This window comes from Falco cherrug, chromosome 6 (assembly GCF_023634085.1).
Source record: "Falco cherrug isolate bFalChe1 chromosome 6, bFalChe1.pri, whole genome shotgun sequence".
NCBI lineage: Eukaryota > Metazoa > Chordata > Aves > Falconiformes > Falconidae > Falco > Falco cherrug.
In genome coordinates, this window is record NC_073702.1 from 6,798,832 (window position 1) to 6,860,738 (window position 61,907).

Genomic DNA, 61,907 nt, shown 5'->3' on the forward strand with positions numbered 1-61,907 from the left:
TCCAGAGATTAACCCAAAGCTGACATGATAGATGTCTAATTTAAAAAATAGTCTGTTTCCTGGCAGTTGATTTTATTGTCAGTTTTGTTTTAAACTTCAACTTTGGGTGTGACATTGCTACCAGAATTTCATATTTTTAAATACCATTTCACTTTCAAAGGCTGAAGCCAAGGATGATGTCATGTGCGCTAGTAGCTTAGCACATACCTGCAATGGGAGCTTGGAGATTAAAAAGAAAGTTTTCCTTGCAAAAACAAGAGCGGGACACATTGGAAAAAGATTTTTGTAGGAAAGCAATGTGACACTATTTAACCTTCTGATTAGGTAAAGCATTACATGAGCCTTTTTAATTGGGGGAATGTCACTGCAGCAGTTCCCCGGGCAGGAAGTGGCGGCTGATGCCTGTGGAAAGCAGGCTGCATGAGGTTTGAAGCAGCACCCTTTGAAGTGAATGGAAAGAGTTTTACTGAGCTCAGCGGAGGTACTCTGCATTTGTACTAATGCAATTCTGAGTACAATTTGACCCATGGGGATGAAGGGCACTGGCTAAATGAAAAAATAGCATGAATCCTTTGTTTATGTTACAGAAAAGCCCATATTGTATGCAATATTACTAAGAAATAAAATATCCTTTGCAGTGAAACAGTTTGTTCTTCCTAATCCAGTATTATTGTTACGCATGTGTTAAATCATAGGATACACATGGTTGTAAAAGCTGATTTATTAACTAACTAAAAATCAGAGGCATCCACCCAAGCGCCACCCAGCATCTGCTGGGACTAATGTCCCTCAAAAACGTCCCATATGTCAAAGGAGGGTATAGGCTCAGAAAAAACACTAATCCCAGCTGGTCAAAAGGAGCAAAAGAAAAACAGGTTTTGCTTTATAGACTACAGTATTTTGTTTGTTTTCATTAAACACTCTTACTGATTTTAAACATCTGTATTTGTTAACTTGTTTAGCTCTTTCAAACTTAAGAGTACAAACAGGGCCATATGTGCTTACTGCTGGCATTTCTGTTCCCCACGCTAACATTGGCCTCCAGAGCCAGGCTTATCTCTGACAACTCGGTAAACATGGCTCACGATGAAATCTGAACTATGCGAGGTAGTTTCTGCCTGCAGAAGGCAGAAGGGACACGTGGAAACCTCCCTCTTAAAACCGGCAGCACCCGCTGCGGCAATGCCGGCTGGGCTGAAGCAAGGCTGACATATGGGGGGCTGCATGGGGCCGGCTCCACTGTCTCTGGTCGTTAGGTTTCTCATCGTTTGCATTTGCTGGTTGGAGTCCGCGCAAGCAGGTGGAAGGGTAAACTCCAGTGACTTGCACATCCCGCTGTTACATTGTCGTAGAGGCTGGTCTGGAATAAAACGAGTAGCTTCCCGCGGCTGCATGAAGCAAGTCTGCTTGCCTCCAGTCACAGCTGGTCAAGAAGAAGATTAAGAAGTGGTTTGGCTTCAATGTATTAGTACTTTCACAGAGATGAAATAGAGTGCACTCCAGGGCTCTTTAATCTAGCAGAGGATGGTCTCACAAGTGGAAGGTTCAAGCCAAACACATTTAAGTGATGAATTAGATAGGTTTTTAACAAAAGGAGGAATCACCATTACAGACCGGAACCAGTTACTCAGGAAAGCGATGTCTTTATGGCTGCTTTCCTAGAGGGCAGGTCACAGTCGGATGAGTTACCAGCCCCAGTCCCACAATACCTCCGATGGACGGGAGATCGGACTACACAGCCTGTAGTCATCTTCACCCTGTATACTTTGGGAACCCATGGAGCTGTGGATGTGTCACTTGCACTCCCCAGAAGTGCAGGGAAATTACAGTCATGCTTCATCTTCCACTATGGGAGAAAAAAATTAATCCCTTATATTCTTCTAATTTTTGGCAATTGACAGCTATGCTTAGGAAAAAAAAAAAAAAAAAGACTCATTTAAGGCATATCCCAGAGAGTGCTCTCACTTTGAATATTCAGGTCACTTTTTGCAACTACTCATCTAATTTCAGGCCAATCCAGAATAACTTTCCCAGAATATTTTGACTTCGGCTTTTTCCTCCTATGATTGACCTGTCAAGTATAATTCCAGTTTCTAATATATGCCTTTGCAGTAGGTGTATAATCTTGGAACCTGGTCTGGAATTATCCAACCTAATTTTTGACACCCAAGTTGCCTGCTGAATTCTTAATACAAATGGGCCTCTCTTTAGCAACGATTCTTAGTTTCTTTTCCTCAGGTAGTTTGCCCCTTCACACAGACACCATAGATACTGTCATTAAACATTCATCTATATTTAGAATTACAGAAACATGTATCTCTTTTGTCCTCAAACCCTGTCCCCTTTGCCTTCAAGACCTATATTTCATGCTCGGTCCTTCTCTAAGGCTTTGCACCCAGCCCGTGCTCCATGCTATAGAGGTATGAGTCCATGCTCACTTCTCCTGGCTTATTCTCCATAAGCCAGGCATCCATTCAGTCCTTGAGACAGGGGCGCACCCACACACAAGAGCATGTGCACGCACATACGTGTGTTCACACACATACACTCATTTTTTAAATACATGCAGCAACTCTGCCTGCCCCTTTGCAGCAGATAACATGGGAAATACTGATACTATATGAAAGCTAGGGGAGCAGAAGCAGGGAGAGAAGGTGGTAGGTACATGTATGCATACATTTCTTCAAAGGAGAAGAGGAACGGTTAGTGGAATACATACATGTGTGTGTTTAAATGGGAAATGAGGGGGGAGAAGCAAAGGAATGGCAAAGCTTATTTGTCAAAGGCTACAGAAGGCAGAAGACAGACAAATTTGGTTTGTGGATACAGGAGAACTGAGGACAGTCTCTGCTGTTCATGTGCAAGTGTGTACACATGTTGGGGTGAGGGAGAATCATGCTGTGAACTGAGGAAAAGTTCTCCTGATCCTCTCTGGACACAGCCCATGTGAGCCTGACTGCAGCTGTATGAGACTACTAACAGAAGATAAGGGCAGGCAAGAGCTACGGTGGTCTTGGTTCATTGAACACTTCCAAAGGCAGGAATCCAGCATTAGGAGAGGTGCATTACAGTCCTGCAGAAGTCTCGTAAACAATCTGAGCCACTGAATGCCACCACTAGTCCTAGAGACTTTCGGAAGCCTCTCTCAACGTTTCACTAACAAAAGTGTGTAAAATTGTCTGTTCAGCCCTTGTATGCTTCCCTACAGGAGGCACCAGCAATATGAGCTGCTCAGAGAACACACAGGTTTCTGGACATGAAACTGATGATACCTTTTTACTTGTTCCTCTTTTCCCTGCAACATCCCTTTCACTCCATTCTTTAATATGTATCTTTTTTGATTATTAACATTGGCCCCCAGGACAGCTGACTCTTGTCACACCTGTAAGAATACACATGTTAATCTGACTAGACTCAAAGTCCCCTAAGAAGGCAAAAAAGCATCCGAGAGGGTTATCAAAAGCTTCTAGACAATGGAATATCTCAAGAAAACTGGCTTTACTCTCCTGGGTGTGGACTGTGGCTTGTACACATTTTTGAAATCAAGGGCAGGTGTCTGGGAATGCTACCGCAAAGAAAATACACAGGGGGGTCTAATTCATATGGCTTCACATCCCCTTCTAAATTTGCACATCTTTCCGTGTCCAACTATTGGGTGATTTTTATCTCTTACTACGTTTTGACCTCGACAACGTGAAGATCAAATAAGCAGCCCATCATCAATTAACTTTCCAAAGCAAATACTTCAATATTCACAACACATATGCATCACAGGCATAGATGCCGGGCTGTGTGCGCCTTGGTGGGTGTGTGTGCACACGCAGAAGGAGCCAGGGGAATGGGCTGCTCAGTTAACACACAAGTTTCGGAACATGTGGATTATACGCTCTCCTTGTACCTCTTCTCCCCACAACATCTCTTTCACTCCGAATGCAGGCAGATACACATACACACACATGCTCACCTTTGATATAAAATTGGGCCTGGCTCTTGCTGTGAATGTAATTTTCATCTGCTTAATGTCTCTCTTAACGCTCTTCTGTAAGTGGTCTGAGGGGGCCACCATGTCAGGAGAATTTTGGCCCACAATGTTTTAAACCTCATCACACATTAGGGCCAGAAACAGCAATAGCTTCTCATTGTAAATTGTGCCTGTTATTGTAATTTATCAGGATCAAACAGTTGCTGGCAGCCCTTTCCATAAGATCCGGTTGCAGTGTCTATATCAGCATCAAGCAAAATCAAACATGGCTTGCGAACAGAGGTTTAGCGATAAATAAATCACTCAGGGAGCTTTAGAGAAACAAGTCTTCACACACACCAATGTTATGGTACTTGTCTTTATTTCTCTTCCAGCTTTCCTTTCTTTTCTTTTCTTTTTTTTTTTTTTTTTTTTTAATTTGATTCACAGTGTTCGGATGACATGTGTTTTGCCTTATTCAGCCATTTGGAGTACAGGTGCATGACTGTGTTTTTGATGGAGTGTTGCTATTCTGGAGTGCTCCATCCAAAACACAATCCCACACATGTAATCCAAACTGCCGAAGATGAGTCAACCATCTTCCCTTTGCCATGATAATTAGACACTTCTTTTCATTCAAAGTCTCATAGCCTTTATTATTAGTTGCAGATGCCATGCTTGAACAATATTGTTGAATCTTAAAAGGCTTTCACACCGGGCTATTTTATCCCTCAGAGTGGAGGAAATTAACAAAAAGCCCAGGCTTATCCAAACTTAAATTAAATCAAATCAAATATTATGACACTGCAAGAAAACAGTGACACCTAAATACCTTTAGCACACATGTAAAAATCATAGCTTAATATTCTAGTAAGTAAATATAGCAGCTTGCTGGCTTTGTCATAATTAGGGGATTCACGGAACAGCAGCTTCCAGCCTTACTAATCCAGGCAGGCCACACATTCAAGTGTCTTTTCCTTGAAAACGTTTCAGTTTCTTATCACATTAAGAAAATGACCACTTCCCAGAAGCCTGAAACAACAAAGAACCTCAGTAGGTTTAAAATCCTTAAGCTAGGTATTATTTTCCAGACAAATGCTTGCAAAAGGCAGTTTTCACAAGTCTTAATATATGCTGTCTGAACCTTGGGACTGCTGGTGTTTATTTCTGGTACCTTAGGAGCTAAGAGGCGATTAGTGGGGTAGATATGGAGAGAAAGAAGACATGGGAAAGCAGGTGACATAGTCCTTCAAGACTAAGCTTTAAGGACTATTTTAGTCCTCTGACAAGCCGATCTCTTGGTGGCATTTTTGGTACTAGGTGGGTGGCAGACAGACACCAAATGTTCAGCTGCTGGAAAACTAAGTAATGACAGGTTGTATCCCTACCTAAAGAACTGTTTATGGGGGGGGAAAAATATCTTCTGCCTGTCCACATTTGTGAGATTCAGAGAGGTGAGGTTTCCCTTTCCATAGTACCTGTCCAGCTGGCTTTTGTTTTCTGTACTTAAAACATCAGATTAGATTATCTTTATTTGCAGGTGTGAAAAAATAAACCAAAAAAGGAGGACACGTGCTGACACCAGAAAGCTTGCTTTACCTGATGGAGGATGAGACCTCCTTGTCAAGTGCTGCCAGCACAGGGCAACAAAGGCAGCGTGCTACAAATGTGCTGTAGGTGAGGGATCTGCACCGAGCTGAAATGGCCCAAGCAATGCTGGAGATGTGGCAGTAGAGGAGACCTCAGATTTCTCTGACTTCCCCACCCCCCGGCTCTGTACTAACAGCATCTGTACAAACAGCATGGGACCGGGCCCTGCATCTCCACGAGCAAGGATGACGAGTGAGACAGCTAAATTAAATCGACAAACACATGAACTTGCTTCACACAGAGAACAGACTTGTAGTAGTCACCCTGTTCCCCCATCGATACCAGTTAACACATCCCAGGGTTTTTGTTACTACATGTGAACCTGAATTCTGGGGGGTTTATTCCTTAACTGGCCAAAGACAAAAAAGGGTATCCATGTGCACTCATCTACTTTTTTTTTCACTTATTGGAGGAAAAGGGCTTCCTACACATTCACCTTGGCAGTCCGTGAATCAGCTGGCAGAGCAGAACTTGCACAGGCAACAATTCCTGGCAAGGATCTGATTTTGTCCCCCCAGCTTTTAAGACCTGATGCTCAGTTCCCTGTGCAGGAATGTAAGACTAAACCTCACAGCACGATTTCAAAGAAAATAAAATATGTGGAGCAGATTATCTTAGGATAAAATTATAATGAGAAAAAAAGCTTGAGGAAAAAGGTAACTGGAGTAAATTTTACACTCCAGCTCTCCTGTCCAAAGGTACACTGTCACTACCTTTAGCCTACTGAAAATGCCATAGGAATACCACTAACAAGCCGCTTGGTTCACAGCAATACTGTTTACAGCAGACATGAAGTCAGGAAAACTGTGCAATACATTATTGGTTGAAAAGTTAAATCAAACTCCTGGCAAATAAATGAATGCTCATTCCAAATTTTCTTTCTAAAAATGTAGGCTAGTAGACGGCAAAGTGAGTGATCCATTAACAAAGTAATGACCTTTCAAGCCAGAAGACGATCTTGCCCAGTAACTAACTGCTTAATGAAATTACTACCTCAGCAGCATAATTACACGTCCTTTGACAGAAGCCGCAGAAAGTCGAGTAGACCGTGCCCATCGAGCTTGAACTCCGGTGCTTACAGCTGCGCTGCTCCATTTCAGTGCAAGGAGCCACGCAAGCATGCTGAATGCCCTCAGCCCGGCACGGGGAGCTGAACCACCTGAGCAATCCAAACTGGAGTCGGAATACCATTAGTTATCACGTGTATGCACCTGCCACTACGCCCCACCTGTGTCCCAGGGCAGACAGACCTAGAGTTAGCAGAGGAATGCCAGCAGTTACACACAGGTGAAGAACAGGTTGGAGGGGCTGTTCTCATACACCTCCAGATGAAGAACAAGCACCACGCTGCCCGCCTGTAGCCATCACCGGTGGTGTGGGGCATACCTAGCGGGGGGCTTCAAACAGAGAAGGGTGCTGGCCTCTGACAGAGGCAAATCTCAGCAACATTTTGACTGATTTCCCTGAGAAGATGCACAAATCTTTCTACCTTTTCACTTCAGCAGAGACTCCAACCCAGAATAAGCATCCTGTGCTGAAAGCAGGGAAGCACGATCCTTGGCCAAGTGGGTGTTCCAGGTTCCCCCCACTCCAGTAACAGGTCATTTTTAAATCAATCCCCCCCAAAACCTGAAGACCTCCCAGTTGCACTAAGCACAACAGTTTGATAATTTTTCAGACAGTAGGATAAATGTGATATAATGACTAGCTGTATTTTAGGGAGAAATCTCCTCTGGCAATCCTAAAACTACCTTACTTTCAGAGGAAAATGCTGAAAATTGCAAATCTATCACTTAAGAGTTTACGCTGTTTCTGTACCAACAAATGTAATCGCACTTGCCATATGGTGCTTTCTCAGATACTTATCTGCAGAGAAATGATGTTCCCCTAAAGTAGCTTTTTAAGATAAACACACATCCATGTGCTGTTTATTGTACTTTAAAAATACACACACACAAAAAAAAAAAAAAAAAAAAAAGGTTGAGCACAGAGAAATTTCTTCAAACTGCATTTGGAGAGTGACCCAAGATGTGGGAAAGTTGTCTATTGCTTATGTTATTTTTTCACCCACTTTTGAGTGCTTTGAGGCTACATTTCCCCTGAGTTATGACAGATATTGCCACCCACCTTAGTTCTTCCTGCCTCTGCCCTAACAGAACCTCTTTGTTGTTTTATCTAATCAGATTCAGAGGCCCTGCTAGAGTTGGCTCTTTCAGACTGTTCAAAGCGGTTATATTTCTTATTTCCCAGGCTTCAGAAGAACTAAAAATAACCAAGTGAAAATCTGAAATGCAAAGCTAATATTCTTGCCAGTGTTAGGCAGATATGTCGTCAGGACTAACGAGAGATTTTACAGATCTGAAAAATTTTAATAAATCAGGACACTTAGTTTTTGGAGTTTTCTGAGTTTAACCTTTCCAAAGCCACTAAGAATTTTTTGTAAAAATATTTACCTTTTTTTCTGAACAGAAGATATGCAGTGTGTCTTCATGCAAAGAGATAAACTTATAAAACTTCCTACATACAAAGAAGAATATTCATGGCAGATGACAGTTTCAAATGACTTCGGGGTGAATGTAACCCAAGTTGTTTCTCAGTCCCTGTGTAGAGTAGGAGTCGTAGGTGTGTCGCCTGATGCCAAGTACTGAGAATTTTCACTGGCAAAGGAGCTGCAGCAGGCATAGGGCAGGGCAGTTAGGCTAGTTCAAAAGTGCTACAGTTGTTAAACCAGCCCTATCTTTGCCCAGTAATTTTTCCAGGATTTGTCAAAAGCGAAAGCTCCTAACAGGAGGGATCTTACTCCGCTGGCTGGATTATGTAGTAGAGGAATGCTTCCCAACAAGTTTATAGAGAATCAGCAAATGGAAGAAAAAGCAGCATTAATTGCTGGCAAATGCACTTCTTTTGAGAGAGTGAGAAGCAGCTATAATTATTGACTGCAAACATTCACCCTCTTAAAGGAACTTCTAACTGCTTACATTTCCTGGTGATAGTTTTCTCTATGATGGGGAAGGGTTTACTCCTGCAGCAGTAACTACAGCAACGTTGCGCTCCCCGTCTTCCAGAGGAACTGGAAAGTTGGCAGCACAGGGCACAACATCAAGGCAACTAAGCACTTACACAAATGAGCCAAAGGGAGGATCTGTTTTCCAAAGGTCTGAGAGCTGGTGCATGTTTGCTAACTTCCAGAAACTGGGAAATAGACAGCAATGTGACAGCCCAGCTTCCAAACCCCCAGCTCCGTCCAAGGGATGCAAGCTTCAAGCAGAAATAAAATCAGTGACTGGCCTAAGCCTCTGGAATAATTTGAAACACAACACAGAATTTTGTTCTCAGCCCATGCAGAAACTGCAAGAGGGAAAAGGTGGGTGAGATGCTAAGCTGAGCTCAGGCTAGCTACCGTAACACAGTCAACCATAAATCTGGCCCTTGAGATCTGAGGACTATGGTTAATCAGTGGCGAAACAAAATAAGACCTGCAGTGAAACAAAAGTGAAAGCATATAAAAAAAGTTTTTTTAAACTGAAATTATAGTTGAGTGAACTATTTTATAACTAATCCTAATTTAACAATGCCAGACTACTGTTTTCTCTTGCATAAAATACAGTTCCACCTCATTTTTCCATTTTCTATGCAACTTGTACTTTTATGGAAGGCTCTTCCTTTTTCTGATGCATATACTGGAAAGGGATTTTATTGCATAGTCATGTAAGGAAGCATTATCACAGTGGGCATGCCCAGAGAATGCAGTTTTAACTTCTTAATTCACCACTGTTTGTTTGCTTTTCATTCAGTATGAAACTGTTAACCTTTAAAAAAACAAAACCAAGAATATGGCTAAATATTTATTATCATAATCTCGTATTTCACATATTTGCAAGTTCAGTACTGAAATACTATCTAATGCAATGCCTCAGCCAAAGTGGATGTGGCAGACGTTTTGTTTCTTTTTTATTTGATGTCTTTCTCCCCATTGACATTTATGGATGATACGAATCTGAAATCAGATGTGCAAAAACAAAAGTATGGATATTTTATCCCTTTTAATATTACCATTAATTGTTTGAAATTATTATACTAATACGTGAAGCCTTATATTTTAGCAATTTTATCACGAAAAAAATATGTGTTAAGTGTACACGACACACATTTAAATGAGACGCCAATGACTACAGCGGCAAAATCTGGTTTCATAGAAGTCAGCAAAGGATTCCCACCCATGTCAGCAGAGACAGAATTTTACTTTATAATTTGGGGCTCTGTCCAGCAGGACCTATTTCAGAACTTGTGACCGCTCTTTTGCTTTATCAGTGCCGACACCCAAATTGCCATGTTTCTGGCTGAAATTCATGGCTAGCCCTGCTCTCCGTTTTTGAAGCTCCACTGTTAAGAGCTCTTGAGAAAACTGCTCCAACTGGTTGGCATTAAAAGGAAATGAAAATCTTTTAAGTGGCTATTGTGCATGTTATTTGAATGCACTGGATGACATTTCAACACCAGGCAATGCCTCCACCACCACAGTCATCAAGAGTGGTTTGGGTTTTTTTTCCTTCCCATATGGGCACTGAGGTTTCCAACAGCATTGATCCCTCTGCACATTTTTCTATACTTTGTACAAGCCTCTTTGAACATATTTCTGCAAACAGAAATGGGCAACAGTCTTTTAGCAGCTTGCAGGACTCAGCCCTTGATGTGATTATTTGATTATATATAAAGTAACTCTCGTGATCAATGAATGATGTCACAGCTATCACTTTGAAGTTAGCAGCAAAACTTGCATTGGCTTAAATCTGAGCGGGATCAAGGCACGCAGCATCAGACTGACACCCCTTAATTAATTTCCATATTTCTCTCTAAATGCTCATGCCTCACTCGACGCTTTTTCATGAGATGAGAGAAAAGAGCAAACGCTGGAAACTGATGTTTTCACCAGCAGCAAGCTGTCACGCTTAACAAATCGTTCTAGTGTATTAGTTTATGTGGGCATCCTGTCCTTGATCAGCTCCCACATTTCCCATAGGCAGCAGCAGAAGTTGTGCACAAGGACAAAAGAAATGACCCATGCTTTGCAAATGGAAAAATAATACTCCATCTGCAGACAAAAGGCCTGATTGAAAGAATTGCTGCAGCACCTTTAGCAAAGTAATTCCTATTGAATTGGGTGGAAAATAGAGAGCCCGTATTTCTTTGCTTCTTTGAATTTAACTGTAATTTATACTCGCATAAAAAAATCTGGGATACATAAAGGCCATATTGGAAGCATGGTCTTTATCTCTCAAGCTAACAGGAAATGAGAGCCCATAATAGGGTTTTAACTAGTTTCTCACTTGTGATGAGCATCCAACACTCGCCGAAGAAAACTTCCTTTCAAAATCTTTTCATTCCAAGTCAGCTCAACAGAGAATCAAAATGTGTGTGCGCATGTGTGTGTGTGAACAATGTTCATTTGTATTCTTAAGTGAGCTTGTTTTATTTTGCCATTTACTAAATGCTGGTGTAAAAATTCCTAAAGCAACGTGACTCTCACAACAAACACAACTGACAGACCCTAGCTGGAGAGCACATGCAAGCACAGACTGCAATTGTTCTGTGGTTATTTGAGAGACAGTGGTCAGGGAAACAGGGGTCATTAATTTCTCTGTGTATTTTAAACATTTCCAGAGATGTGCTAAAATGTATTAAAAGCACAGCAGCAGACATCTAAGGCTGAAACATTAGAAAAGCTTTAGAAGGGGATTTCTGCGCGAGAGCAGAAGGGATGGTTTGGGTTTGACCTTTGCATCAGGGAAGGCAACACGCTTTAACCCTTCCCATCTTGCTTTTCCAGAGGATCAGCTGGGCGACTTCTGGAGGAGCGCATCCCTCAGGAACCTGAGGAAGAGCTCTTGGCTGCAGGTGGCAACAGCGCTGGCCCCACGGGCTGCGTGAACAGGGCCACAGGTGGTCCCCTGCACGGGCCCGGCGCCACCGAACGGGGACACGAGCTGCACTCGGCCAGCGCGCCCGCGCCTCGCCCGGGGCTCCCGCGCGGCGCAACAAGGCGGGCACGGGAGACCAGGGAGCCGCAAGCTCGGCACCGACGGCGGGGAGGATGCCACGGCCGCGGCCCTATCTCTGCCCCGCCGCCGCCAGCCCGGGGGCAGGCGGCCAGGGGGCCCCAAGCCCGTCCCCGTCCCTGCGGGGCCGGCACCCGCCTCCCCCCGCTCACAGCCCCCGCTCGCCGCAGGCAGGTGCGCCGGCAGGCCTCGGCCAGGGGCTGCCGCGTTATCCTGGCGTGACCCCTCACGGTGCGAGCGCCGAGCGGCGCGGCCCGGCCTGGCCGCGCTCACCCGCGCCCGTCTCCGCCGCTGCCGCCGCCCAGCAGGCGGCGCCGTTCCGCACGCCCGGCAAGCGACGCCGGGGTACGTCACCGCGCGGCGACTTCCGCCTCCAGCCGCGCGGGCCGCGCCGGGCCCAGGCGACTTCAGCCGCCGTAGCCATGGCGGCGGGCGCGCTGCTCGCCCGTCACGTGGCCTCCACGCGCGGCGGCGCGGGGCGGGGGCGGCGCCCAGCCGGCGGATGTGGCGGCTCCACGTGACGCGGCGCCCCGCGGGCAGTTTTGGCGGGCGCGGCGGCGGCTGCGGGGGTTGCCTGGGCAAGCGCGCCGCCTGCGGGGAGGGCCGCGGCCGGGGGGCGGCCCGGGTGCGCTCCCGGCGCCCCGAGGCAGGGCAGCGGGCGGGCCGCCCGCCCTCAGCGCAGCGCTCGGCTCTCAGCCGCTTTCCGGAGCGCGCCCCCGGCCCGCGGAGCCCAGCCCTGCCCGCCGGCCCGGCCTGGCTGTGCCTCGTCGGGGGCGGCTCTCCTCCCGTCCGGCCGCTTGCCTCCGACCCCCGAGCTGCCGGGGGCCGTCGCGGCCTGTCGCCAGCGGTCGCTGGGCCCGGGGCGGGAGAGGAGGGGCTGGCGGTGGGGAGCACGGCCCCCCGGCCCGGGCCCTGCCTCTGCTTCAGGGGAAGCCGGAGGAGGAGGCGGCACAGGTCACGGCTGGGCCTAACGCCGGGATGATTAAAAGATTACGTGAAAGGTGTTAGGCTCTGTAAGCTTTCCTTCATCCCTGCAGTCTAGCCATACCTTCCCAAAACCTGCTTTCTGCGCTGTGTTGCAGCATCTATCCCAGCAAGTGACTGCTTTGGTTTATGTGCAGCCATTTGTGAGCCTCCAGTGCTAAAGGTATGGCTGTAAAGTATATTTGCTAAGGGTGATGTTTGTAATCTTCTGGTATGGAAATTGTCTGGCATATTTGTTGCCCTTTGGAAAAATAAAGTTTTATATTGTTTTATGAAAGCTGTAACTGGAAGCTGGAAGTACAGATAATGTCAGAAGAATAAGTTTGTTTTTTCTGGTAGAGGCTGGAATTATGTATTCTCCACTTGCTGAAGTGGTTGGCACAGCTCGTAAACCGTTAGAGCATCTAATGTTTAACATCTAGTGTTCTTTGATGTAAAAGTATAAAAGGATACTGGATTATGTGTGTCATGAGAGGTAACATTCTTAATCTTCTTACCATGTTTTTGGAGTTATTGTCCAAGAGCTTACATAAGGATATCTTACTCAACTCAGTCTGGGCAGTCTGCTATAATTTCTTTTTTTTTTTTTAACTTCCAAAGCCAAAGAGTCGGGTGGTCTATGGATGAATAAGGAGTGAAAGCAGGAAGCAGTTGTCACAACTTGCCTGTCAAAATCAATTTACTAGGTAGGTAACAGTCCTGTGTACTGAGAGGGCTTCATATTGGGAGAAGTTTTATTTAATGGTAAAAGCATTTCTGCAAATGTTTAGCCCTTTTATACATTACATACCAGTTCTCAGCCTGGAAGATGCTAGGGTAGTTTAATGCTGCTCTACATATGCAGTTTTGGAAGTAGCATATGTGTTGAGCAGTGTGATATACAAAGGCTTTGTTGCATTTTGAGTGTGGGGTATATTTTATACCTGAGAAGTTCACACACGCGTTAGGGAATGGGAGAGGGCAAGTGCCATTGGCTTTCTGTCTCAGGGCAGACCAAACCTAATGTCATCCTGTAATCTTAAAGACTTTCATGTATTTATTGTTTACTGAGTCCTAAGCACAGCAGAGGTGATGAAACAACTTATAATGCCAGATGTCTCCCGTTTTGGGGAAGAAACACAGAAAGGAATAAAAGCTCTTAAAATGGCTGAGAAGTATTACTGCAGTGGATTCTTGTTTGATCATTGACAAAATGCTTAAGTATGGGTAACTGAGAGCTGTCTTTTGGAAAAAAAAATGAAGAGAATAATATTTTATTTATCCCTGAAAGTTTTTAAATGCTGAAACTGTTATTTTGGCAATGAGTATTTTGATGATAAGAAATCTGGGTAATCCAGGTATGTTTGCATGGATTGTCTTCATTCTGTAAGTAATTTAGATTAAAGGTGGGAGGAATGAAATCTGGCATCTCTCAAAGTTTGGATTATTTTTGCTTATAGCTCTCTATGAAAGCAGCAAATCGCTAGGTTACCTCTACTTTCAGAATGCCTTTAATTAACTTTATTTTTATTTTAAATCTTAGTCTTTAAACTCAGTTGTTTGGAAGGTAACACCCAGCTGCAGATTATGGCTCATCGATTTTCAAAAGAAGAGTTAGATGAGCAGTTTGAAGAGTTTCTGAAAGAGGTATGTTTCAGACCAAGGTCACATCCCTTTATTAAAATACAGGGGGGGAATTAAGCATGGAGGAACATGAAATGGAAGATGCAGCTGTGCTTTTATCACATTCACATAGCTGTCTTATGTGTGGGTCTTTGCAAGGTTTTAACTTCTTCGCTATACTTAATTCCTACTAATCTGCTCTATTGAAGTCAAGAGAACAATTTTGTGATCAAATATTTTGTCACTGCTAGCTTATATCTTCAGAAAGAGCACTTGCTTCTTGACTGTGTTTCAGTTTGTGTTATTTAGTAGCAAAAGCTTCAAATTGATATATAATTGAAAATGAGATTAAAATTTTTTCCTGTATGTAGACACAAGTTACATTATAAGAATTCCCTTATTTTTCTGTGTAATATCTAATTTGACTGAATTCTATTTAAAAATTCTTGTATTAATCCTAACAAAATGATGTATGTTGTAGTGATTACAAAATTTTTATTTGATTCCTTTTTATTCCTCGGGGTGCTTGATGATTTTGAGTACTGGCAAAATCATGCAAGTCTGTGGGTAACGACTTAAGCTAACAATTATTGGATGTGGTCAAAATGCCCTAACTTGGTATGTTTTTGTCACTGCATGTAGACCTGTAATTTCAAAATTTACCCTCTGGTCTGTCAGACACACAGTGTAGTAACCCTAAGATATAAATACTGCATACATAAGACCTTTAATAGGTTATATGACTGTATATAAGTGTAGCTAATGATGGCCGAGGATATTCTTGGGATCTGTTATATGTAATATATGCTTAAAGTTTTTTTTAATGTAGAGATTGTGCTACAGTTTACTTACAAAAAATGTAGGTGCTCAATTCTATAAAAATTGCCACTTGTACTATGTGGTAAAGATCTGTAGTAACCAGAGGCTTCTTTGTAAAGAAGATTTAGCTTCCCCAGGTGAGTCTGTTACACTGCCTCGACTGTGCAGCTTGTGTGTTATTTTTACAGATGGAGAATAAATGTAACTTCACAGAGCAATACTAAATTGAGAGTACAGAAAACTGAAATGCCATCTGAAAGTTAAGATTCACAGATAACTTAAAGGTAGATTTTGGCCTTTAATTTGGTGATGTACTTGAGTTAGCATTCTTGAATTACAGAAATTGTTCATGTTAGTAAAAATAGAAAATTGGGCTCTGCATGTCTGTCAAATTCTTTACTTTCTATTATGAAGGGAGTTGCTCTGGGGAAGAAGAGGAAGAGGTTTATTATTTTATTTATTTTGTGAATCTTGTCAAAATTCCGCATATGGTTGCTTCTAGTATTTTGTTCCTCATTGGACATGCTGTTCTTACTCCTCAGCTATTGCCCATGTTGAGAATGTTTGAGTTAGGAGGAAAAAAAATAAGAAAATAGCTGTATTGAATTATTATAAGTGGTATTTGGCACGTTCCAGATAATGTAACTTCTAACAACTCATGTCTTTCATGTTTTTTATAATTTCAAACTGAAACTTTTGGAAAGTTTTAAGCTTTCTTAGACGCATATACTGCCAATCTAGTCATTAAAAATATGCGTTCTTTTATGTTTTGCTAGCTAGATACAGACCCAAGTAACAATGACGTTATATACTTTCTATTACTTTATATGTGTGCATCTTCTGTTATGTCCCTCCCTTTATTTTTGTTGTTCATTAAAGGTGTGTACCCTTATAATGTTTGAAAAATGAGAAACTGTTGTGCTCTGTTCTTTGAAATAACTGTGTAGGTGATGTTTGTGTTGAGAGTGTAACAGTGGGGGTGGGTGGGGGAATAGCAAAAAATTCATTAGTTTGAGAAGACAATATTGCTTAAGAAAATCTTTCAAAGAAGAAATGGAACAGGATGGTTAAATAACTCAGTGAAACTGCCTTTGGGGCAGCGTATCTATGTTTGCAATTAAAATATACAAAGTTGAAAGATTGTATATACAGTTGGATGATGCAGGTCTAATATGAGGATTAAACCAAAGTATTTTGGCATATGTGCTAAACTTTAAAAGCTATCGGCAGAGGATTTTCTAGGCTTTTATCATACAGAAGGAAACACAAATGTGTAATAACAATTACTCCATGTAGGATAGGTCTTTTAATGATTCCCTCTGCCTGGTCAGGCTTATTCCCAATGCCTTGCCAGAACTGCCTGTTGTCATCCATGATTATTCTCTTCCTCCTCCATTGTCTTTGTGTCTGTGATCTTTCTGCTCCCCACCACCCGTATCTTGCTTTAGCATGCTTCCCTTATTGTCACTTTAATTTCCCTTAAGCATCATCTGTTATATTGGTATAGCTCCTAGGTTTTCAGAGTAGTGGCTGTAAAACTCCACTGCAGTGTGAGGAGCTCTTTCTAATACACAGTGCTTCAATTAGTTGTTTTTTTAAATGACACTTCAAGCAAAGCAAAGTTATGAAAAAGCCATTGTCTGCTTCTAGTCTTCTAGGTTGACTTTTATTCTACTTGTTCATGGACAGCTGAGAGGGAAGGCTTTCAAAAGGAAAGGCTATACCATATTTATTAGAAAATCTGTATAATGGTACCTGGAAGAATAACACTACACCTTAAACCACATTTGAAAAACTTTGTAAATTTTTATTAAAAGATAAAATGTATTAAAATACTATTTCGTACTGAAAATGTAATCTGGATTAGGCTTTACTTACTGAAAAATACTTGTTTCATGAAACAATTACAATGACCAGTCATGAAAGTCCTGAGTGTTTTAGATCCAATCCTCTATTACTTACCTACTTTAAGTTCTTTCATGTGTATAGGAGGTGGTAAGCTGATTATATGCCATGCAGTTGTCTCAGTTCTTAAAACTGACTTTTTTGACTTTTATTTAAGTTGAGATTAAATAACTGACGCTTTTTTTTTAATTATTATTTTGGTTTGGGGTTTTTTTGTGTCTTTTCCTGAGAGGCTGACAGGCTGTTTTGTAAAAGGAAGAAATCAGTGCTACTTCCTGGTACTAAAAAGCCATTGCAGGTCCAAAAAGTTGATAGATGTCTATTTACTTTTTTTCCAAAGGAATTAAAAACCTGTAAGTTTCACTTTTGAGACAACTGACATGTTGGGAAAAATGCACTAATATTTTTATGTCAGCATTTCTTTCCCAGCTGCTGCAACTTCACTGTCTGCAGTTGACAAGATGGCTGAACGTAGAAGGTTTCCAGAACTCAAGAACAACCTGTGGGAGTTGCAGTTTCTTTAGTTACAATACTCTAAGGAGTATGAGCATCACTGAAGTTCTGCTTGCAGAGTAGAGGATACTGTTAGTCATAAAAGAAACAGCAAGCGATAACAGAGCTTGCATCAAGCCTGTCAGTACTTCTAGCTAGCAGGAGGCAGCCCACCCTTCAGGGACAATGGCACTAGTACTTGTGTTGTAAGGAAGTTGTTATTTATAGGAAATTTATTATGAATGTGAAACAGTTTTGTTCTGTGTCACTGAGCCAACTTAAAGAAATTGCGATACATCCTGTTGCCTAGCAGCTTCATAATTCATTAAAATTGTGTCTTATTGAAGTGCAAGGCACAGAGCACTTAAACATTCTTTTTGAGACTGCATGACAGGCATTTAGTTTTCTCAAGTGAAACTGTAAGCTCTAAAGTTGTTGGTCAGAGATACTTGTAAGAATATTTTTTTTTTTTTTAAATGGTCGTTTTGGATAATTGGCATTTGATTTATGGATGTTCTTGTTAGGCCTGTGTAAATTAAAGTGTTAGATATATAGTAAAGGTAAGCTTTTATGGTAGTGCTTTTTAAGCAATAGGAATCAGGTAGTAGACTGCAAAGGCTTGTTTTAATATAACATCCTCTTGTGTTTTACATATTAAATACCCACAGTCCTGTTGTCTCTAGTATTTTAATACTATCACATTTTCTTATTTGTGTCTATTATAAAAGTGAAGCTTTTGAAATTGTCCCATATGATGTGTTTTGTATGTGAATTCTTTGTTTCTTACGCTTTATGGTTTTTGCTAACTGTTCACTGTGTTCTTTGGGACACTTTGGGACAATTGGTTTCAACAGTTATGGCTAAAAGATAAAAATAAAAGTATGCCACTACCCTTAACCCAATGTTTACTGAGTTCAAGCACAAAGAATACGTAGTACATGAGGTTGCAGTGCACTAGCTTAATGAATATATTTCCTTGTTCAGTGTCTGGACAGCTAATTGTGGCTTTGAGCCTGCTGTAAGCCAGAAAGAGCTTTATTAAAGGAAAACAGCAGAGATTTGTTTGTTTTTTAAAAAAGCTGCATCACTTAAAAAAAAAGTTGTTGTCTTATGAAGTATCTTTAGGTCTTTTCCTTCCTGTTACTCTTCAGTAACTTCAATTCATAGAATGTTCATATTCGTAGACTTTTTTTCCTCCATTGATTTAAGCCATCAGTCAAAATTGGCATGGATGACTAACACACACAGAAGCTTAATGCACAGAGTTGGGTAGGAATGGCTCTGACATTTCTACTAATTTCCATAAATGCAAAGTATAAAATTAATTTCTAAAGTCTGATTTCCTGGGAGCTAGAATGTTGCTTGTGAAGGTTTATTTTTAGAATTTTAATAATGTTGTTCATGTACAAAGCAAGGCCAAGGCTAAACTTTCTGCTGTACTTCATTATCTTCAGGGATGTAGTTGGGATTTTGGTTCTTATATTTTGTAGCTAATTGAAAAAGGATTGATTATGCTGTTCCTTTGTACATATACTCTAACAAGTAGTTAACTTTTAACATACCCAAATTCTGGCAGTGGGGTTATTATATTATGCCACATTAATATAGTTATTGTTTCTTAGTCAACTTTGACATGCATGTACAAAAAAGGCAGGCAGTGGGGAGTGAAGAGAGGCATCTGAACTCAGAAGTCTAGAACTCAGTGGCTGAAAGACAGTTGAACAATGCGAATATGTAAAAGCTGTCTTTAATGTTGTATGCAATTGACTCAGTCTCTTTCAGATGATTCACTTGGAAATTCGAAGAAAAAATCCAGCGTTCTTGAGACATTGGGACAGCCCAGGAAAAAAGAAACGAAGAAAAAGAATTCAGTGCCATGGTGGATATCTGAGGAAGATTCAGACGATGGTGGTAAAATAATGCAGTTTTGCAATTTTTTGGCCACAGGGGGTCAGGCTAGTACTTTCTTAGACTTCATACAGGCCTGGTTTCAGGTTAAGTTGGTGCCACTCAAGTCTAGAAGATTACAGTGCGAGTTTGTAAAGCATTAAAACCCAAATGTAATTGTTGGGGTTGTTTTTTTAAAGGATCATACTCAAGCTGTAAGCAAGCTTTCTGCTGCTTTTTCTGTAGCTTTCGAGTTATTAAAACTTGTGAAGAGTAAACACGTCATTAATAGGAAGATAATTAGAAAATCAAAACCATGAATTCTGCTGAAATATTTGTGGGTGTGTTTTGTTACCAGCATGTTCCTTACACTGACCTTTTATAGATTTCTTTTGTCAAAACTGGAGAGGAAAAAGACCCATTTGTGTAATCTTATGCAAATTAAGTATTTGTAATAGGTTAGGGAAACGCATAAAAAGTTTTCAACAGCAGCTGATTCAAAGATGTGTGTCTGTCAATATTCTCAACATTTCCCTTGGCAAGAACTCAAGGGGAAAAGGACTGTGATTACATGATTGCTAGGCCAGTATTGACTTAGTCACATAGTTCTGAAAGAAAATACATTATTGTTTGTAAGGTTTCCACCCCTAGTTTTCCGTGTCTTCGTTGCTTTCTTATTGGGTAGTAAAGCCTATGAGTAGTTTCCACAGAGTGATTGCCTCTTGTGCTTATAGTAATTGGTGAAGTCTTATTTTCATGATTTGTATAATTTATAACTGAAGCTTAACAGAAGGTTCCAGAATCAGTTTTTCACTTGTCAGAGTTAAGATACTGCTGGTAATCTCCAGTTTTAAGCGTAGCTCTGTCCTGTCAATGTTGTCATAGTTAGGAGTCGAATCTTAGTCAGCATTTGTGCCATTTAGGCATAACCCTAACAGGTGTTGTCTGGACGGCTTATCTGTCTCTAACCTTTTAAGATGTTGTTGGAAAACTCAAATGGATATGAGAGAGTTCCTATCATGTAGTTATGAGATACTACGATTTCCTTACAGCTTTTCAAAAACTGGAAGGACAGAGTGTTCTTGCTGGGCAAAGTGCGCGAATTAAGCTGTTAGCATGACCTCATTTTTCTACATAATATCAAAGTTTTCAGGTGTCTTCAGAAGTCAAGCATTCTTCCATGGTTTTTCTGAGATGCTTGAGGCAACCCATAAAGCACTTTAATGCTTCTCATGCTGCTTAAACCAGAACACACTGGAATAGGTACTTAGAAGACAGGGTGATTACAAATTTTAGAGGACAATGCTTGTGTGGGTTAAGTACAATGCAGAGCAGAATTAGAAGAAATAATGGGATTATATCAAGTTGTTCCAATTCTATCACTTTTATTTTTTCAATTAAAAATATCTTATCAGCTGTGTAATTTAACTAGAAGTAAAGCTATTAGGACTGAAACATACTTGATCTGCAGTTTATTGACGTATAAAATAAAAAGAGTTCTGGTAAACTTCTTAAGGTCTCAAAAAATGCTTCTCCTTTTAATAGGAAAACATTCCGAAGATGAGCCTACCCAGTTTTGCTGGTATGGAATACATTTACTTGGAAAAGAAGCTAACCTGTTCATATTCATATTCTAGATGAAGGGGCTGGATTTTTTGGAGGAAGTTGAAAGTAATCTGTGTGTAATGCTTTTTGAATCAAAGCAAAGGTCCAATGTGTCTTGGCAGTTGGACATAATAAAACTCAGAATACGAACGTGGGGCAGATATGCTAGATCTGTGTGCTGAATTCTTCCCCATGCACCATTTTTGCCAGTCAGATTGTTAGGATCTGTACCTCTGTTACCAGTTTCTGCATAGAATTCTGTGCTTGTGTGACATACACAGTAAGCCATATCCCACCACCCATATGCCACCTAGGAACAAGTATTGCCAAGCAGAGGGGCCTTAAAATTTTGCCAGAGGGCTTTCCAGGCTCTGTCTTGGCAAGAAGAGGACAGCTGGGTGGTGTGAAGCAGAGCTCCTGGTTGTATCATCCCATCAGGAAAGGGCTGTATTTGTCACACCGGACACTTGGAAACGGTAGCAGCTGTATTAACGTATACTGTGATAGATGAGGAGCTGCCTAGCACAGAAGCAATCTGTGTTATGATGAATGCCATTCTGCTAACTAGTTGTAGGGCAATTAACTTCCTGTCAGAAAACAGTCATTGGCAGAGGCCAGCTTGGCCACCTTCAGTATAAACTTGAGTTTTCCTCTGCGGTTGTGAAAGTACATAACTTTTATGTGGCTATAACTGAGAATGATGAATCCCACGCATAAAGGGTACACCCTACAAACTATGCTATGATTTTGATTCATGTAGATACACTTGCAATATTTTAAAATGACAGGTCAGGTGACCTTAAGGAGCTTGGTATGGATAGGCTTCTAGAACTGCTCGTTTTTTCCTCTCTGTGTGTCTGTTTGTATTTGACATAGTACTTGGAAGCATGCAAGACAATCTAATGTTTTCCAAGAGATGTATGTTGTGTAGTACGTTGTTCAGATGTATTAATAGTGGATAAAGGCACAGAAGCATTGCAATATTAGTTACTGCACAGGGTGACTAAGAAGATTATTTAGATTTGTAGCTTTGTAATGTTATTAAGTGTGCCCTAAATAGTAAAATAATTGTCCTGCAGGAAAAAAATAATATTGCTGTGATGATAATAAAGAAATCAGCTGAATTTAATTTCTGAGAAGTGTAATGCTGACATGCTTTGTAATTTTATGGAGATCCTTGTATATTCTTCTAGGCTTGAACCTTCATGTTGGTTGGAGTTAGGACTTCATTAACAGGCTGTCAGCTAATAAAATTATTATTTTTGAAGTGTTTTGTCATCATGGACCAAATTTATGTAAATGTGTAAGTCTTACCTCCACCCACAGTGAAGCACTGCGTTACAAATTTGTGTTCCGTATATATGAATTGATGTGTTTGGCACTGTATAGAGATATTGTTATATTAACAAAGTATGAAGTCTGGGTAATCAGCTTGAGTAATGCACCAAGCTGATAAATTGTTTCTGATTTGAGGTTTTCATTTTTAGTTACTTCATTATCTATCTATACCATGCTTTCTCGGAAAGGCACAAAGAGAGATGACTGGAAGACTAAATACACGCTATGCATTTTTTTGTTGTTGTTGTCTGATTGTTTTTTCCAAGGCATCTTGTTACAGAAGTGCCAGGAGAGATTTAAACCAATATCCGATTTTCACTTGGTTTTGTAGATTAATGGTAAGCAGCATAGACTATTTCTGTTTGTTGGGCTGAGAAGTATAAAGTATATTTTAAAATATCTCAGCTTGTTATTCTAGGCACGTTGGAACTCCTTGTGCTTCAGCTTTAAACTGAAATGTGCAAATATGATTCAAGATACTGTCTTCCATATTTGACAGGTTAAAGACCTACCTCTAACGTCCTTTCTATTTGCTTTTGTCATTTAAATGCTGAAAAGAAATTGGATAATAAGAATTCTTGTCTTGTCTTTCTTGCCTGTCTGTTTTTGCTGTTTGTCTTACTCTTCAAGATTTTCAAACAAGATTTGTTAAACTGGGAAAAGAGAAGACACTGATGGAAAGCCATGCTGAAATAGTGGAAAATAGTGAACAAAAGAGTCCCTATTCAGATTCACAGTCTGGTATTTGATTAAATATGTCTTGTTATATTTATTCAATATCAGCTTTGTATCACTAGTGCGTTTTCTATAGAAAATCCTTTGCAAATTGTCCATTTGACCATAGCGCTGTCACTGAAAGCAAGCTGCCACTTACTTCATTTGTCATTTCCAGAAGAAAATAACAACTGTGTGAGCTTCTGCTCAGTTGTCATTAATGTCATTAATCACTACATATCTGATGTGGGACAGACAGTATTGAATGTAAGCCGTGGGGGAGAATAACTCTGAAGATCTGAACAAGTCAGAATGTTTAGTAAACAGAAAATCTCTTACACTTTTCTATTTCATACTCAAGAAATATTAATATTCACTGTCCTACTTTTTTTTATTGATGTGATTCTTTTCCCTCTGCTGACCAGTAGGCTGTCTGGTACAGGCTGCTCCTGGAACAGAAAAAATACAGTTGGTGTAATAATGACAAACAAAGTTTAATCTACAAGATTATTTTAGTCAGTGTAACTTCAGATTCAACCTTTTATGTGAAGTCACTTTTTATGCTATCTGAAGAGATACTCTGGAGCTTAATTAAGAATTATAAACATAGATCATGAAATACTTTTGTGTACAGAACAATAGCAGTTACCTTGTATCTACTAGTTGAAATGCGGCTTTGGTGTTAAATTCAAGCAGATCAATAATATTTTGGAGAGCAATGACAAAGAAATATTTGGCACCTGGTCTTTAGGTCACGTTGGTTTCTGCTATGTAGCCTGTAGAGCATTTCTCTGTGTTAGCTTTCTAGAGCATATATGCTGCCCTGTTTTCATAAGCCTCCTTTGCATAGAAATAGCTATAAAGCATCTTGGTCTGGGAAATAAACACTAATACTGAATCTGTTTCTCGAATTAGGCTTAATATTTGAAATAGGAGCAATAGGAGGACTTCGGTAGTTATTTCAAATTACTGTTTTAAAAGGCATAACATTAGTTAGTTATTACTAGGCATTAGTTATAACAGAAGGCATGCTGTCAACAGTTTTAGTTTCCCAGTAAATGTGGAAGAATATAAATCCAGAGAAGTGATGTCTCACTAGTGGACTTGGATGTCAGTTGAGGGAATAAAGGACCCAGGTGTTGTATTGGAACGGATATCTCATCACATATCCTCATAGTCCTGTTTCTGGATAGCAGAAGTATTTGGCCCAATCCCCTAGATTACTCTTGCTCTCTCTTGTGTCAAGGTAAATTCAGAAGACCTGTAACTAAGAGTTTTCTCTGAATTAGCCAGTTTAGAAGCACCTTCCACCCTGGACAATTTGAACAAGGAAAAGTCTTAACAAGTGCATCTGGGTAGCTTAAGGGGTGTGAAGTGTGCAGTGTGACTATCACGTAAGTACCATGAGAGAGCACAGTTTTCAGCATAGGTACTGTTATTTAAACTTAATTCTACTAATGTGAATGGAAGGTGTTTGGTTGTATTTGCTGCTAAGCGAGTCCTCACAAGGGTCTGAGCGAAGAACATGCAGTTCTTGTACCTGACAGTGATAAATTCACACTTACATACCTATGTTTTTCTACTTTTCTTTGAACCAATCTAGATAATCTTTCAAAACTTGTAGTACAGAACTTCTCATATTGTTTAAGTAGTTTTACTAGTTTTCTTTGATTTCAGGTATTATATTGAGGCACTAGAGCCGTGTATTTGAATGCTAGGTACATGTAGAGTAAGAAGGAATTTGTCTTTTTTTAAAAAATAAGGGGGGGAAAGAGTTTTATTCTCAGAAGTTAATACTTGTAACTCTAGTTGTAGATTGAATTATCTATAATTTTCTAGCTATAAGAAACTGAACTGCATTACTTTTTTCAGAAGTGTCAGTCTGAATTCTCACATCTTGTTTTCCTCTTTATTCCCTGTCTGTTTTGTGTAAAAACTTATAAATGTTTGTGTACACTTAAAAGTAGTTCCCCCTAAACCTTCTTCCAGTGCATCTTGCAGCAAGGCTTTATCTAAATTCAAAATGCTGGAAAAATTTCATAAGGACAAGAAAGATTCATATTTAAACAAAGAAGAAGGAAGCCTCACTTCTGACAGTCCAGGCAGTTCTGAGGGTAACAAATTTACTGTATTTTGTATGATGTTAGAAAGGTAAAATGGCTCAATTCTAACAGTCCTGGACAGATTAAGGAGAAAAGAAGTTACTTTTTTAAATAGATATTTATCGTTGTAGGTTTGAGTACTTTGTATTTATGTTTTTAAACTTTTTCCTGGAAGTGTGGTAGTTAGAAATGTTTTTCTAAGTGAAACTCGGGCTCTTACTTAAATTAATTTTGAGTGGCAGAACTTCAAAAAAGAATATTATATATCGTTAGCCTTACAAAATATTGCATATGAAGATATAGGAGTTCAAGAAGACTGCTACTTCAAGAAATTTGTATGAAAAGTAACACCACACCCCACTCCCCCATGCCCCCCAAATAAATCACTTCTGCAAGCCCCACACAAATCAGTAGGACTGTTCAAACAACCAAAAAACACACTGAAAAGAGACTTTGAAGTCCATCCAAGTGGATATTTTTTCCAAGTTTGATAGGTTTCTCAGAGTTCAGATTGTGTAGGGTGAATAAAAAAGACATTCTTGCCTTCATTAGCAATGGTAGTATCCCCTGTAATCTGGGGTGTGTGGCTGGGAATTGGAGTGGCAGAATTGCAAAACTCAATGACTGAAAAACAGTATTTGACTTTCAGATTATTATGGGACATGCTTTTTAAAAAAAAGCTCTGGTCTGGTTTGACAAACTTAACAAAAACTTAGGAAATATTAGAAAGCTTGCATAAATCCCATGAAGCCTTCAAGATCAATGCAAGTCTGTTCAGAAAGTTCATTGAGCTTGAGATGATTTAAACAAAGCAACTCAGGAAAACATTTTTCTCGAAAATTTTGTTCTGTTAAATGTTCTAATTGTCTTTTTCCCATCTCCTTTGTTAAATGTCTTACATAGGAGGGCAGTGACAGTTTATCTTTGATTATGATAACATATTGCCATTGAAAAATAGGGTGTGGGAGGTCTGGTGAGATTATGGCTAATCTAAAGCTTTGGGGGGAAAAAAAAATAAAATTGTGACCCAACTGCAAACAGAGTCCTGTTGGCTGTCTTGGTAACTAGGATAGGGTGCCATCTGGGTAAATTACTTTAAATTACTGCATTAAGTTACCAGAGAAATGGACTATTCATATTTGTTCACTCCTGTTTAGTGTTTTGAGCTTTCCATTTTATACTTTTCAATGCAGTAGCAAAATGTATTTATTCAGGTGTTAACTTTGTATACGTGTGGAGCTTGACCTTTAGTTGATGTCTCTGACATTTATTTCTCGCATATAAGGCAAGTCAGTCAGATCTCTGTATTGAGGATGGAGTTCAAGTTAGATACAGGAGCGTGGAAGTAATTTCCAAGATGTAGGGTGCTTAGCCTCCCGATAAAACGTGCAAGGGGACTTTTGCCCCATGTTACATTTGCCCCATGATGAACTTTAGGTTTGTATGTTCTACTTCTTAACAGGGAGTCTCTTATAATCAGAATGCACGTGCTAAGGGCTGCCTGTAGGGAAGGAGGAGGTGTTCAGGCCCTTACTTTCTGCACCCTGCCTCACCCTGGGTACATTTTCAGTACTGAAGGGAGAAGATTCTCCATTGTCATGATATAGGCAAGTATGGCTTTTCTTAGAAAGGGCTTGCTTGGACCTGTGTAGAGGACAGAGTAACAGCCCAGAGCTGAAGCACTTGCTCAGCACATGGAAGACTGGTTTAGTGTTCTTGGTCTGAAGGGTTGTTGATGTACGCATCTCCTGCAGTCTCCTGCCAGCAGGAAATGAGTGTTGTCGGTGCTTCACCCCTCCCGCTATGTGCAGTACAAGGGCACAGCTACAGTCTAAACATCATTTGGCCAGACAGAACAAAAAATTCTGCGTTTATTTTACCAACTGGAGATTCATGTTGGAAAAGACAGACATGGTTTCTGTTCCCTTCTGTGAGAACTGTTAAATCATTTCATATGTCATTGGATTAAATGCATTAGCAGCTTTTCTCCTAGCCCTTCTCCTAAGAGAACCTCTGAAGAATCTAAATATAAATGTGTGTGCTTTAGGGGCAAGAAGGGACTTGGCACTGCTTTTTAACTAGTAATGTCCTGCAATATTTGGGTTTTAGTTTTCCATAAGGAAGTTAATAAGGCAGCATTCTATCCAAGAGCAGAAGTCACACAGAAAGTTGGGTAAGGTGATGTTGAACCCTCACAACAATGAAATTACAGTAAGGAGAGCAGCTGCATGTTGTAGTTGCATAAACATACAGAATGAAAGAACTGGGTGTTCATCGATGGCATTTCAGTAACTTTGGTTACTGTTTTTTACCTTAAAGCATTTAATTTGCAACAAATGAAATGTAGCTGGCTAAACTGATGGCTACTATTTTCAAAAATTTGCCGTGCTTTCTCTGGGGCTGGTAGATCAAACAATACGAACAAACTTTTAACAAAGAAGTGTTCTGTATATGGTTTTGTCTGCGTGATTGTTTTCTGTAAGTAATGTGACAGTAAGTCAGTTTTTACAAGCCTATTTAACTAATTAAACAAGATCTACATACCTCATAATAGAAATGGAAGTTAAATGAATGTGATTTGTGAGACCGTATCTTTGCTGTTGCAATATGAGATTAAAATTGGTGGTTGTGGAAGATGACTGGAAGACTGAAATACCGTACAAACAGCTTTTAGATGATAGTCAAGCATATTGCAACTTTTTTCCTAGGAATGTTTGGAGCCAATGGAAGCTTTGTCAAGATACGGAACACTTCACAGCCTATGGGAGAAAGTAATGAGAATATGCATGTGGAAAAGATGCAGCTTCAGGAGAGTAATGGGGTTGCTGTATCCTTAAGTAGAGACAGCCTGGAGACAAATGGTGAGAACAGAGAGCACAACCTTTTCATTAATTTAGCTAGAGCTAAATAAATTACTATTACAAGCAGTTTGCCTTAATTCATTGCAAATCGGGATTCTTCACTTCTGTCAGTTGCATCTCGTGAACTGAAAGCTCCTAGTACTAGTTTGTGATGATATGATACTATTAATACGTTATGAGTCTGTAGTTGTTGTTACTTATTATGACTATTCTACATGGACATACAGCACAGACACAGTTAGTTTAATCTTTGTTTTGAAATTTAGATTCAGTTTTAGCTTCTGGGCCTAATCACAGTATCATGGGAGTTGGATTGGATACCTTGGAAGAACAAAAAGAAAAAGAGATCTTCTTTGCCAAACTTGAACAAGAAGCTTCCTCTACTATTGATTATTCAAGATTAAATAAAGAGCTGGATTCCAGTGATTCTGTCATACTACCACCATTTGTACGGTAATTTAGAGGGAAGAAAAGTTGTGGACTGTTAGTGGTAATGGGCACGTGATGGATGTATGATTTCAATCAGGTTTCTGTTTGTTGTGGTTTGGGTTTTTATGAAGGCAAGGACAGAAACGAGCTTATTAAATGAAAGTAAGATGAGAACATGACTTTGTTTTAAGTGGACATAGCTACATAGTCTTGTGCATAGCTTAATAGTAACTAGGATTTAACATTCTTAATTGTAAGGTGGAACTAAATAAAGAGTTAACAACTGATATAGATCAGGAAAGGTTCCGTGTCCCCTTAGACATGGTGTTATAAATGAATCTAGAGGAGAGATACAAAATTTTCATAGACTAGGGCAATCCATTTCTAATTAGTTATGTGAAAATAGGTTCAAACATGTATGAGAGAAATGGGTGAAGGGGGATTTCAGGCTGCTGCTGCTAAATATGCTGAGTGCAGAGGAAAATTCCAATATGAAAACAGTTGGAGGGTCAGAATTCTGGAGAGTTTTCTGTAAGGACAAAACTTTACAAGAAAAGGGGAAAGCAATTTGTTTGTGGTTTGGTGTTTTTTTTTTGTTAACACAGAATGAGAAGGTCGGAAGACAAAGCAGACCTGATGATAAAAAGCTGTTCGAGAAACTAATGTAGATATTGGAGGGAATGCAGAAAGGGAGTGATTTAAGAGTTAGATTGAGACTTTTAACTATGAACAGTTGTAAACTTAAATCTTTAATAATTGCTAACATTTATCTGCCTTTCTTACCTATGATTTGATACGATGGATGGATTCAGGTTTTTAATTCTATTGCTAATTGTAAGAAGTATTGAAGTTTGGAGTTAGGAAAAAGTATGTTTGTTTGCTGTCCAAGAAGAGATTAAAATTTTCATTTTGTTTCTCAGAAATGAACAAACTGGAAAAGGAGCAGAGGAGCCCGCACATGAGGAGAAATCTGGTAATACCATCTTTCTAAATTGTTAATTTGAAAATTCTTACCTTTCTTGGTTTGTCGTGGTGGTTTGTTTTTTGTTTTTTAATTGCCGTATGTACACTAAGAAATGCAAGAACTTCATTAAGAAGATTAATAGAAATGGAAGTGTGGATTAGTGCTCCAGTTCAAATGCAGAGTCTTCAGAAGATGTCATAGCAGGGTGTCAAGAGGATGGCGCAGGATCTTCATGTTTGTAGTGGGATGTAATTTAAAGGTCTGGAAGTAGGAAACTGTACTACAGTCTCATAGTTTCTTCTAGACTATGTGTTGCCTTTGGAGCTAGTCAGAAAACTTGACTTTTTTTAAGTTTCAGATTCATAAGATGGTCCAGCATCCTCACTGAACCTTTTTGTTTTGAGTAATATGTAAACCAGTTGACTTCTGTTCCCTTATCACCACTGTTGTGGGTAAAGCTTTTTTTATCTGAAAAAAATATTTTATCTGTAGTTCTTACATCAAGCCTTTTAGGCTGCCTGTGCATTATGACTGTGCAGCTGTTATTCAAACAGAGGGCTTTATTGTTTGCTTTTAGTTTTGTGCCCTTTTTTTAAAAAAGTGGATTTGTAATCTAGTGTGATATAAAAGACAAACAGGAAAAACAGAAAAACCTGAAACCCAACTATCAATCAAAAAATGAAGAAAAAATTACCCTAACAGTGAAATGTGTTAATGTTTGAGTTACTCCAGTGTCTTAACTATCATCTGTATTTTTGTACCATCTTTTCATGCCTGAGTTTAACCTCTGTAATCTGCAATATTACTCTTACTTGATTTTTTTCCCCAAAAATTTCCATGCTGCACTCCTTTCGTCTTCCTTTCACTTTGTCATTTCTCTTTATTTCACTCTTCATTGCTAGCATATGATAAAGAGTGTATTCCTGTAATTTAATCAACAGATTGTATTTTCAAATTTATATATTTAGCTGAACTTTAGAGCTGTCCTGTTGTCAGTCTGGAATTTCCCAGACATAAAGAGGCCGTTTTGTAAACCTTATCCCAGGAAATCTTTTCTCCTTTTTTCTCCTTGAAAGCTTGATTACTCTGTAGACTGCAACAGATCACAATAGTTGCAGCAGAGATGCTATAATATTTTAGCTTTATTCCTAACTAAGGGGTTGAAAATGCCTAATTGTTATGGTCAGGTTTATGAAATTGACACTTCTAATTTTTAGGAAACCTGTTTCTGTGGAATAGCTGGAAATAACCAAGCTCTGTGTTGTGTGTGTTTTGGTTTCAAACTGCTATTTCATCAAATAGCAAATGAAATAACATCTAATACATGTTCAGGAATAGTATAAGCACTCTGTGTGTCTTAAGTCAGAATGAGAAAGCTATTTTCAGCTGATCTCACTTCTCATGGTCCAAACCCAAAGAGAATGCTGAAATAGTGACTTCTTTTCATAGAGTAGTTTTTACATATGAGTTAAACCGTGTGTCAGTTGTATTGGTGACAAAATACAGAGAGAACACTATATAAACCAGTATTTTGCAATTCTTCTACATTTAAGCGTTACAAGTGATGCAGACATTGAAGCCTCTCGCCACAGGAGCTGAGTGGGGGAGATGTGCAATAGGGAATCAGAACTTGTGGAAGGATCTAGGTAACTGAAGAAAAAACATACGGCTTGCTTGTAAAATTCATTCTTTTTGACACACTTGTGTTTTTAAATAATGCTTACTCTTGAAAGTAGCCGTTGGGCCCCCAGAGCAGGTCAGAGGAAGCAGAATTACAGGTTGTGAGCCTAAAAACTGCTGGAGCTGTCAAAGTGGATATGCAGAGTACTTTGCCTACTAGGGGGGAATTAACACCGTTTCACCCCTCAGTGACAGAAAATTATTTAATTCAAGTATGCCTGGAGGAGACAGAGGTAAAGTATAATTGATCGTAAGAAAAACTTCATTTGAATTTAGAGATAATAAGTGTGACTTTGACTGTGGTTTTATTACAACACCCAGTCTTGAAACCTTTCTGTTGCTTTTGTGAAAGGAGTAATAGTGGCAGTACCTGTTCTTAGACAATAGATTGGGGAAAAGGAAATGGCTTTCCCTTACTGCTTTGTCTTCCTTGAATATTCGTTGTATTTGATGTTTATTTTACTGTTCAGGCAGCTACAGTGAAGACTTTGAAGAAGAAACAGATGCTAATCCTGCCTTTAAAACTGAAGGAAGCCAGATGAATGAGAACATCATGTCAGGATTTGATTTAAGTCCCCAAGAACAGGTATACCTTACCAAATGTTTATATTACTTGCATGATTTGTAAAAACTCTGCAATATATAACTGCAGATATAGTAAAACTTTATATAATATGTACTATCTTAAAGAAAAGAATATAGTCATCCTGCGACTGGTTTGTTCTATTAAGGATACACGCTTTCCTATGATAAATCACTGAAAGGATTAAGTTCTTCACAGGGTTTTGTGTTTACTCCTCCTTCGAATTAAGAACTGTGGATGAGCTCAGGTTGGAGCCTCAGCTTCAGAATACCTACTGGTTAATATCTTTCATGGAGCTATTAAGGTGGTGTCTTCACCAGCAAGTGACACAGACTGAGGGAAGTAGTTCTGTGAAACAGTTTGGACAGAAGACCCAAAATCTACACTGTCTGAACTTTGAGGGTATTTACTGTCAACTAGCTTAGTCAGATTTTTTGATGTGGAGCACGTGTTCTGATTTGGTGTTTTATATGAAAGGATTCCATAGAGCAACCCCGTGTTCATTGGTAATGGGTAACTGTGGGGTTTTTTTATTCTTCTTAAGTAAATTTATTAAAGTAATATTTCTAATAAATGTTTGAAAAAGACAAATAGAATGGAAGTGTAATGTGCTTACTGCTACATTATTTTCTTTTCTCAAATTATGATTTAAGAGAACCAGGAAGGTGCAAAAATATTATTCCATTTATGCGGAGTAGCATTTACTTCCTAGTCACTTGTGAGTGGAGAGTACAGAATGCTGAGGACTTTCTGGCATCCTAAGGAGAGTTTTAGAGAAGTGCATATTCTTGAAGCATGAAGAATTGTTAATTCTAACTTCCAAGAACTATTCTTAGGTTTTAGGCCAACTTTTAAAGTTCACCTAGATTTTTTTTCCTGTGAAATTCAAACAGTAATATTGTTTTCTCTTTATTTTTGTTAGAAAGAAGCAAATGCTGGCATGCTGGCTAAAGGTAAAATATACTTTGATTAGTAGGAGAATATTAAATGTAACTCTGAAACTTGCTTACCTGATTTTTACTATTTTGATATTTTTGACCTGGTTTTATTATGTTCTGCTGAAAGTGTGGTGGACTGAAATGGTTAAAAGTTAATTTACATATTAGCACTTCAAAGTGATCATCAGTGTAATTCTTTATTTTACTACCTCTAGTCAGTACTCAGAGTTTGATGCTTGCAATCAGAGTTTACAGTTTTTACCTTTAATGGTGTTAGAATATATAGCTTTTTTTGCATGTTTAGGACATCAAGATAAGCTTTGGTGTACTTCTAATTCTAGTGTACCCAGTATAAATAAGAGAATTGTGTTTTCTTTAATACCTGTCTTCTTGGGTTTAGTTGTATTACTTGATTCACAAGATTCAACTACAGAAGTTCAAAAGGCTGTTGGAACATCAGGCGTAGCTCTAGTTGAACATCATCTGCCTGAAGAAGTCAATAGAATTGAAATGAATGAAGCAGGTAAGAGTTGGGTTTTTTTAAAAAAATCAACAAACCAAAAAGCAGCAACAACAACAACAAAACCACAACAAAACACAACCCCCAGAATCTTTCTTTAGTAGATTTAGGTGGCTTTGATGTCTGTCTTCATTTGTTCGTAGGTTATCAGTGAATATGAAGGCCTTGGCTTTTAGTAACAGATTGTGAAAGGAGGAGGAAATATTTCAGAAAAAAGTCATGTTTCTGCTAAAAAGACACCTTTTTACGCTTGTTTTTTGTAAAAGTGCTTTTGATGTTGCAGTTTGATTTTTAAATACTATCTCCTTTTGTTACTCATTGTAGCCAAAATTCTTCTGTGACAGCATTGAACACAGTTAAAACATACATTCTTTTATCAAACTTAGTACAACAGTGTATGCTACTTATATCTAGAGTATGGCTCTGATGGCATCTGTTAAAATAGCTATATATGCTGTTAGTGTTAGTACTGATAAAATAGTAAGGTGGGCAAGGGGGGTGGAGAGGCATGCAAACTGTAGATGAGACTGTTTAGTATGTACTAATGAACTTGGCAACTATTTATTTTTATTGTAAAATTGAGATTAAGTTGTTTTTTTTTCATAACTGAAATCACTGTTCTCAGCACATGACAGACCAAGCTAGTAACTGAAACACGGGCTCCATTGGGATGTTGCCCAAAATAGATAATCCTGTAGTGTCTCTTACGAGCTTGCATTTTTCACAGGCACTTCCTATGGACAAACCACCAGTGACATCGAAGCATTACACCAAGCATACCAACATATTGATCAGTCTTTGGGTGACACTGATGAGCAAAAACTGCATGATTCTGCAATGGCAATCTCAGAATGCTTAGTGCAAGGTGTTTCACAAAATAGTGACATCTGTTCAAAAAACATGTCAACTATTGAATCAGGTAAATACTAAAGGCAGGCATGTATTGTACAAGCATGTAAAATGAGTGAAGTAGTAATATGTTTAATACTTCATTTATGAAACATTTTAAAATGTTGTCCTTTTTAAAAATACTTTTTTTCTAAGGTTCTGTTTTGTTTTATTTTGCACTAATTAGATTTACCTACTGTCGAAGAATTGATGAAACCAATTAAAGGACATTCATGTAATGTCAGAGGGTTTGATGTGGAGCCTGAAAGGTACTTATTTCAGAATGCATTGTAAAAATTGCTCTAACTTAAGTCCAATAATTATTTGTGAGAAACAACTTACTAAATAACTCATCACTCTTTTTCCTTAATTAAATACTGAAATTTCTTTGTCTTGCACCAGCATTATGGCATTTGCAGCGAGTTTGTACAATGCAGGCATTTGTAAAATGAAGATACAGAGCTAATTGGTTTAGACCAAGGATTCCCAAACTTGGAGTGAGAAGCGTTGATGTTGATGTTTGTCAATCATTTGGAGCAGCGTTCCTCGCTCACAGCTACCGCAGGATCTCTTCTTTCCCAGTCTTCTGCTGTTTCCCTTCCCCCGTACATGGATTTCAGCCTACGTCCTATCCTAACTCTCCAGCCTCTGTAATCTAAGATCAAATCCTCTTATTCTGCTTACTCTTGTGATTTTTACTAACCTGCGCTCCATACCTCTTTCTGAGTTGCTCCAGCTGTCATGTCTAGAGCAGAAAACATAGGCCCTGGAACTGTCAGAAATAGGTTATGATTAGCAAATGAGTTTTGGGAGCTTATCGTGTACCTACACTCAGCGGAAATTACCATTCGTTGTTTTATTAGCATTAATTGCATGCTGCAGATGTTCATCTTGTAGCTGAGTTCGGTACCTCCACAAAAACAGTCACTACTGGGAAATAGCTTTTTGTTCCGCAGTGTGGGCGTGAATCTGTTTACATCTGCAGGGTTGCTCTTAAAAGGGGCCTAGTGGCGCTTTCAAATTCAAGCAGTCTTTACAGCTGATACCTAAAGGAGTATCACTTTTCCAGAGCGACAGAAAAGCAAAGGGCAAAAGTCTTGTTATGTGTGATTTTATTCCTTTCTCTTGTAGTCCTGTGAAACTGTTAAGCAGCGCAGCAAATGACCTTGTCAGCCACATGCCCTTTGAAGAGCACCAGGATAATACAGTTTGGGAGACAAACTTACTTGAAAACAGAGAAGAGGGCATCTTTCTGCAGACAGGTGTGAATGGTGATAACTTTCAGAGGGTGGCTGAGAAAGAAATTCAGACCAGTGAAGTACGGCCTGATGTACTAAGAGAAAAAATAGTACGAGACTTTTTGCTTTCAGAAGGCAGCAAAACTAAACAAGTAAGTAATATCAATCAGATTTTTATTATATGGAAATATATTTAAAATGTGTATGTTTTTACACTGTCTTTCATTTGATTATGCTGTGACGTTTAGAAATTGAGGCTGTTTTTGTTTTTCTTGAAACTCTCACGTTACCATTGCTGCTGTTAAAGGTCAGGCAAATCCACTGGACTTTGGGACCAGTGGGATTCTTCCTATCCCAGCCCGGTATGTGCAAGACAGCTGCGGTTCCGTGTCCCCAGCTCGAGCTAGTAGTGGGTCTAGGCACATGTTCCTATTGAGGGAACACACATAGGCTCAGAACAGAGAGCATATCTACAGAGGACAGTCAGAAATACAGTTCAATAAGAATATAGGAGACACTGCAATGATCGGTGTTGGGCTTTGTCAGACAAATGTACTGACCAGCAACCCGGTCATGTCACCACCTTCTTTAATCTTATTTTCCCTCTTTATTTCCCAGACTTGTTCATACTTGATCCACCTTAATTTCTCCCTTTATCTAGTTTTTATCCTTTCAATAAACATCCTGTATGTTTTGCACATTCTCACAATCCTCTCAAACACTGCATAACACGATTTGCGCAATTCCAGATCTTCTCCCTGCATCCCCATATTCTCTTCTCCCCTGCATCCCTTAAATTAGCCCCACACTTCTTTAGGCAACCACCTCTTCTATCTGCAAGGCGTTGCAAGGAGAGAGAGTTGTTTGTCTGATTTCTCCTGGTGGATTTCCCACCAGGGCCAGAGCTCAGCTTTCTTGTTTGCTGGTCTGAGGAGTTGGGTGCTCTGTTTTTGATGATCGAGTTTGGCAGGGTTCCTCTGCCTGCCACTGTTCCTTTCTTCATCGCTGGGCTTCTGTGTGCACTGTGACTAGCCTTTAGTCACAAGCTGTGCTTTTGGTACGCTAAAGATCCTGTAATGTAGTAATAACTTCCCAGAACAATTAAACAGAACCAGTACAAAATACCTGCGTTTCATATATTTCTGAAGTAGTAAAATTCTGCAAAATTACATACTATTAATTCAGTTTAAAATAATGCTTCCCACTGCCCCAAGTCTTACAGCTGTGTAATTCTTGTAACTGCTTCTGTGTTCTTTTCAGTAATGGAAGCTACCTTCAGATTACACTAGAGCCTAACACTTGTTCTAAACGCGTGCGCTCTTGTCACAGGCTCTTCAGTCTGGTTCCTTGAAGAATGAAAGATCAGAGTCAATGACTACTAAACCAATGTTACACAAGAATATCAGAAGTCCAGCACCTTTACATAAAAAGAAATCTTCATATGGTCCACATGGAGTGGTTAGAAGTTCTGGGTATGGGAGACTCACTTCAGTCTCAAAACAGTCTTCTCCAGTTAATGAAAAGAAATCACCAAAAGAAACTTTCAAAAAGACGAGCATGAAAGCCAAAAGTCCTGCAGACAGAGCAAGATCTAAAGGTAATTCTGTTGCAAGAAGTATTGAGTTTTAAGAGCCAGAGAGCTTTGCTGTTCATTCTTCACATTAAAAAAAACAAAAACAAAAACCAAAATGTTGGAGAAAAAATCTAAACCCAAACACAATTAAGTACTGAGTTTTCTTCAATATCAGCACAAAGTTGCTGGAAGAGACTTTTAAATAAAGCTTTGCACTGTTGTCTTGTTTCATTTCTACTCCCGTATACCACCACTATGTTTGACACTTACCTATTGTTCACCAGTAGGACCAAAATAATAGAAGAAGCTGGTGTTCAAAGTATCTACAAATTACATTTTTCATTACAGTAAATGCAGGGATTTGCTGACACACTAACTTCTGTGTGTGATGCCGAATTTCTATTCTCAGCTGCTTTTTTTTTATCTTTCCTAGACTACAAAGAAAGCACTAAAAAGAAAATCTTATTTTCTGTTCATGTCTCTTGTAATGCTAAGGAAGGGAGAATAATAGCATTGTAGTCCTGTGGAAGCTGAGTTGCAAGTGAAGGACTGAACGTACTTATTTTGGGGTGAAGCCTGAAGAGTTTCATGAGATAGTTCAGCATCTTTCCAGATGATGTTTGCTGTCTCTCAGGGAAGCAAAAATAACTACAGATGCCCAGGTTTTAGCACACTTCTAGCATGTAATGCTTTAAAAAAACATACAAGTAGTGTTGGGAAAAGCAATTTAGGATTATGTTGCCCGTCTTGGGGAGATGCTTTAGTGGCAGCTGTCAGACTAAGGGAGCTCAGTTCCTCAGCGCGTTGCTGTGGCACTCCCTGGAGAAGAGGAGGGTGTACAGCCAGATGGAGGTGAAGTGAGTGAGAGTCCTGAGAGTCCACTAGCCTCATTCAAACATGTTCTTCCTTCTCTAGCTGTAACCATTCTCCGTAGCAATTTCAGATGACTTCAGAAGTTAATCCACCAGGATGCATTCTGCAGGGACCTCTAGCTACAAAGAGAATGGCATTGAATCAAGCAATGCCCTAGTCGTCAGTGCTAAGGGAGTACCTTTGTGGGGGGATAGTTTTGAGAAATGTAAAAAGTATTAAATTCAGAAAATTATCATTGCCTGCTTGATTTCCGGTATAAGATTCTGAAGCAGGAGCTCCCAGCTTAAACTGCTGTAGGCAGAAGGGAAATGTCAGTTGTAGTTACTGTCTGTTTTCCAGAAGACTAAGATGTGAATAGTTCCATGTATGTTAGTTACTTTCGAGGGGGAGCTTCCCTGATTTTTAGTTTCCAGTCATGTTGCTATTTGATGCAATAAGTAAATGTGTGTCTTTATGTGCTGTCTGTACTCCAAAGTCCATCTTGAAAATTGCGGTCGCTTGGCTTCACCATAGCTTGAAATACATTGTATTTCTGTATACTTGGGTAACCGGTCACAAGTCAAGTAGAGACCTGAGGTTAACCTTATTTCATGAAGGGTTTATTATCCACCTACTTGTTTCAGTTGTTCCCTTGGGTTTTGTTTTATTTTGTCATCAGTTCCTTACTTAAAAAAAAATACATTTTCTGTAATGTTTCATTGCTCTTAAGTTTTTGTATTTAATTCAAAATTCAGGTTGTAGAATACTTAATTTATCTGCCTAAGAGGTAAATCACGTGAATAGATTATTTTTTTTAAAGGACATTACATTCTGAATTTAATTTTGTTCTATTTTACTTTCTGCCTAAACGAAGTAGCCTTATTTGCTACTAGGATAATAAGATCTGCAACAAATGAACCAACTTTGGAGGGAAGTGTTAACAGAGTTACATCTGGCCACTCAGTTGTTAACAATCTTGGACACCGGGCTGTGGACTATGGCAGACAATATCAGCATGTAAGTAATAATCACTGATGCTCCTAATTATAGTATGTACAACTTGGTTTGCAAGCTTATTTTGACAAGCTTTTTAATAATTTTATTATTAAAATTAATTAAAATCACAAGATTGGCAAATGCTGAAACATTGAATAGACTTTCCTTTACTGAAATACTAGGTTTTGCTCTTAAAATATACAGGTATAATTATATTGCTTTTCAGTTGCTTGGATAATTCTGTTGCTGGGTGGTTCTGTGTACTTTAAAGTTGGAATGCTTAATTGATTTCTGAAAATTACTACTTTGTGATAGAAGAGGGGAAAATCTAAAATAAAATTATTCTGTTATGTTTAGTGCTACTACTGGTTGGGATTTATTTTTTTCTACTTGTATTGCATTATATATTTAATAGTATTTTCTGATTTCTCCAATATGACTGAATTTGCAGTACTATGATGGATTTCCCTTCTTCCTTATCAACTGTATAAAAAATTTATTCATTCAACACCTAAATTACTACTGCTCTTCAAAAAGTAAGAAGCATAATAGAATAATTCTGGTGGCTGTTATATGAGAGGTGTTTGTTTCTTGTTGGTTTTGGGCTTTTTTTCCTCCCACATACTTCAGAAATGAGAAAGTAGCTCATTAAAGTAAATGCAGGATGTTTTGCTGTGAGAATGGTGGGGTTTTTTTCTTGTCAAGTGCCTTATGTGGTTGCTGAGAGCCAGACAAGCCAGTTAAAATTGATGAGTGGAATTTTTTGTAAACAGTCAGCTCAGTGTAATGTTTCCCTGAATTCTTCTCTTCACTAGGATTTGTCATTGTCTCCTATCAGAAGTTGTGATAGAGAACTGTATTTGCTGAAACGAGTACAAGTTGCAGAGGAGGACCTGAATGCAGCTCGTGATTTGATTCAACAGCTGACAAGCACAGTTTCACAAAAAGAGAAAGAAATAGAGACAAAGATGGGAGAATTGAAAACACAGCATGAAAAAGAGCTTTCTCGGCTGGGTCAGGAAAACTATGTTCTTCAGAGTAAGGTACTTTATCATCTTGTATCCCATTACTATAGAATAGGAAAAACATTGCTTCTGAAAATTAAATTAATGCTGTTTTACATGAGTTGTTAATGAAATCCAGATTTACACACACTGCTAGTTTGTAAAAGCATACCTGCTGTTACATTTATTGCCCATAAGCCATGATCTTTTTTTTCTACAGAGATAAACTGTTACCCTCATTTCCATTAGTCTATTTTGAGACTTCTGCATCATTTTACAAAAATTTAACTTGCTCTTATGTTAAAAAAAAAAAAAAAAGCGTAAGAGATTAACAGATACGCTTGTTAGAGATAATTACTTAGCTGTTGAGATATTGCTTATTTTTTTGATGCATTGAAAAATGTAGTGTTTTGTCTGTATGGCATATTTCCAGGGTTATTCCACTACGCCCTCCTGTCTAGATACATAAGAACAGAACAGGGAGGGTAAAACTCTGTTAACTTTTCCCAAACTTTTTTATACTTTGTTCCCATTTTGTGATGCTTCTGTAAAACTCCAATAACCAGATTGGCTCATTGGTCTGCTTTCATATCATAATGAAATGTTGATCTATTTACATTGTAAAAGTGTAGTGTTGTAGAGAATTCCATGTTGCTAACAAAACTTTCTTATTAGTTTTGTGTCTTTTTTTCTTTCTGAAAGTTAAGAAGTATGGAAGAACTGACTCAAGAGAAGGGATGGACCCATCATACAGCAATAGCTCCTGTCACCGAAGAAAAACTGGCACAAATACAAAAAGAAATTGAAGATCAAGAAGTCATTATTCAAGGTTATCAACAGGTATACCACGCAGCATATTGAGCTGTGTTCTAGCCAGTTTCAGAAACAAAATTTTTTAATGGTTTCTGCTTTTCTGTTGAAAACTGCTTTCTTGCTATCTAAAAAGTGGATGAAATTTAGATGTGAAGGGCAAACATGTATTGCACGTTTTAGAAGTACTTCACACACCTAGTTTGGGTTGTTTGTCCATGATTCCTTGTAACTGTTCTAAATTGTCTGACAGTGACTTGTCAGTTGAGAACTGGGAAAATACTTTATGGCCAATAAAGAACCACAGACTTTTTGCCCCAAATCCAAAAGAAAACTAGTATTTTTAAGCATTGTTAGAAATCTGGGGGGTTCTATCTTGCAGATGTTTTTCACAGGATCTAAGCAGCTGAGTTCAAGGAAACCTTATTAGTGTGCCTGATTTTTATTACTTAGTCAAACGTAGAAACAGATAATGCAAGCTCAATAATCCTTTTGAATGCTTGCAGCTATAAAACCAAATGGGTTAGTTTAGCCAGCTTCCAGCTGGTGCTCAGTGGCCTTTCTTGGTATGGGCGCACTGTCTTGCCGGAATGGCTGTGAGCATCTCAGATTAGTGATGATTTGTGTCCACAGTATTGGAGCATGGGCAGGCTGAGCTCTGATCTGTCGGCACCCATCCACATATGCAGTTTTAGAATATAGTTGGGGTAGCTTTGCAGAGGAACTGGCCTAGGATTTCCAGAGTGAGCAGGCACTTGGGCAAGATTGTAGAAGTCACTGTAAACTACTCTAGCATAAAGATAATGAAAGTATATATCTATTTTAGAACCTTAGTAATAAAACAGCTAATGTTTTCTTCCACTGTTGCAGTATGCAAACCATGCAAGGCGTAGACAATTGTTTTTGAACTGGACAAAACAGAAATTTATGAACATTCTTTAACTTTGTGTGTCTCAACTTAGGAAAATGAGAGGTTGTACAAACAAATGAAAGAGCTACAAATCCAAAACAAAAAAAATGAGGAACGGATGTTTAAGGAAAATCAGTGTTTAATGTCTGAATTAGTAGCCCTAAGGTAGGCTCATTTAAACATCTGACCTAAAATCTCTGGAATTTTCAGCTGTGTTTATTATTTTATTTGTGAAGAATCACTGCAGAGTCTTATCAGGTGCATGTTTTCCAGTGCTTCTTGGGTTTGTGGTTTTGTTTTTTCTTTTGAGAATTGATTTTTGTTGGTGGAAACTTAATTTAGTCGTCTTGCTGATGTTGCAGACCTGTGGGAAGACTGGAGCCTTCCATTTGGGGAATAGTCCAATGCTAAAATTCAAATATTTTTATTCATATCAGAATGTGATGTATACTACATTGTATACTACACTTGTTCTGGTATTACGGCTCTGCTCATGGGTCAGAATGTTTTGATACTGTTGTAAGATACACAGTGGATCAGGAGCCACAAGAGATCCTGGTAGTGGTGGAACCATTAGATTCACTGCAGTGTACGTATCCTTTGCTACTAATGAGGAAAAAACCTAGCAATTGCATGTACTCCTATTTTACAAATCTTTGCTTGGGAGAGACCTGTACGTGAGTTCCACTGCTGCAGAGTAGGTTTTGTTTCACTCCCTTTTGTAGTCCCAACAAACAAGTTTGTGCAAGGTGAGAAGATTTTGCCTTACAGGTGGAATTTTTTGGTGTAAAGATGTACTGCATAGTTGCTTCTTTCTTTATTTTGAGACTGCACGGATTGACTTCATGGTACTGGGTGGGGGCTTTTTTTTCAGTATGCCAGGTCACCACATTGCATAACTGGTTTTGCTGTTGTCATTTAGAGAAAAGATAGAGAAGATTAATACCCAATCACAAATCGTGCAGGATTCTGAACCAGCCAGAAATCAGAGTTTCACAGAATTGATTTCAGAGCTTCGAGCAGCACAGGTAGGTATATACCAACCCTTTTTCATGTGTTCTTACAAAAAACACATAACCATCCATATTGTAGACTAATAATGTAAATCTAGTGGATCATGCTTATTTGCCACACTTTCATATCACAAATGTCTCATCAAATGAACTTTCAGAAGTAATCCCCTGAGACATGCGCTGAAGGAAGTGCAACATTGCCCTGTTTACTGGCAATTCTGAAATGTCTTGTGAGAGCTTGCAGGAAGTAGTGATACCTCTATCACTTTCCTGCATAAGACAAATCCAGAAGGAAGTTTATCCCTGCTCTTACAGAGTAGGTTCTAGAAAAGAATGCCAGAGTGAGAAGAATCTTCTGTTGACTCATGTAACTTTTTTTGTGTTCCTGCAAATGCTTGTGGTTTTGAGGGTGGATGTTTAGTAAGCTTCATGTTAAAATTAAAGGTTTTCAGGTACTTCCATTGCTCTGCTTATTGCAAGTAGGTTGACTGTTCTGGTACATACTTCCTCTGATAGCTAGACCAGAAATTAAAAGATGCTTCTTCTGGTTTAGTTTTTGTGGTGGTGGTGGTGTGTGTGTTTCTTTGTTTTTTTAAAAAAAAAGACAACAACTGGTTAGTAGGTCATAAGGAAGATCTGGATCCAGGGAGCTTCAGGACCAGCGGAGGTGTTCCTGGTATTCCTGGTCTGATAGTGCTGACTTAGAGCTCATAAGACTCCAGGGCCATCCTTAGTTGCAGCCTCATAGGTGCTGTTGCTACACTTCCCAGCCCTTGGGACCAGCCAAGTAATGAGACTGGACACAAGATCCAAGGATGGAGAGGGACACACACACCACACTAACATGGTCAGGCACACAGATAGCAGGGAGAGTAGCGCCTTTGCTCGCGCCGCAGAAATGCAAGCAATACTGTTGGAAACACAAGAAGCTTCTGTGGCCTGATGCTGTTCAGCAGATCAGGACAGGAGTTTGCTAGCAGTAACACACATCTGTGTGCATGCTGGCCCTAGGTACTTGGCCTGTTTACTGGCTGGCCCCAAAATCTCGGTCCCCCAGTTGTGCTTCCTGTTGTGTCCCTAGGACAAGGGCCTCCATCTCCAGAGGTGGCACTGGCACTGAGACCTTTCATCCTACTTAGACTTGAAGTGTGCTACTGATGATATATAAACAAACAAAACAGAGAGTGCATGCAGAAAATGGTGAGAAATAGAATTTAGTAAGATGAACTGTTGGACAATATATCTGTCCATTTAAGCTACAGTCTTGAGTCTTAGAAATAAGTAAAGCTATTTTCTTTATTGACCCTTTCAAAAGGCAGATGTTTTCTACTTCGAAGACAGTTATGTAAGACTTACTAAAAAAAGTAATTTTCTAATGTTAAGCTAAGTTTTCCCATGCTGTGCTATAGCAAGGCCTGGAAATAATAGCAACATTAGGAAACCTCATTGCTGGTGTGGTCTGACGCAACTGTTGTGATTTAATCGTTTCATGGTGAAAGAGCCTATTCATTTCTTTTGCATGACAATGTCTGTTCAGTTTTACTAAACAGTTTAGTTTTAGTTGTCTTACTGTTTTCTCTAAAACTCAGAAGGAAGAAACTAAATTACAAGAAGAGATAAGACTTCTCAAACAAGATAAGCAAGCTCTTGAGGTAGACTTGGGACAAGCAAAGAAGGAGAGAGATCTAGCAAAAGTCCAGATTGCATCTACATTAGGTAAAGCACCTTCATTTTGTTGAATAATTTTGCCTACTCTCTGCTTCGCTAAATAAATAACTAAAACTTGTTTCTTATTAGAGTATTACTTAAGTCAAATGCATCTAGACCATTTCCAAACATTGTCTAAACCTCTCATAAAAGCATACAGTGAAGGACATGCTGCAGTACCTTTGGCACTCTATTAGAAGGCCTTTTCTTGTACCTAGCCAAACTCACTGTTGCCTGTTAAGTTTGATTTCTTGCCCGTCTTCCACTGGACATGGAAAACAGATGCTTCCATTTATATGGCAACTCTGTTCATAAGAAGAGTTTTACCATGTTGCATTTTGGTCTCCTATTTAGATCTTGCCCATTTTTTACCTATAACTTTTGCCTTGCGACTTTTTTCAACATTCTTATCAGAACTCTTTCCAGTTTCACTTCAGCTTTCTTAATGAGAAAGGGCCAGAAACTGGACTCTCACTTCCAGCATGTCTCTTCTCAAAATGCCCTATCCCTCAATGACAGGAGTATGATCGATCTATATCGAAGCATGTATTTTGTATTGTAATCCACGTTGAAAATTTGTTTACTAGAATTGTGATCAAGAATAGATCCCCCTGGGATTCTGTTTTAAAAATGTTCTGTGGTAAACTGTAAATTGTTGAGTACTTCCATGTAGGAGAGAAGAAAGTTTGTTTTTTCAAATACTCTTGCATTTGAAGTCCTAATTAGGGTCTAGTTTTAAAACTTTACTGCGGTAACAGGATTGTGAAAAGAGTAAATGTATGAAATGTGCTGAGGATAGTGTTGGCTAATTCTTCAATACGTAATTACTAATAATACTAAGGATGTTATATTTTTGTAGGTGAGAAGTCTTATGAATTTAAAGTTATGGAAGAATCGTACAAACAGGAGATTACTCATTTAAAAAGAAGACTTCAGTGGTATGCAGAAAACCAAGACCTTCTAGATAAAGATGCAGCTCGTCTTAAAGATGCAAGAGAAGAAATTGAGAGACTAAAACTAGAGGTGATAATATCTAGCTTTATCTTTAGAAGTCGGAACTTTAAAATTATTTCTTAGTGATGAGTATAAGGTAATCCTGTTCATAATAATCCCATTTTTTTCAAGAAAAAACATGTAAATCTTCATAACCTTTGAATCAAATGTGGATTCTACAAAATTGATATTACTACTTATGCAGTGAGAGTTGCAAGTGCAGAATGCTTAAAACCTGGTTTTGCTTCTACTGAAATCTTGACGATGCTTCTGGAAACAAAAGTAATGTGTTTCCTTAAAACCTGAAAAGTTATTGACTAAGAAAAGGAAGTACATTGTCACATTAACAACTTGGAACAGCCCTCTTGTCATTCTCTTTTCCTTTTTACTCCATGGTATCATAGGCAACACTTATTTATTCTCTTAAGTACCGTTTCCAATACAAATTATCTGGTTGCTGTAGTAAGGAAGAAAAAGCCAAAACGCTCAAATTATAAAGCAAGCAAAACTAATATATGAACGGACTGGAAATAGTCCTGAGATTTGCACTGCCTACTTATCAGATTTGATTTAGGATTCATAGAAATAAAGAATTTTACCAATGATAAAATATAACTGATCTTGGAATTTTTTCATAGCATTTTATTAGAGAGCTCACAGATTAAAGGGGTGCTTCTGAACAGCAGCAAGGCAAGGAAGTCCCTTAAATGCCACCATATCCAACTTTGATCAACATACCATCGCTGTGAAAGAAAATATTTTTATTTGCGTTTTCTTTAGGATGGATTGGTGTTTAAAAACAATGATCAGATTAGTCAAACTATGCTGGCGTAAAAGCATTACTTATGCTAACATTGCCAATATGAGCAAGAAATCAAGATAGCAATACTTCCAACTATAAAAGGTGTAATAACCCTGTACAGTGATAATAGTGGCTGATAAAGGTAGGAAATTCAATTTTAGATTAAAACTTTGAGTCTTTGTGGCCAGGCTTTACGGGAGTGCAGGAGCGTTAGCTATACAGTTCCTTCCCCTGATCCTGGGAGTTAGCATTTATTTGGGCGCAACACAACATTGCTTTTTGGCTGTTTCTGTTTCTCATCACAGAGCATAGCTTTGCAAATCACAGTCTATTTCCTTAACTCACCCTGAATTCGTGTAACGTGCTGTAGGACTTTATATTACAGCTTATTAACCAAGCCTGTATACTGGAAGTATGGAGAAAGAGGCAGATTTACTGGTCTGAAGACAAGAATGTGCCAGAGCTGAAGTTCTCTTCTCAATTTCCATAGCTAGTTTCAGCTCCTTTGTTCTTAAGTGGCTTAAAGAAGCTGTAACTTAGTTTAAGAACCTGAAGAATCAGTTAGTACAGAAGTTACCATTACCAGTTTTTAAGTTGCAGAATAATTCCACTATATTGTGTGTGTTTGAAATATTTCTGTACTACAGGACAATATCTGTGAATATATGTTTCGATTTATTTTCTCATAAATTGGATAGGTTGAGAAGCTCAGAGCTGAAGCTGGAGATCAGTGTGTGCAACAGAAGAAACGTTTGCGAGACAGAGCAGCAGACGCTAAAAGAATTCAGGATCTTGAGCGACAAGTATGCAATAATAGAACTGTGTTTCGTTTAACCTTTATTTCAGATAAGGTCTCTTAAAATACTTACCAGCCCTTTCATAAGGATAAAGCATTAATTGAAGCACTATGATAAAGTAACTTTTGCTATGGAATACTCTTAACACAAAAAGATGCAATTACTAACTTCCAAAGAGCTCTTCTGCTACTATGTTCTAACAAGCTATTTACTGATACGCCTTTTAGAATCCCTTAACATTAAAATAGTGTTTAGAGTTGCTTGGAAAGAGGCAAGAGGGCAAAGGCACACACAAGCTTGCTGTTTTATCTTTTGAGGCTGTTTCGGTCTGTTTCAGTAATCCCTTAACGTTATGATCAGTTTCAACCAAGCTGATTCAAGGGTAGGGGTTTATGTTTTACTGGTTTCCTACAAGAATCATGAAAACTGGGGAGCAGAGACCTTGAAATCTGTTTCTACTGAGGAAAACTCGGATGGAAGTGGGCCTTTCTGAATTTTAGGAGATGGCAGCTGCATTTACTAGGGATGTGGGGCAAAAGGAATGAGCCTCTGCAGTATTCTGATGTGAAGAATATGTTATCCATAGATAAGAGAGGCTTGTTATTAGCCTTGCATGCAAGGTGTTAGTTTTATGTTATTGCAGACTCCAAAATAAAAGCCATATAGTCTGTTATTGGGAGAATAATTTCAATACTGTTATGAAATATCTCCCTACCAGTTGGAAAAGTAGAACGTGAATGTAAGTCCAGGAAAAAGGCAGATTAACAGCATTAAGAGGTGTACAGCTTAAGTGCTAAGAAAATAAATAAAAGGTCCATTTGATGTAAGACAGTCTGAAGACCAGAGCAATATTTTAAGATGATGTATAAGTCAATCAGTAGTAAAAGTAAAAAGTTAAAAAAGAAATTCTTAACATACGCTTCTCTAGATTTCATTCTTTACCCAGCTTAAGCGGATTTTGCTAACATTTTGTCACTATTTCTGTTCGCTTTTCATTAGTACTTTATTCTTTTTGACTTCTGACTGAATTTTCTTTTTGATAGATCAGAGAAATGGAAGGAATTCTAAAAAGAAGGTATCCAAATTCTTTGCCTGCTTTGATTTATGCTGCTGCTGCTGCTGAGAAAACTACTGATCTTTCAGCTAAAACAAACACGGTTGATTTTTTGGAGAGAAGAATAAAAAAGTTAGAAACAGAACTTGAAGGTAAAGATGATGAAGCTAAGAAAAGTCTCCGTGCCATGGAACAACAATTTCAAAAAATAAAGGTAAAAGTTGGCGGCTTGTTGAGTAGTCTTCTCTGCAAGTAACAGCCACAAGGTTGCTGAGGTCTAACACAGAGTAGTGGTGAAAACTAATGGCAAAGACCGCATTCAAGGGAACAAAATACTCAAAGAATTTATAACCAAAACTTCAGTAGCTTCAGGACCCAAGATAAAAAGAGGATTAAAATTGTTACAGTATTGAAACTGGGAGGGCAAATTCTTGAGGCATAATAATTTAATTCTTACAACTAAGATAAGTGGGTTTCATTCTGTGGGTCAGAGGCTACTCTAAGGCTACTTACCTGATTCCTTGCTGTACCCAAGGCTGTGGCTGCAAAGGTCTGCTGACTTTAGCGTTTCTGCAGAGAATGTCTGGGAACACTAAACATTCTATCCCAAAATTAGGTGATAGCGAGTGTGAAGACTTTTGTTAGGAAGCACGGAAGTCTGGCATTTTATTTCAAGGAAGAGGTGAACTGCACAAGTGCTTTATGATCAGGAAAGGAAAGCTTTGGCCAGTTGTTCCTCCTTTTCTCCGTGTGAATAACTCACCGTGCTTTCCTCAGAGGCTACCCAGGCTATTGAGAAGAGTTAGGTTTTCCGTAGCTTATTAGGAAGAAAGAATCTGTGTCTCTGAATTCATACTTATTATAATAAGATCTACCCTGTAAAAGAATTTGTTTAAAAATGTGAAGTACAGTTTTGAGCATGTGACATTAATGTTTGAAAACTTACACATGACAAATACATAATGACAGATTTTTAAAAAATTAAATACTGCTTGCTATACTTAAATAAGATGTTACTTTGTCTGAGTTGGTAACACCTGAAGAGAACTCAATTATATAAAAGTGAAAGTTTCTTGTCAATTTAATTTTCTTTCCTATAGTTACTGTATTTATTGTGAGTGGAGGATTACTTTGTAGTAAATGTTTTGAGTAATTCTGTTTTGCATCAGGCTTAAGTTTGCTTCACGTATTTTATTTTTTTTTACTTGTTAATTTCAGAACTGATTGTCGGTAATACTGATGCATATCCTGTCTTGTGAAATCTTGCTTCAGATGTGCAGTAACTTTAAATAATAATAGAAAGAGCTAATAATAAAAGTACACTTGAGGAAACTGCTTTTTCTTCCCCTCCTCCCACTCCTCTCCCTTAGATACAATATGAGCAAAGACTTGTAGAGCTTGAGCAACTACTTGCCTACAAATTTATGAGTGAATCACCAAAACTGAATGGCGATAAAGCCAGTTCTACAGAACTTGAACAGGAGCTTCTGAATCTAAAGACGACCCATCAGATCACCGTTAAAAACCTCCAGGCAGAAATTGAAAACCTTAAAAGTCAAAATTCCCAATTACAACTCAGAAGTAAGAAGGATTATAAAGACTTCGAGTCTACCGGCTCACAAATGAAACAAGGTAACACAAAAGACAGACTGCTAAAACTAAATGAAGAACTGGTCGCCAAAAATAGAGAAATAGAAGACCTTACAAAAACTGTGGAGACTCTTCAAAAAGAAAGGATGGTGATGTTGTCGGATAATAATTTAAGAAATAAAACCAATAATAAGGGAAACTCTGCAGACATCTTGAAAAAGAATACCTCAGTAACAGATAAAAGGATTTCCAGCAACAGTGAACCCTTCCTAAGCATTTTCAACGATGACAAAATATACCAACCACACACCTTTTCTGATCCTAATCTCTCAGAAGTTCTGCAAGAAAATGCACACCTGAAAGAGGAGCTAGAAAGATTATCGCTAGAAATGAACCAGCAGAGGGTGAAGTCTCAGGCAACACTGGCTTATTCTGAAAATAACATACGAAGGTAAATTCTCAATGTGTTCCTCTAAAAACCTTGTTAAAATGTTGGCTGATACAGGATTGAAGTGACATATTAACATGTCGCCCATGTATGAAGCTAGGTTATACTTGGCCAATGCCCTCCATAAATTTTTATTGTATAGCGTTAATATTTGGTACACATAAACTGGGGTATGCATTCAGTGGGATTTACTTGACCAACCGTAGAAACTTTACACTTCGCCTCATTTCCCTTAGATCCCTTCACAGTCAAAGTAGAGGAAACTGGCATATTTGATTGCAACACATCCTGTTCTAAAATAGGTACCTGAAACAGGACAGCTGCGTTCTGATTTAAAAGCACCTATTTTCGCTCCTTATTTTTCATAAGAGGAGCCAAAAAAGGATTGTGTGAGTTTTCTGTATTCTAGCTGCCTCTAATTAAATGAGGCAAATAGCCAACATTGTAAGCTTCCCACCCTGATGTCCCTCCAGAGCAGCAGAAGTAATGGTGGTGCTATCTTGCAATATATGAAATTTCAAAGGTGTGCCACCTTTAGCACTTCCGATATGTTATGTGTTCAAGTGAGAAAATTTGCCACGTTTTTGAACTGTAACTGCTTTACTAAATCTTTTTTTTTCCTTCACTCTGTTCAGGATACAGGAAGACACAGCAGAATACATTGCATCTCTGAAAGCTTCCCATCAGAGGGAACTGGAGAAGATGATTTGCCAGCATGCAAAGGAGCATTCTACTTCTAAAGTAGCTGAACTAAACAGCAGAATTTCAACACAAGAGGTAAGATACAGTAGATACACTCATTACGTATAGATAATCTATTAAAGTTTTTTCTTTCTATATTACTATAAACTTTAGCTTTCTTTGAAGTAGAATGTTGTTTTAAAAAAGGGCCTGTGATACAGTATTCACAGAATCACAGAATGGCTGAGTTTGGAATGGACCTATGGAAGTCATCCTGTCCAACTCTCCTGCTTAAGCAGGGTCATCTAGAGCCAGGTGCTCAGGACCAGGTCCAGATGGCTTTTGAGTATCTCCAAGAAGGGAGATTGCACAGTCTTTCTGGGCTTAGAAATCCAAACAAGCGCTTGGTCACCCTCACAGTGAAGAAGTTTTCTCTGTGGTCAGGCAGAACCTCCTGTATTTCAGTTTACACCCTTTGCTGTTTCTTCCGTTGCTGGATACCAACTGGAAAGAGCCTGGCTCTGTTGGCTTTGAACCTTTTTCAGGTATTTGTGAACACTGATGAAAACCCCCAGAGCCGCCTTTTTCTCCAGGCTAAACAGTCCCAGTGCTCTCAGCCTTTCCTCATGTGAGAGGTGCTCCAGTTCCCTTCATTGTCTCAGTGACCCTTTACAGACTCTCTCCAGTAGCTCCATGCACAGTACTCCAGGTGTGGCCTCACCAGAGCCGAGTAGAGGGGAAGGAACACCTTTGTCCACCAGCTAGCAGCATTCATGCAGCCCAGGATACCATTAGCCTTTTGTTCGAATGGGTGGCCAGCAGGACACCCAGGTCCTCTTCTGCAAAGCTGCTTTCTAGCTGGGTGGCCCCAGCATATACTGGTGTCTGAGGTTGTTCCTCTCCAGGAGCGGGAGTTTGCACTTCCCTTTTGTTGAAGTTCATGAGGTTCCTGTCAGCCCATTTCTCCAGTCTGTCGAGGAGCCTCTGGATGGCAGCACAGTCCTTTGGTGTATTCAGCTTCCTTCATTTTTACGTGATCAGCAGACGTGCTGAGGGTACGCTTTGCCCCATCATCCAGATCATTAATGCGGGTGTTGAACAGGATTGGACGCAGAGTTGACAGTTCTACACATCACATCCCCTGAGTTACTGGCCTCCAGCTAGACGTCATCATGCGCATTGCCACCTGCTGGCCCAGCCATTTCAGTCAGTTTGCGATCCAGCTCGCTGTCCGCTTACCCAGCTCGTACTTCACCAGCTCCTCTGCAAGGGTCTTACAGGACACGGTGTTGAAAGCCTGACTGCTGAAGTCCAGCTACGCGATGCCCACTTCTCTGCCCTCATCGGCCAGGCCAGTTGTGTCATCGTAGAGGGTGGTCAGGTTGGTCACGCGTGACTTCTTCCCCTTTAAGAATCCATGCTTACTGCTCCTGATCACCACCTTGTCCTTCGTGGGCCTGCTAGGGTTGCAGGGTTAGTTGCTCCATCACCTTCCCAGGGACTGAAGCAAGGCTGACTACCCTGTAGTTCCCTGTGTCCTCCTTCTTGCCCGTTTTCACAGTTGCTGGCAGCACACATCGTTGCATCCCGTCATGGCCGTGGGCTTGCCTATGTGCAGTTTGCATAAATATTCCCTGACCAGGTCCTCTTCCCCTAAGAGTGTATCTTTCTCATTCCAGACTTGCCCCTTAGTCCCTGGGGCGCTGGATTCCCAAAGGCCAGTCTTGCTGGTAAAGACGAGTGAAGGCGGCGTTCAGTACCTCAGCCTTTCCCATGGTCTGGGTCACCAGGGCCCCTGCCCCATTCATCAGCAGGCCCACGTTTTCCCTAGTCTCCTGTTTGCCACCTGGGTACTTAGAGATGCCCTTCTTGTTGCCTTTGCCAGTCTGGCCAGGTTCAGTTCTAGGTGGGGTTGGGCTCTCCTCACCACATCTCTGCATGCTCAGTGTCTCTGTATTCCTCCCAGGTGACCCGTCCTTGTTCCCACGCTCTGTATGCTCCTTTTTTGTGTTTGAGTTTTGCCAGGAGTTACTTGTTTGTCCACGCAGGCCTCCTGGTGGTTTTGCCTGACTTTCTGCTTGTTGGGGTGGACGTCCCCTGAGCTTGGAGGAGGTGATCCTTGAATGTCAACCAGCCTTTTTTGGGCCCCTCTTCCCCCCAGATCCCCATCCCATGGGACTCTTTCCAGCAGGTCTTTGAAGAGGCCGAAGTCAGCTCTCCTGCAGTCTGTGATCGTGCTTTTTGGCCTGCTTCCTCCACTCAGGACCCTGAAGTCCACCATCTCATGGTCACTGCAGCCAAGGTTGTCTTTGATGTTCACATCCCCCACAAAACCCTTCTGTGCTTGCGCGTTCAAGGCCCAGCAGAGTACCCCTCCTCACTGGCTCCTCTCTCGCTTGGGTCAGGAAGCTGTCACGCTTATGCCATCCTCTGTCGTTCCTTCAGGAGGTATCAGGGTGGTTGAAGACCCCATGAGGACCTGGGCCTGTAATTATATTCGTGCATGAAAATTTTGGGACAAGTTTTACACGCATCGTATGACAGTAGAAAGAGCTATTGCATTCAGATTATTTCAGAACTTTTTTTAACTGAGGAAAGTAAACTTGAAGATTGAGACTTGTTTTCATACACTATATATGTACGGGTGTGCTCTTTAACAGTCCACACAGAGGGTCGTTAAACAGTGTGCATGCATACATGTTAGAGGTATTGCTAATACATGCATCGCTTATACCTCTGGTACGACAATACTGATTGTGCTTTTGGTGTATTTTTCCTTTTTGCACAGGTTTTCACATGTTGTCATGGGTATTTATGTTCATGACAAACTATTTTTAATCTTTTTGTAGATACTAATAAAACATCTCCAAGAACAAATTGGCGAACAGCAGAGACATCAGGAAGCCCTTTTAGTTTCACAGATGCGAGAGGAACTCCTACAAAAAGAGGTACATTTGAATTTGGATTGGGTGTACCTTGCTGTAACAAAAGACTTGTCGCTTTCATCCTTGTAGAGCCTCAAATAATTAGTAAAATAAGTCTTAGAAACAGTATCTTGGTTGCTTCTACATCAGTTATGTTTGGGAATGCAATGTATTTTTCTAATGCAAACAAGAGAACAAAACAGAACAGAAGGTGGAACTTTGACCTCTGATTTTTTTTTTATTATTTTTATTTTTAATTAGTTAGACATGTCTGACATCTGTATGAAAATTGATCAGCAGGTTAATCCAAGCATTCATAGCCTCTGAGAGTTGTGATGGGTAGTAAATAGACCGCAGGACTTCATTAAGAGGATATTTCATTATTGCTTTCAAATTCTTTGTTCAGATAAAGCCTTCCTTGTTTCATCGTTAATTGCCATGAAAGTGACTTAGGCAATTATATTCTTGGTTTTCTCCTTCAACATCTATGAAACTTAAGGTCTTCCTAAGAAGAGGTTAGTTGTAATAGCTCTTCTGAAATTCACTGGTATTTGAGAGAGGTATTTAGGTTTTCCCTAATCTTCTATTAATAGCATATAATCTAAAAATTATACTTGTTTGTGTTTTCATTTTTGTCTTAATATTGTGTAAAATTGCTGTCTGTGTTTTAGCTCAAGCTTTTTGAACCTATCGGCTATACTTCTGTTGTTCTTCAAGTGCTGCCAATTTTTATTATTTTTTTTTTATCACCTCCTGTTCAGGCAGAGGATATAGCTTCTCTTAGCATTGTGCCTACAATTAATTCGCTATCTCCTTGATGTATGAAAATGGCTAATTTTAACTTCATTTTAATAATACACTAATTAATGTGCAAGAGTTATTAAAAAGAATTCTCCTATTCAGTAGGGGACTGAGAACTCTAGACACTTAATCTTGTTTGCTGCCCTTATTTAGAAGAAATGAGAGAAGCATCAGTATGTGTTTAGTACGTACTTAATTAATCTTAATCTCACTAGACTCGTTCAGTATTTATCTTACCCATGCAAAATTCCATGTCTGTTGTTAAATATTTATGGCAAAGTGAGGGTTTGTAAGGAGAGAAAAAAAATCTATTAAACAAGCTCTTTATTTGCAGAATAAAGGCTGAGGCTTTGGGTTCATATTATGATAGCTGCTGCTTTTCCATACAAAGCTTGTTTTGCTCCAGTGAGCCCAGTATATATAATAGTTTCTCCTGGGAAAACAGGGCAAGAGTACAATGAGACAAATGTTATTAGTTTGTTTCTTCTGTGACTGCTTTGCAGATTATTAATGACAGTGATGGTAAAGAGAATGATCATCCTATCTGATCCATACATTACAGGCTGAGTTCAAGGTGCTGGCGTTTCAGAAAATGTAATGGAGTGCCTTTGTTACAGAAATCATTGCAGAACTGTAGAGAGAAATGTCAAAGTAAAGCCTTGCTTTTCCCCTCTAGCACGATTGCTGTGCTGCTTATAAAATACATTTTAAGCATGAAGTGGTTAAATAAGTTGAGCTGAAAAAAAGAAGGTAACTAAACCTGCAAACAGAATTAGTCACGGTAGGGAAAAGCACTACTATTTGTAATAGGACTGAGTTCTCTGTCTAAAATGGTGGTACCTCAAAAAAGACAAACATTTTTTCTGAGGCTTTCTGGAAGATTGTTACTTGAATACTGACTTCGGGAATGCTGTTCATGGATGTTTTCCATTAACTATACACTTCTTTGCATAACAACTTGCATGTAGCACACAGCTTTGTATTTAACACGGTTCTGTTGCTGGCAAAATATATGGAACCTATTTTCTCCTGGGGCTTTTTTCCCCTCGTAACGTCTTTCCTGCATGAATTTTTCTTGTATTTAATTATGTACTTGAGATCACACATCAGCAGCACTTCCCGTCAGTGGGGCAACTTAGCAGCCACACAGCAGACACGACATTTCACAGACCTTACGAAACAAGAACTTCTGAAGCTTGTCTGACAAATGTGGCTGAAACTGCCCCGCAGGTTCAAAGCTGCTGGAGTAATGCACAGGCAAAAATGTAGTAACATAGGCCTTGCTATTTTAGAAAACCACGTTAAAAAATGGGAATAGTAAGCCGTCTGGGAGTCACTTCCCAGGAAGAGTTGACATCTTACGAAGACCCAATGCTTCCAGCTACCTGAATCGGCAGCAGAGAGCCAAGGATGGCTGCGTGCTTCAACAGGGTTAGAAGTTCTCAAATATACTGGGTACGGGAAGCTAAGGGTTATAAAAAAGGATAAACATCTCAAAGCTTTCACTTTCGTTTACTTACACACATTAAGGAAGTGACCAAAGATGACTTAGGATGTTAAATGAAGAATTATCGAGTTACTTAAAATAGGCAAAGAATGAGAATAAAACAGCAGGGCTTTATAAGAAAGCTTACCTGAATTTATTGAGGATCAGGAAATCAGTTGTAAGTCACTGGTAGAGTTGGTTTGATCTGGCAGTTGTTAGACCAAGTGGGGTTTGTAATCATGTCTGACAGCAGCATGCCTGTTCTTAATTTATTCCTTAGAAATACACTGGTACATTTTAGATTCAGTCTTTATCCAGGGTGTGAGAAGGGATTGTGTAAGAACATCTAGTCATAATACTCTCAATTAATTTTTTCGTATGTTTAGAACGTAAAAATTGACTGTGAATAAGCACTTCATAATTCATTATGAACAGGATTGGATTTATCACATAGGAGTAGATTTTCGTATCCTCAGGCCACTTATGAATGAAAGATCATAATCAAAATCCCTGAGCCCCTATTTAAGCTTTCTCTTTTTATTTTTTTTTAAGATTTCTCTTTTATGTCTTCCTTTATGCAGCTTTTGAATGGAACGATTAAACAATGCAAATATACTTTGAAAGGAATCTGTTTTATACACTGCTTAACACAATGGTAACAATTTTCATCGATTCTCTCAAACTGTAGGTGACAAAATTGTTGGAAGAGCTGAGAGAAGCTAAGGAGAACCAGAGTCCTGAAATGAAACATTTTTTGTGCCTGGAAAAGAAAATCAAGCATATAGAGACCAGACATGCAGAAAGAGAGCAAGAAATTCAAAAGGTACACCAGAGTCTCTCTGCATTTACTTCTCAAGAGCAGTTTATCGGTTTAACTGTAATTTTACGGTATTTGCACAGGCTGGTTTAGCTCATGCTGCAGGGGGGCAAGTACTTTGTGATAGAGCCATGGGTTTGTCTTCGGTGCCTGCTGATACAAGTGAATGTAAATGCATCCTAGTCAGCGCGGCCTTGCTGTGGCAATTAAGATTACTTGTGCATGACTGGCGTACCAGGTGCGTAACTTCCTCGCAACCTGATCTAAAGAGGCTTTGCTTTTGCAGAGGGTTGGACCGCATGACCTCTGGAAGTCCCTTATACCATTAAGTTATTTCATATTTCAATTACGCAGTAGAAACTAGCTGTTGAAAAAACGTTGTAATATGTGAGAGTTTGTAATGCAGAGTTTGTGAAGCTTGATATACTACGCCCCAACTAAACTGTAATTTTATTTTCTAGTCCTAGAAATTCCATTCAGAAAAACTGCATTAAAAGTGTAGAAACATCCTGTAGCAGTCTACCACATACTGGTTTTAATACCCCAAACAATAAGAACAAAAAAAAGGCTTTATCCTCCACAGACTAAAAATCTGGATTTCGAAGGTTGGATCTTTGTGATACAGGTTCTTGGATCTGACGTTTGTATCCCTTGAATAGGAAAAACAATTTTGCATTGATCCTCCCCCCATCTTATGTCATGGCCTCCATCCTGATTTTTCATTTACTGGGGAGGCTGCTATCATCTGGAAAGTTTTCTAGTTCATATAGATATTTTTTTTCCTTAAAACTTCTATCACTTAAATATATGACTGTCTTTTGTTAGTGTTTTAACTTTGACTTCATATATTTAAGTAAAACCTAAGAAGGGCAGTTGGACTAGAAGATCATCAGCCTGTAGAAGTTCTTAGTTTGTGGAGTGAGTTCTACAGGTCTGAAGCCAGATCTCAAGGAATACACTTTTTACGTACAGAATTGTTTACGGTAGAAGGTTTTATTCTCATGTATTTCTACATCAAGCATTTTAATTTTCTTTCCAAAGAGCTGTGCATAAATCACTGGATTAAGAACAAACCCAGCTGCCCCTGATGCTGTGACTTTGTTCACATTCTGTCCTGTTGAAGGCAGCTGTAATAGTTATTTTTTTATACTATTCATTTGCTTCTGTATGTGAGAATTTCTTTACAATTTCTGCAAAGTGCTTGCTGCTGCCTAGTCTGTGATCTATCTCCACTAATCCATATACCTGACACAGTATTTACTAAGATGTTTTGTAATGTATATTTTAAAAAAAATAGAAGTAATAATATACCCAATAATTACTACTAAGTGATTTCATCTTTCCTGGGGCTACTAGCCTTGTTACGTATTAAGCTTTGGGTTTTGTTTGTCCTAGTTTTGTACCTTTAATGATCTGCAGTGGGGCACCAGACAGTTCCCCAAACGAATGATAATGAAATGAACAACGTAGAAAAACTAATTGCTGAACAAGGAAATAGCACATTATCCTTCGTATCAAACCACAAATATAATAATTATGGCCTTTAAGCAATAGAGATTTTTCTTAAAAGAATCTCTTACAATTAATAGTGTTGTGGAGATTTTGATACCTTGTGATGCTTTTTATTTTGGGTAATTTAATAGGATTAAGCCATGGATTCATGTCAAAATGAATTCAAACTTCTATCTGCAGCAGCTTCAGATCTTTGTGACTAAAAGTTATTTTCCAGTAATTCATAGAACTTGTGGTTTTTAAAAAAGTACAGCAGTAGCCCAAAACGTGTCATTTAGATTTGGTTTGTTTCTCTTGCAGAGCATTCTTTTGAATTGCCGTTTAAATGTGTTAATTAAAAGGTTCATTTTGATTACAGATGGGTTTATGTTATGCTCAGCTTTGTCTTAAGTATTCAAGCTTTTAAATTGCTGCTTTGGAGAGGACAAGTTAAATTCTCCTGAGGATCATTAGTCAATAACGGATCCTACCCTTCTGTCGTTAATGCAACTATTTAAAGGAATAAATAAACGATTTCTTGTAATATTCAGAACAAATTGTAAGTACTTAACATGAGCACTGGGCTTTCAGGCCAAGCAGCAAATACAACGAAGTGGCATATTTTGGCGAAGCGGGGGTGGTGGCCGAGTATTGGATTAGGAAGTTACAGCACCGACTTGCTTGTACTTTGCAGGCGGCCCGACTACCGCACCATATTACTGAAGCAAGGCAAAGCCAGGAGGTGGAGAAGTGGCGAAGACTGGCACAGCGGAAGAATCAAGAACTGGAGAAATTTCGAGTGGAATTGGATTCAATATTAGATGTTTTACGTGAACTGCAGAAACAAGGAGTTGTTATTCCTGCACCTAATTCCAGTGCATTCAGCATGACAGACAGCTGTTGGAAGACCTGATTAGATAGGAGTTGATTAAAGCAGAAATTTGAATATTCAAAGTTATGTATAGAAAATATTACTGAAAATCGTTAGTGTAACACTTGTAAATTGAAGTACATTCTGAATTTATCTGGAATCTTGCCTGTCCAAAGGTAGATTTGCATTTAGCAACACCCCAGTCATAGTGTGGTTTACATTTTGTTAGTAATAAAGTTACATGCAATTTTTAAAAAATATTAGGAATATTGAGGTTATTCCATAAATTCAGTTACCATTGAAAAGCTCCATGATGCATTTTCAGATACTGTAGAATATGCCTGAATATTTTTAACTTGTCGTTCTAACTTGTCTTACAATTACTCCTTTGTGAACAATTTGAGTAATATGCTGCTTGGCTTGTATTTTTAAGTGTATAGAGTTACTATTTTTCATTTGACAGGGCATGAAAATCTTCTTTTTCCAACACTTTGCTGCTCTTCCTCCAATTCATAAAACATTTCTTCCCTTATTTTTTAAGACCCCATTTGACTCAGAGTGAGTGGAGAGCTGGAGCAGAGCAGGCATTCTCTGGTGACGCTCACATTCAAACTATTCATTGCTTGCTTTTCAGATACTTCCAACTGTGCTGGTAAGAATGATGGCAGAGTGGTCTAGCTGAATTGTTACGGGGCAGATAAAAAAAAAAAAAAGTCTGTAAAATACAGTGTGAAGTAATTAAACCATATAGGCACAGACAGTAATTAAGTGCAAGAACTTTGTTTTGTTTTGTGTGTACACACACACGAATATAAAGTGAGAGAGCATGTGTACACATATAGATATAAAAAAAAAATGGTCACCTGGCCAATTAAAGTAGTAATCTTGGTTGTTTCACATTTGGATATTTTCAGTATGGGTATTTTGTCCCTCAATAATGAAGTATTAGTCTGTATTCATAAAATGTGTAAATATAGTAATGCTTTGTATATAAAATAGCAGCTATGTGTAAATATGCTCTATTTTCTTGACTTGGGACTGGTTTGCAAATGAAGAGGATAAAATCAAATAATTTCAACTTACCATTTATTTCCTGAACAATTTGCTACACGGGTAATGCTGTATTATAGTGTGTGACCTGAAGTGCCTTTTTTTGAAATTGCAGCCCCCGTTCTGTTCCCAGAGAGGCCGGGTCCTGGCTGGTCGGTGGGCTAGGGCACTGCCTAGGGGAAGCAGTTCTGGTTGCTGGCAGCTCACGCTCTCAAATGTATAATGCTCGGGTCATCAGGAGGCAGGTGCCTTAGTGTTCATGCAGTTCATTCAGACACCTTTTCAAATTCTTATATTCAGTTCTCAGCAAATGCTGGTATCTTGCATAGTTTGAATTAAATTGCAATTAAATTCTCTCTCTGAGTCTCTTTTACTGAGCAGGGACACTGTTACTGTAAGCTGTAGTACGGTTTATACGGTGTTCCCACATGTATTTATGTATTCCTGCAAACACTGAAGTATAATCTTTATAGTTTGTAGGTATTTTCTGTGAAGTGGGCATTCTACACAGTAAAGAGACTGTCTTTGGTCTTGAATGGCTGTAGTAATGGTGTTCGCTTTGGAGAAGCAAGGTCCAAGTTTTAACTTCTCTGCTAAGGTTGTTTGTTTTTGACTCTCCAGCAACATTAACAGTACAGAAGGGGGAAAACGCCCTAAATGGCCCAGAGGCCGACACAACAGGTCACTAGCTTTTACTGTATTCCACTGAGGATTGGAGTGGGGACTTTCAGAGAGTTAACAACGATGTATGCCTCTTGTATGGTTTTCTTCTTGTGCCATACTATTTCATCACACATTTCCAGGAGAAACTATAATGGGATGAATTAAAAGAATGAATCTTAAATCCAATTTCTTTGAATCGCTAGCTTAAGTTTAGCTGGAATTCATTTGTTTACAGCAAAGCAGCTGGAGCATAATAATTTGAATTTGCCAGCTTTGAAGCTTTTAGGAAATCAACTGAGCAGCTGGCTGGGTGACTCAGTGACCTGGACTAGAGAGAAGACATTTTGGTCAAGAGAGGAAAACAGGGCGTGCAGAAGTGTCAGAGCTCATCGTGACACTTGTGGCAGAGACATAACATGAACTAGGGCACACTGCTTCTCCAAAATACATGTCAAAATTCTTCATGTAACAAATTAAATATGTTATAATGGATAAAGATTTTAAATTCTGACACTATCCGGTATTTAAGCTATTCTGAAAAAAAACCCAACCCAGATCTGTATGCTAGCACTAGGTGTGCAAATCCAGCTCTGCAGGGAAGGGGGGCCATGCATCATTTGAACAGAAAGTCCGCCAGTAACTTCGTATCATGATGTTTAGCCATACAAAAGGCTACCTACGTACCTCTTGTCCAAAAATAAGCAGGCAGGGGCCTCCAGCTCTTGCTCTTGTTGGAGAACCCGCGGTAAAAGGCTCTGGGTCAGTGCTGTCCTTGCTACCTGTCAGTACCTGAGGCTACTGTGTAAGTTCAGTCCCGTTCTCCAGTATCTCAAGCTGACTTGTCATCTTTCACCGCCAGCAGGATAAGGCGGAGTAGAAGGGGAAAAAGCACACTTGAATTCCTCCTTTGCTAAGGCTCATGGAGGGGTTTGTGGGTTCTTTTTATCACGGAGCGGCAAAAGGAGTCATTACTATAGTACTCAAAACCTACAGCTCAGGTGCATACAAACTCAACTGCATGACAAAACCACATCATTTACTTCACCTTTTAGCCTCGGACTGGTGTATCACTGGATTGTGGTAGAGAAGTTCATGGGTTCAATTCTGCCTTTCCTCTATAAGCAGGTGCTTACATTACCTTTTTTAAAAAACTAACAGCCACCAACTGCACACAAAATTTGTTTACACAGAAATATTCACCTTTGAAAACTGGAATAAATACCTTGACCTAGTAAGTTCTTACAGAATACAATACATGTTTATGTTACCTTAGGGAATTCTCTGTGAAGTTAAATCTATCACAGGTGATGTGTTGATAGTGAGTTTTGAACAGAGGCTCTGAAACAGAGAGCCCAACC

At 39.2% G+C, this 61,907-nt stretch overlaps 1 protein-coding gene across 7 annotated transcripts; it reads left to right on the forward strand.

The window, feature by feature from the left end:
* The first annotated feature begins 12,300 nt into the window (after positions 1–12,300).
* CEP162 (centrosomal protein 162) lies at positions 12,301–60,242 on the forward strand. 7 transcript variants are annotated; one of them, XM_027797936.2, is made up of 30 exons: positions 12,301–12,814; positions 13,252–13,337; positions 14,174–14,277; positions 19,242–19,380; positions 22,930–23,040; positions 24,978–25,127; positions 27,824–27,976; positions 28,243–28,429; positions 29,326–29,378; positions 31,520–31,635; positions 32,555–32,585; positions 32,971–33,093; positions 33,818–34,009; positions 34,166–34,247; positions 35,110–35,368; positions 36,546–36,813; positions 38,516–38,658; positions 39,453–39,680; positions 40,344–40,481; positions 41,414–41,526; positions 42,284–42,389; positions 43,964–44,090; positions 44,941–45,104; positions 46,575–46,679; positions 47,717–47,941; positions 49,098–49,768; positions 50,401–50,542; positions 53,296–53,394; positions 56,346–56,480; positions 58,660–60,242. In XM_027797936.2, the coding sequence occupies exons 3-30, from the start codon at positions 14,218–14,220 to the stop codon at positions 58,876–58,878; spliced, it is 4,539 nt and encodes a 1,512-aa protein (XP_027653737.2). In that variant the 5' UTR covers positions 12,301–12,814; positions 13,252–13,337; positions 14,174–14,217; the 3' UTR covers positions 58,879–60,242. The 7 variants fall into 7 exon arrangements, with proteins under 7 accessions (XP_027653737.2, XP_027653738.2, XP_027653740.2 ...); XM_027797937.2 differs by having other exon boundaries at positions 38,519–38,658; XM_027797939.2 differs by lacking the exon at positions 24,978–25,127.
* The last annotated feature ends 1,665 nt before the right edge of the window (positions 60,243–61,907 follow it).

What these genes read in the sequence shown, in the direction of transcription:
- CEP162 (XM_027797936.2), top strand. Translation starts at nt 14,218, where the DNA reads ATGGCTCATCGATTTTCAAAAGAAGAGTTAGATGAGCAGTTTGAAGAG. An exon ending in AGACAGCCTGGAGACAAATG is followed by an intron (nt 27,977 to 28,242) that starts GTGAGAACAGAG and finishes TTTGAAATTTAG; the next exon opens with ATTCAGTTTTAGCTTCTGGG. An exon ending in CGCACATGAGGAGAAATCTG is followed by an intron (nt 29,379 to 31,519) that starts GTAATACCATCT and finishes TTTACTGTTCAG; the next exon opens with GCAGCTACAGTGAAGACTTT.